Source organism: Miscanthus floridulus, chromosome 17 (assembly GCF_019320115.1).
Source record: "Miscanthus floridulus cultivar M001 chromosome 17, ASM1932011v1, whole genome shotgun sequence".
Lineage (NCBI taxonomy): Eukaryota > Viridiplantae > Streptophyta > Magnoliopsida > Poales > Poaceae > Miscanthus > Miscanthus floridulus.
The window spans coordinates 7867976-7940064 of NC_089596.1; the positions used below are offsets into that span (position 1 = coordinate 7867976).

General features: G+C 43.8%; 1 protein-coding gene, 1 long non-coding RNA gene and 2 pseudogenes across 2 annotated transcripts; 3 read left to right on the forward strand and 1 right to left on the reverse strand.

The window, feature by feature from the left end:
• Nucleotides 1–22534: 22534 nt before the first annotated feature.
• LOC136518843 (uncharacterized) lies at nucleotides 22535–24211 on the reverse strand. The gene is made up of 3 exons (XR_010774623.1): nucleotides 23635–24211; nucleotides 23155–23331; nucleotides 22535–22865 (listed from the first exon to the last, which is right to left on the reverse strand). It is a non-coding gene; the product is annotated as an uncharacterized lncRNA (long non-coding RNA).
• Nucleotides 24212–26209: 1998 nt separating this feature from the next.
• LOC136515157 (uncharacterized) lies at nucleotides 26210–29030 on the forward strand. The gene is made up of 2 exons (XM_066508833.1): nucleotides 26210–26288; nucleotides 28393–29030. The coding sequence occupies exons 1-2, from the start codon at nucleotides 26210–26212 to the stop codon at nucleotides 29028–29030; spliced, it is 717 nt and encodes a 238-aa protein (XP_066364930.1).
• A 974-nt stretch (nucleotides 29031–30004) lies between these two features.
• LOC136519075 (phospholipase A1-II 7-like) lies at nucleotides 30005–44031 on the forward strand (annotated as a pseudogene).
• Nucleotides 44032–45981: 1950 nt separating this feature from the next.
• Nucleotides 45982–49587, forward strand: LOC136518407 (uncharacterized; annotated as a pseudogene).
• Nucleotides 49588–72089: the final 22502 nt, after the last annotated feature.

Sequence of the window (72089 nt, forward strand, 5' to 3'; positions counted from 1 at the left end):
ATAGACTTCAATATCTTTCTCTGAGCATAAGAATCACCCAGATAGCTATTTTGGTTGTGGAGATATGAAAATCACAAGATGATGCATCTGTGCTATTTGAAACCTGGAATAGTTTCTGTTGTGTACCATTTTCGACCAAGAAAACTGAGGAATTTGGAAAAGTGTTCTATAAGGAAGTTGTGGATAATTTAGTAAGCTTTCCAATGGTGTAAGCTACAACTTCATTGGATTAACATAATGGAAGTTACAGCTGTTTTACTGTGCTGCTGTTTTTCATCTCGCGAGGAATTTCAGGTTTCTTATTCTTGCCCATATACAAGAGTATCGTTGGGATGTCAGAACATCTTGATACTAGTTAGCTCATCTAAAAGAATGTGCAAGCTATGCTTGGTGTCCCCTAGTTTATTTTTCGTAAGGGGGGTAGCCAAGTTGAAGAATTTGCAAGCTGAAGTATCCTACGTTCTAGTTTGCGCAGCGGAAGCGTGGTGGTACCCAAAGATGTGAAAGAAGTTTAGAGTCTCAATGAGGTTTGATTAAAGGTTCAACGAAGGTTTATCGAAGATCATTAAGATTTTGGTAGAGCTACTGGAAGAGGTTTTTAAGTTAGTTTGGTTCAAGAGATCTCAGCTAAGTGTTGAAGGAGTCCAAGAAAAGATTGAAGTAAAATCTAAGTATTAGCTTTGCTAGATCCTTATAAGAGTTTTATAGCTATAATGATGCACCTTGTCAAAGGTGTGGGATGTGTTTTTATATGAGAAGAAAAGTAGTGGCTGGTTCATTAGGTCAACTAAGGAAGCGTGAGTTAAACTAACCGACATGTTATTTGGAGTTATCCATTGTGGAGCATGGAAGTACTGTCTTTTTGGAAGTAAAAGTGACATATAGGAGGATCACAAGAATCTACATGGCATCTTCACTAAGTTGGTCTTGAGCTTGTGATATCCTCATTGGAATGAAATTGATTATGACTTGGAAAAGTGCTATCACTTGGAGAAGCAAAAGTCATGGCCGATGCCCTTAGCAACGAAGAGTTGAGCTAAGAAGGTTCGGGTGACACCAAGGACTAAGAATTGTATTCCAAGTTTGAGCAACTTGACCGGAATCATTAATGTTTTAAAGAATGGTAGTAGAATTTCCTTCTGACCAGGAGATTCATCAGGCTTCGTTGGAAGGTGGATATTTTAAGAAAGGGAATTGATATTACGGACTAAAAAGGAAAGGTGGCCTAGTGATTGGAGTTACCTGAGAATTGTTCAAGGTACCTGTCAGAATCTTAGAATCAATTTGATAAGTTACTTGGAGTAAGATTAATAGGTATGCAAAGAAAAGTGGAATCCTTATCAAGACGATGGAACTACACGAGGAAGTAAAGAAGAATCTAAAGATGAAGTATCTCTATCTCCTAGTCGACGTCGCCCGAATCTCGAGGACGAGATTCATCTTAAGGGGGGGGGGAGAATTGTAACATCCTAAAATTTGAATTTTTGGAAATAGAGCTAAAATGATTAAATTTGGAATTTTGTGTTCATTAAACATAGGAAATAAAAATTTTCATGAAATTAAAATTTAATATAAGGTTTAGAAACGTGGATGTGCATACATGCCGGTGCATTTGATTTAATTGATTGAGTGGTTTTGGTTAAAATTCAAATTGGTTTAAATTGCTTTTGAAAATGAATTTGAAAATGGCTTTGAAATAAAAGAAAAGAAAAATAAAAAGAAATTGGAAAATACAAGAGTTTAAAAAGGCTGTATAATTTATTTTAAAAAAAACTTAACAAAAGTCCTTATTCTATTTTTGAATCGAAAGTATACTTGAAACTACGTCGAAATTCGATTTGTTTCATGTTTTAAATTTGGTTTGAATCAAGAAAAGAAAATAGAAAGGTATTTGAAAAAAAAGAAAACTCAAATCTCTTCTTTTCTCTCTTTTGGCCCAGCCCGACTCTCTCCCTCTCATCCGCGTGGGTTTTGTGACTGGGTTTTGTAAATAAAATATGATTTATTTTACTTTAGTATTACAATTCAAACTTAAATTTGACTTAAATTATATTATCTATAAAATATCTTATATATGTTATTATATAATTAAAACACATGAAGCTAATAGTTTTATGAGTAGATCTGTCGGTAGTTGTAACTTTTCAACCGTAGGTCCGATTAGTGTGTCTCTCGCGTCTGTGTGTTCGTAGCGATGCGTAGAATCATGTTTTAAACTCTTTTACTTATTTTTCTATGATTGGTGTACTGTTTTGATTTAGTTCTATTGTTTGCTTCGTGTATGATTGTATGGATGCTTGTGTGGTGCTTTATAATTTCGTCCAGTCGGTGAGATATAAGTGGTGAAGAAGAAGAAGAATGTTGAAGATTAAAGCTTACCGAAGGATCGGTGTTTAAGGCAAGTATAGCATGGGACCATCCTTGTTACCTATTTACCTTTAATCATTTAATTCATATTGCATGTGTCTACCTTTACTGCCACTAAGGATATCCTAGTCTTTTGTACTTGTACCTTGATACCTTTGGGTTATAGCATTGGGTAGCTTTGCTAGTGCTCAACCACAACCATGATCTTGTAACTTGACTAATGGAATATGCAATAAACACTAAAAGATGCTTTTTAGCAACATGGAACAAGGGGGCTAGAGCATTGGGCTATTTATGGTGCTCTAGATTCCTCTCCCTAAGGACTTATCTGTAAGTGATCATCCGGGACTTACAGTACAACTGTGAGGGCTATATGGCTCTAGCTTTAGCTCAGTATGAGGACCTTTTCTAGCTTGTTAGTGGTTACCTTTATTGGCGTAAGAATGGCTTGCCGAATTGGATATAGTGCGGCCTCTATCCCCATGAGTATAGGTTGCGTGTCAATGTGCCTTTGGGAAGGGGGGCTCTACATTTGTTTGCCGAGTGAATCTAATGGCCCTAACTTGGTAGACGAACCTTTGAAAGGCTTCATAGTGAACCCTGCCGACCTTCCTTGGAAGTGGGTCAAGAGATTAGGTACCTCGCGCGAAAGAATAAATCACGACTCACAGTGAAAGTGTACAACCTCTGCAGAGTGTAAAACTGGTATATCAGCCGTGCTCACGGTCATGAGCGACCTTGGAACATTTACGGAATAGATGATGAACACTAATGATATGGATGATGAAGATGCTCACTAATGGTTAATTGTTTATGCTATTCATTATTCATGTTTACTTGATCATGTGTTTATGGACTTGTGATAATCTTGTTGCTACTCCTTTGCTAAAATTGTGACAATTAAAAACTAATCATAGTTAACCGGTGTCCGCCTTTTGAGCCTCATGAACCCCATGTTATATTTGTTGAGTATGACATGTACTTACGCTTGCTCTACTTTTTAATCTTTGGAAAATTTTCGGATGGGTACCAGATTGCTAGAGTTTGGAGGAATTAGGCTTGTGGTCAACCAGTCAGTTGTCCTTGTGGATTTGGAGTCTTCGCCTGAAGATCAGAGTTGTCTTTCCGCTGTCTATACTCTGAGGTTATATTCTTTATACTAATACGCTATGTATTTAAGCATTGTCTTTTGATATTACCCTTATTTTAGCTATATGTGAGATTTGACTTCCTAGGCTCACATATGGTGTGTATCTGGTCTTGTTCTTAAAACCGGGTGCTACATCTACCATGACATCATGATAGTCTTCTGCAAGTGGTGACATCAAGTACTTGTTTCAGCTTGTTTTTCAGCCATTAGAAAAGAGCCGTTGGAGCCAGACCGGACGTGTCCGGTGTGGGCACCAGAATTGCACCGAACACGTCCGGTGCCCTAGTAGTAGCTGTACCAAGAGGTAACGGTTATTGGATTTCTTGTGTGGGCTATAAATAGATCGTGTGGCCGGCCCTGGCCACTCTTTTGACACCCCATACAATTGTGCACACCTCTTGAGGGCTGAGAACCATACTCCATTCACTTGCATCCTTTGATTCTTCATTTGAGTCGGACTGGAGAGCCTCTAGTGCATTTGCTTAGTGGTCATGCATAGGGATGAAAACGGATGAAAACAGATAGAAAAAACCCATTTCTACTTCTGTTTCTATATCTTTTGGTGAAAACGAGATTGAGTTCGGAAAATGCGGGTTCGGAAACGGAATCGGGATATGCGGGTGCACGAAAACGAACCAATACAGCCGGAAATTCAACAGAAACGGCCAGAAGCCAGGAACTTAAGCGGGAATACCGCACATCTTTATACTCACAATCACAATCACACACATCTTTGGCAACGAAAAACAGGTAAAGCATGAATTCAGAGATTCAGACGCAAATGAAAATAGGTTGCAGTTCACGGTTCACACTTTCACCATGCCTACGGACTAGAATACTAGAATATAAGTTAAGGATTAACTGTCCACACGCTTATTTCTGCTTGTTAATTGCGCGCGGTAAATCAATATCGTGCGCTATATATAGCACAAATATATCACTTGTTCTTGATGCACTGATAGTAAATAATATGGATACTTGCTTGTTGCATTGCATGCACAACACAAACTATACTAATACAATATGTATACTCCTATATATAGCTAGAACCATGGGCGGCGCCAGGGGTATTCCCCTGTATGCCATGGAATACCTAAGATTTTGGTAAGGAAAAATAAATATATATAGTATACATGTACATTCCGCTGTCTAATTGGACCAAAAGCCCACGGATGATCAGCCCACAAGGCCACAAGAAACAGACCTATAGCGGCCAGCGTTGCTCCCTTCGCTGCTTGTTCAGCACCTCGCGTACTGTGTCCCAAGCTAGCGGCGGCAGTGACCTGAGCGGCGGTGCATCTGCATCCCGAAGAGCGGATGCTGCTGCGGACTGCGGTGCTGCCCTGAGGCGGTAGCGGCCGGTGGCCAGCAGCAGCAAGCAGACGAGCAGCGCATCTCCTCTAATTTAGAATGAATCACAATTCACAATCTTAATTGATGAAATTTAGAGTGAGTGAAGCAATATATGTCTATGTGTTTGCTGCAATTTAAACAAATTTATTTGTCCATGCTATTGGGTGCTACTTTGTTTAGTATCGTGATGAAATTCTAAAAATAATTTTATTTTTTTCTTTTTACATTCTGTTTGTAAATTGTAATGCACATAAAAAAGAAGTGTGTTAGCACTAGCATATTTGTATTGTGGAAGAAAGCTAGCACTTGTATGGACGAGTTAAGACGTTAACGTCTTCCTCCTCACGCGCCCTTCTTTCTCTCCGCGTGCCCTAGCTTTCTCCCCCACCTCGCCTCCTCCCTAGGCGCCCTGGCCAGCAGCAGCCTCGCCGCCAGCAGCGCCGCCCACCTCCCGCCCCGGCCACTCCACCCCGCCATCTACTAACCACAGGGTGGCGCACCGGCGGCCTCCTCGTCTTCGCCCTCGTCGCCTCCCACCCTAATCCCAGGGTAGGGCGCCGGCGAGCTTTGCCGCGACGCCCCGCCGTCGGCCCCGCCCAACCGCCTTCTCCCGCCGTCTCGGAACCCTAGGCGCCTTTTTCTTCCTCTCCGACGCGGGCGTGGGTGCGGACGCGTGGGTGCTCGATGCGTCGCGCGACCATCGTGTAATAACTTTTTTCTACATGGAATACCCTGCTGCAAGATCCTAGCTCCGCCACTGGCTAGAACAAATGAATGATGTACGTCATCTTTTTAATGAATGATATTTAGATGACGGAAATTGTTGAAGAAATTTAATAAGCAAGAATTTTCCAGTGCCGCACGAAGTGTATCTTGTCATCGTGTGCAAAGTGGTAATTACTGTTGACCATGAGTATTGGCACGATCGAAGTGAGGAGATGGAGATGTATAGTTTTTTGCTGGTCAAACCTTTTACAACATGGACGCCCAATGCGCCCGGCCGTTATCCAACCACATCGATCGGTCGCTTTACAAAGTGGACCCGGGTCAAATCTTTTAGGGCATTGCATTGACCACTAATATGTACACACATTTCATCTTTATCAATTATCATAGCAAAGTTTTTTTATGTTTAAAAAACTTTATTGAAGTAATGTACTTCCTGTTGAGGACCGAAATGGCAACAAGAAGAGATGGTGAATAGAAGCCGCCAAAAAAGTTCTTGTGAGAAAATGCTTATCGCCTATATCCTAGTTTTTTTTAAGGGACAGGAGGGGCTTACGCCGCCCCTACCGAATTTTATTGAAAAAAGAACAGAAACAAAACAAAAGTTACAGAACTCGACGCTCAAGGCTCAGGGCTCTCAAGCAGTTCAGGAGACATAAATGGAAATGAAAAAAATAAGCTTAATTACACAATCTGATCTAGCCATGAACTGATTCTAGGGAAGTACTTCTTCTTCGCACGAAGCATAACTAAGCCGAAGACATTTCTGAAGACATGTTACAACCCAATATAGTTGTTTCTAATTGGCACGGTTGTACACCTAAGTGAACCCAATCTAGCAACGTGCTAACATTAGAAACGATTAAGCATTTATCAACCCGTCGTGGAAGCAAAGCGATAAAGCACAGATTAAAAGCAACTCACTAGTTAGCCATCTAACATAAGTTTCAATAATCAAACATTCTTTGAATGGAGTAAAACTAATATTTGATTCAGATATGGTGACCATCATTATTTCCTACAAATATGAGAAGCTAAGCTGGACACACAAAGATGAGCCTGCAAGCAGCATCACTAGAGCAGGACTGAGCATCACTCTCGGTTTGGAAACCCCCTTTAGTCCCGGTTTCCCAACTGGGATTGCGAATCCGGAACTAAAGGCTCCCCCTTTACTCCAGGTTTTAGGAACCCGGACTGAAAGTGGGCCTTTAGTCCCGGTTGCTATTACCAACCAGGACAAAATGCCCCTCCCCCAGATCTTGCTCCGGGGCTGGCACGTTTAGTCCCGGTTGGTGTTTCCAACCGGTACTAAAGGTTTCTTTTTTTCCATTTCTTTCCTTTTCCTTTTATGCTTTCTTTTTAAATCAATTCTTTTTTGTTTTAATTAGCTTTTCGTATACGAATTCTACGCTGCTAATATACATTCATATATATACGTATAAGGTTCCATTCGAACATTATACATAAATAACACACTAAAATATATGAAACTATATATATACAAATATTTTAAAAGGTTGTACATGCATATAATATGTACATAATAAAGTCATAGAAAGCTTGTACTCATGTCCTTAGGATTTCATTCAACTCTAATCTTCAGTCGTATGGCTACTAGGTAATATTTCTTTTCTGTCATAGTAGTACTCGCCTTTGGGATCTATGATCTCATCCATAAGAAATCCTGATAATCCCTCTTGAATTGCTTTGATCTGGTCAGTTCGCATGAACTTTTGCTTCCTCCATTTAGCCTTCAATTCGAATGAAAGGAAAAATATGAATATATGATTATATATATCAAGACAATGGTAATAAATAAATTATGTATATTTTTACGTACTTAGTGGATCTCTTCACTTGTTTTTATTGAGTACCGCAGGAGGAACTCGCAAACGTAGCATCCACATAAGTTGTTCCTCGATCCCTGCCTCAGACACCACTTTATGAGAAAAAGATTCATCATCAACCAATGAAGCATGGTAATAATGAATTGAACTACATAAAGATGCGGTGGCCTAGCTAGTACTTACTAGGTATTGAACTATATCCAGAGGCACGATCCAATTACCATTATGGTGTTTCTTAGCGAACGTAGCCCAAGCACTGTCCAAGAAAATAAATAAATAGAGTTCTATCAATAAAATGGCATAAGAGAGTATACAGTGTGCGAGACCAAAATTACCACTAGAGATTATTTATCATATCTTGGTAATTATCTCGAGGTTTTCTCGCCGAGTCAAAGATTTTTACACGACTCCTGGGCATATCGATGACCAGCAGTATCTAGTTCAAGCTGTATGTTTATATGTAGGCATAACTCGTACATTTTTACTTTTTGTCGACGTCGATCCAGAGGGCTACATATGTAGAAACACAAAGATTCAGTAATATATATATATATATATATATATATATATATATATATATATATATATATACACACACACACACATGCGCGCGCGAATGGAATTATGTTTAATTTCATATATATATATATATATATATATAATTAGAGATGCAAAATTATTAACAAATATACCTCGCCAGCACTTTCTTGCGTAGGATTTTCTTGTACAAGATTTTCTTGCTCATCGTCAAAATTTATTAAGTATTAGTGCCGTCATCCAAATCTGCCGTGTTGTTATCGTCCTCGTTGGGGTCATATTGAGTGCCGGCATTGATAATGTCTGGTAGTCGTCTTGCGGGTTGGCCATCTTAATTACCAGAACTATATATAAATGAAAACCATATAGTAGTCATGCATATGCTAATGAATCGAGCCAGGGGCTTAAACTTAAATAACTATAGAATTCAGGGTTATTATTAATGCCGAGCTTTGGTTAGGGTTTGGACGAAGCTCGGCCGGGTTAGGGTTTGGAGCGGAGCTCAAGATATTAGGATATATATCAACATTGGTGTATATAAATATATCAAAATTCATGTCACATTAATAATGTCAATATATCAAAATTCAGATATATATATATATATACCAAAAAATTCATAGCACTAATAAAATCAATCATTTTTAACTATGAATATTCAAATATATTTCTTCAATATTATTTTCTACAACTATATTGTTTAATTTTCTATATTGTATTACTGTATATATATACATTCTACAATTTCTATATATATATATATATATATATATATATTATAGTACACTAGCTCAAATGACATATAAATAAAAAATATCCACCATTATTCCCAATCTAGAAAACCACAAATTTCTCTATTTCTAGACCACGAAATGAGCCATACTAGTGATGAAACATGAGAGGATAAAGTTGCTAACCTTTAGAACCAAAGAATGGAGGGAGGAATCGAATGAAGTCTTGAAATGACGGCCGGCCACGAGCAAGAACAGAGAGCTTGAAATGGCTAGGGCTGGAGGAGAAAGAAGTAGAGTATATAGCCTGGGACCTGTAGTCCCGGTTTGTGGTTCAAATCCAGACAACAGGTGCCACCAATCGGGATTAAAAGTTTAGTCACAGCTGGTAGCTCTAACCGGGACTAGAGAATGACCTTTAGTCCTGGTTTGAGCCACCAACCGGGACGGCTGGTGGCTCCAACCGGGACTAATCCCTTCTTTAATTCTGGACCTAAAAACGGCCAGGACTAAAGACTAAAACCGAAAGTCTGTTCTCTACTGGTGCATATAAAATTGTAAGGAAACAATATGATGCTCCTTACATACACCCTTGAACAAACGGCCCAAGCAAAAAGGCATCGTGCAGACAGGAAAACAGAGTGCTGTGCAAAGAAGAATTAAGCTAATAAATTCCTAGGACAGGAAGATCAGGAGCCAAAGAACAAAATATTCAGCATATATTGGAATAGTCTAAAGTTAATAGGCATACGGGACATCATTTTCTTGTCTTAACCTGTTGGCTGCACTGCTGCTATCTGAAAGAACCAAGAGCAAACAAACCTGCTGTTGTCACTGACCATCAGAGGGGAAAATGTTCTGCTGCTGCTGAGGCAAGAACACATCAAATAGGTGTAGTTAGGAATGATCTGAGCTCGTCAATGATCGACCGACTCTTAAGGAACCTAACAACGCTTAGTAATCTTCCCTAAAAAAACAACGCTTACTAATCCACACTACGTAAAAAACGATTTTTAGCAGCGGTTCGATTTTTTTTTGTAGGGGCGGCTGGTGATGGAGCCGCCCCTACAGTACCGTGCTCGGGTGCCCAGACACCAGCCGCCCCTACAAATGGAACAGCAGGGGCGGCTGGTGATACGAGCCGCCCCTACAAATGGGGTCTGATTTGTAGGGGCGGCTCAATCACCAGCCGCCTCTGGAGTTGCTATTTGTAGGGGCGGCCGGTGATTGAGCCGCCCCTACAAATGCCGCCGTATATATAGCTCCGATTTGTAGGGGCGGCTCAATCACCAGCCGCCCCTACAAATGACCAACATATAAAACAACTGCAGCACCTTCTTCCTCCTCGGGTCACTCACTCCAACCCGTGAAAGAAAGGTGGGGAGGCCTTGGGCACCTCCCAAAAATTGCTCTACTAAGGGGAAATGTTTTGGTCTCAAATCCTTTGGTGGAGAGGTTGTAAAAGGTAAGAAAATGTTATTCGACACTTTTTTTGAAGTTTTAATGGTTGGTTAGTGAGTAATTAGAATTTTATTTTTCTCTCTCTTCTATGATGCTTGAGCTACTTATGAAGCAAATTAGACCCAAGTTTTAAATGTATTAGGGTAAATTAGGGAGGGGAACAAGATCATACCCTTATTTGGTCCATGTTTCTTGATTTTAGTGAACAATTAGTTAGTTTTATGGATGTTTCATGTGCATGTGGATCTAGATCTAGGGTTTGGTTTTTTTATTAATTTCGTTTTTGTAAATTTATGTTTGATGAAATTGGACTAGGGTTTGTATGAAAGATATTGGGTAAAGTATAATTGTTGCTAATTGTTGTCTTTGAAATTATTTATTGTAATCAATAAATATGTATTTTAATTATTTATGGATAAATGGGCCATTAATTAATTTTCCTCTACCATGGTGTGTTTGTATGCTTCATGTAATTATATTAGATTTATATTCATATATATCTGAAGTATATACAATTATTCTCTAGTAATTATTAATTTGTTTCATTTATATATATATCTGAATAAGTAGTCCTTTAATGTTTGTTTTGTTGTTGTTGTAAAAGATAGAGTATAGGAACTCTTGGATGTATGGTTCGTTAAGGTTCAATGCAGGTTTTCGTGAAGAGGTGGATAAATTTATTGAAGCCGCAAAGAAGCATGCAACGACATTGAAAGAGAATAAGGATACAATTATTTGCCCATGTAAAGATTGCAAGAACCGTATGGCATGGACAGATGTGACTATCATCAGATCACATTTGATTATGCGAGGATTTGTTGAGGACTACATAGTATGGATTCATCATGGTGAAACAGTTATTGTTAACGACGAGGATGAGGACGAATACGACGACGAAACCATAGAATCCCTGTCCCAATATTCAGCAGAGCTTGATGCACGAATGGATTTTGAGTTTGGCAATGAATAAGATGGTGATGCTGGTGGTTGGGATGGTAACGACGAAGGTGGTGCCAATAATGATGGTGGAGCACGTGTCGGGGATGAAGATGATTTGGAGGACATGATTCGAGCCCTTAGACCAGAGATTTTACTAAATAGCCCAAAAGGTCTAGAAAATTTGGAAAGGGTGACAAAAGCATCGAAGGAGACTGTGTATGGTGTTGAAAAGGGTTGTTTGACACATTGGACATTGCTACATTTTGTGCTTGAGCTGCTCATCCTGAAGGCTAAGTATGGCTGGTCAGACTGTAGTTTCAATGATCTATTACATCTCCTGTCATGGGTGCTGCCACAACCAAACTCAGTTCTCACCAACACATACCAAGCGAAGAAGGTCATAAGTCCATTGACAATGGGTTTTGAAAAAATCCATGCATGCCCCAACCACTGTATACTTTTTCGTGGCGAAACGTTCAAGTCACTAGATAAATGTCCCCGATGTGGGGCCAGCCGATACAAGAACAATGACCTTTATGGTGGGGACGAAGCCTCCACGGGGAAAAAGAGGAATAAGAAGGGTACAAGAAAGGTGGTACAAGAATCTCAGCTCCTAGAGGACACTCTATTAGGCAACGATGCAAAGCAGAGAAGAATTCCTGCCTTGGTAATGTGGTACCTGCCAGTGACCAACCGCTTGAGACGTATCTTCCTAAACCCTAAAGAAGCCACACTCATGACATGGTGGGATGATGAGCGCAAGGTGGATGATGATAAGATTGCACACCCGGCTGATTGTAGTTAGTGGCAAAGGTTTGATGAGAAGCACAAAGAATTCAGCGATGACCCAAGGAATATACGGTTTGGCTTGAGCACCGATGGAATGAATCCCTTCAATGAGAGGATGAGCGACCACAACACATGGCCAGTGATCTTGACCATGTACAACATCCCAACATGGTTGTGTCAGAAGAGAAAGCACATTCTCCTCACTATTCTTATTTCTGGCCCTAAACAACCAGGCATTGATATAGACGTGTTCCTCGAGCCATTGATGCAAGAAATGGAGATGCTATGGAGGCATGGGGAGAAGATGTATGATGCGTTCTGAAAGGAGGACTTCATATGTAGAGCAATAATATTTGTTACTACCAATGATTACCCCGCGCTGTTTGCTTTGTCTGGACAGATCAAAGGGAAGATGGGGTGCTTGGTTTGCTTGGATGGTACTACATGGGTGTACCTAGATGCATCCAAGAAGATAGTTTACCTAAGGAACCGACGCTTCTTAAAGACAAGTCATAAGTACCGCAACAAATTGTTCTTTAGATTTTATGACAACGCCCTAGAGATTGAACCCCCTCTGGAGAGACGTCATAACGGAGAACACGTGTATAGAATGGTGAAAAACATACGTGTCGTCTATGGAAAGAAGAATCTAGATGGGACGAACAGAGATAGAAGCACACCTCCTATCGAAGGCGTACCTTTCAAGAAACAATCGATCTTCTTTTAGTATCTGCCTTATTGGCCAGACTTGGAGGTCCCCCATGCCATTGATGCTATGCACGTGCAGAAAAATGTCTTTGAGAGTCTCATTGCTACCTTGATGGACACAGGCAAGTCAAAGGATGGTCTGAAAGCACGGAAAGACATGGTGCAGCTAAACGTGATGCCACAACTTCACCCGGTACCTAAGGTTAATGGAAAATACACTCTGCCCGTGGCGTGCTTCAACCTAACACCAGACGAGAAGAGAGCTATATGTACTTTCCTAAGGGGGGTCAAAGTCCTGACTGGGTTTTTAGCAAATGTGAAGAAGCTAGTGTCGATGAAGGACTTGTCAATAACACACTACAAGGCTCATGATTGCCATGTGATGCTGATAGTGTTTCTACCTATTGCAATCAGGGCTATAAAGCCAGAGTTCTTGAAAATGGCCATCACCCGCATGTGCTACTTCTTTTCGAAGATCTCACAGAAGACGATTGGCAAGCAAGAGCTGAGTGACCTACATGAATTTGTGGTGGAGACACAAAACCAACTGGAGATGTATTTACCTCCTGCTTTTTTTTATATAATGCCACATCTTATGATTCACATGGTTCATCAAATACAGGCGCTAGGCCCTTGCTACTTGCATAAAATGTGGTCCTATGAGCGGTTCATGTCGGTTCTAAGTCGATACGTGCATAATCGAGCATACCCAGAGGGCTCCATAATAGAGGGTTACAGTACTGAAGAAGTCGTCGAGTGCTGTCAAGAGTACCTAAAAGTACAGAAAGGGATTGGTAAACCCGATTCTCATCACAAGGGTAGGCTGGCTGGGAAGGGCACCAGTGGTAGAAAAGTGTTCATCGACCATGATTACAAAGAGGTGAGTCGGGTGCATTACAGTGTCTTGTAGAGTACACAACTGATGCAACTGTACATTGATGAACACTTGGCTATCATTATGGCAGAGAGAAATGGCCGTTCGGATGATTGGGTCATGAAACAACACACGCAACGACTAACTACATGGTTGAAGGACCAAAACATACCACCTAGAGAAACCATAGACTCTATTACCATCAGTAGGTTGGCGGAGGGGCCATCGAGACAAGTGACATCTTGGAATGCTTATGACATCAATGGTTATACGTACTATACCCACACAAAGGATAGTAAATATGTGAACCAAAACAGCGGCGTTCGAATAGAGGCTCTCGATGGATTAGGGCCAAAGATCCAATACTTTGGCATCATTGAAGAGATATGAGAACTTGACTATGGAAGAGATATAATGAGATCAGATTGAGAGTCCTAGACCTCGAGAATCTAGGCTACCAAGATGACCCTTGGGTGCTCGCTTCACGTGTCACACAAGTTTTCTATATGTCTGACCCACAAAGTAACCTCCCCCCAAAGAAGAAGACAAAGCACGTGGTTGCCTCCGGGAAACAGCACATTATTGGAGTTGATGGCGTGGACGATGTTGAAGCTTACAATAACTACGATGAGATGATGCTATTCACAGACTTTCCTAAGAAGATTAGTGTTGTGGAAAAGAACCTCCCCAAAGACATAATGCCATGGGAACGTAAATGTGTCAAGGGAAAAGTCGTTACAGCGGGTTAGCTAGTTGTTGAACGTGGAGTGTTTGTGTAAGTGTGTGTTTGTAAGACTTCATTTATGCATGCGTGTGAGACTATATATTTATGTATATGTGTAAGACTACATATTTTTGTATGTGCGTGAGACTATATTTTATGCATGTGTGTGAGACTACCCTTTGCAATATCCAAATGACTCTATTTGAACATTCACTCTATTACTACTAAAACTTTATGAAATCACTTAACACTTTATGAAATGAAGAAATGACCAAAATAAAAGTAGGAGATCTTGATGAGTTATACAACTTTTATATTCATCACCTTTGCTGAAATCATTTAGTGTATGAAAATTAGGTTTGAAGCTGTCATTTTCTGAAATTTAAAATTTGAATTGTTCAAAATTAGTAACAAAGATATATGACTAGACTAAAATGATAGAGCATGATTTTAGAAAATTTTAGGGAAAAAACCATCACATTTGGAGTTAGTATGAGGGAGAAAAACTAGTTACAAGTTTCAACCACAGATTAAAAAGAGAAATCACACTTGTTTATCATTGATCATCATGAACAGTTATGATTTTTCTTTTTAATCTCTGGGTAAAATTTGTAACTAGTCTTTCTCCCTCATACTAACTCCAAATGTGATGATTTTTTTCCTAAAATTTTCTAAAATCTTGTCCTATCAAGTTAGTGTGTTGATTTGGTCATTCTTTTCATTTGACAAAGTTTGAGCACTTCAAATTTTCAAATTTAAAAAAATAACAAGTTCGAACGAGATTTTCAACCATTAAATGATTTAAGCTAAAAAAGTGATGAATATCAAAGTTGTATAACTCATCAAGATCTACAACTTTTATTTTGATCATTTCTTCATCTGACAAAGTGATAGTAAACATTGTTCACAAATCAACATGTTTCTCGTATAGTTCATGAAACTATGAGTCATATGTGAATTTATGAATAACATTTACTAATACTTTGTCACATGAAGAAGTGACCAAAATAAAAGTTGTAGATAGTGAGGAGTTCAACAACTTTTATGTTCATGACTTTTATTGTTGAAATCATTTAAGGTTTCAAAATCTTGTTTGAAGTTGCCATTTAGTGAAATTCAAAATTTCAACTATTAAAATTTGGTCAAATGAAAATATGATCAAAATAAAAGTTGTACATATTGATGAGTTCTACAACTTTGGTATTCATGAGTTTTTATCTAAAACCATTTACTCTTTCAAAATATTGTTTAAAGTTGAAATTGTTTGAATTTCAAAATTTGAATCGTTCAAACAAAGTCATATGACAAGATGACCAAAATAAAAGTTGTACATGTTGATGAGTTATACAGCTTTTATGTTTACAATATTTTCATTTTATTTCATTTATTGTCATAAAATTATAGTTGAAGTTTTTAAAATTGTAGTTGAGTTCGGCAAAATAACTCCTAGTCAATGGGAGGAGCTCGTGGCTCAGAAGACTTCACCGGAGGCATTAGAGCTCAATGCCTGTAACACTGAGCTGGCGAAGAGGAACAAATACCACCATCATCTAGGCCCCGGTGGCTACTATACCAAGGAAGAGCAGTTTAGGAAGATGGACGAAGAGGCCGCAGCTGCTGGGAATATCGATGTGATAAATTTGAAGGTACGCTCAAGGAATTGGATATATGCGAGGAGTACGGAATCATCCGGCGGTAATCTTAAGTTTGATAAGCCGAAGACCCAAGAGGCAGTATCAAGGATACTGAAATATACTGAAGACAAGGAGAATGGCTCATTCAATCCTTCCAGAGAGAGGGACGAGTTTAGCCTTGGCTTGGAAAACAAGGAGCACACATGCCGCACCATGGGGCAAAGGAAAAGGATGACCTAGAAGCAAGGATTCGAAGAGGACAGGCATATGTACAAGAAACATGGCAGAGACCGGGAGACTAGTCTTGAGCTCTAAGTGAAGGCTCTAGTTGCGAAGGCGCTGGAGGAGCAAGGACTATCTACAGAGCCACGAATATTAGTAATGCTGCTGGGAGAACTGGCATTAGTTGGTAGCCCTCCGAAAGTTCCTAGCAGCCAAGGTTCCACTACAGCCACAACCCCCATCGATCGCATATGGGAACCAACTAGTTGCACCTTGGTGTTTCTTAGCGGCCAGCAGAACACTGTGATGGAGGTGGCAATGGGTGTGGCACATCCTCCCAGTGGCTTACACCACAATAATAAGATACCACCAGACTACACTAGGGTCGAGGTGCATACAGTGAAGCCCGAGTTCATGCAGTGGTGGATAGACTACGCAACTCCCGAGGGACTGGTGTTACTCGGAGATGTTATGGGGCAGTTCATCCTCTAGCACAAACAGGACATTATATTGAGTGCTTCTTCGCCGCCTCCCCCTCTCCCAAATTTGGAGCGAGTTGTTGAGGTCGGGGAGATTTTTCACCGTCTCATGACCCCCACATTCCTGAGATGCCACATTCTTCCCCGCCTCCTAGCGAGCATGTGCCTAATGAGATGCCACAACCTTCTCTAGCTCGTACCGAGCAAGTACATCATGAGATACCACAGTCTTCTCAACAAGCACAGCCGATACATGAACAACGAGTGCCTCCTGAAGAAGGTGATGCATAAGAAGATGAGGACATGCCTGAATGGGAACTTCGAAAGAAGCATCCAATCACCATAAGGCCAGTTTATGTTCTGATCAAAGACGTTTTGTCGGTGTCCAAGTGGTTTTCCCATGACCAGTTCAAGCCTGAGAACCAAGTTAAAAAAGTCCCATCACGGGGTTCTGAGGAGGCCGTCACTAGCAAACTCCACCAAATTGCAAAGCAGTATCTAAATGTTGATGCCATCAAATGGTCAAAGGATTACCCAAAAACATATGAAAAAAGCAAGCCCTTCCTACCAAACCAGGACATCCAGCGCCTACCACTTGGAATGAGAATGTTCCATGATTGGTACTTGCGTGTTCTCCCAATGAGCATAGATCTCATACAAGCATGCTTCCCCACCGGCACATTTGGAAGCCTAGCCGGGAAAATTGTCTTTGACTTCAATGACATGCAAACATGCTTTCACCTAGGAGAAATAGAGATGAATCTAATTCGCACGTGGTGCCTGTAAGTCCTTGTTCTCCCGATATGATATGAATGTAATCTTTGAATTTTGTTGTAACTAACCCACGCCGTAATTTGTAGAATGCAAGTGCTCATTGTCAAACAAATGCCAAGTGTGAAAGCTGGGTATGTAGACCCTCAAGCTATAGCCCAAACAAATTTTAATTACCCTAAACGGTGGACACTGGATGCCAAAGAGCTAGCTGCTGCAAAGACTCTTCGGGAGAAAGAGCGCATCCGTACGGGGAAACTAAGGGAAGAGTCCCTTAAGGTTGCGGCATATATTGCCCTGGCTTTCAAAAATCTCCAACAACACTCTACTATATGGCTACCATACAATTTCGAGTAAGTTCAACACTATACTTAAAGCTTTGTTCGATATATTTTATTCAATGCAAAAGAGCTTATCTAGTTCTATGATTAAATCCATGCAGCAACCACTGGATTTGTATAGTCGTCGATGTCGGGAGGAGCATGGCATAGGTCTTTGATTCATTAGATAGGGACACAGTGACATACAAAGACTTCATATCGATTCTCAAGACGTATACATATCGACAATCCTCATTAGCTTATATGTTTGTATACATACTTGTAACGTTCACTTTTGGATACTAACAAGTTATATTTGCTAAAATAATTCGAACAGGGCATTTAGGTTCTATGTCACTAATCATCATGGAAGGCATGATCCAGCAAGGAAGGAAAAGCTGGCTATAAAAACACTATGTGCGGTAAGTGTAACTTACTTCTTCAGTAGTCCGTTACATGGCTATCAAAAGCATTACTAAACATTTTCATATGTAAAACACACAGTGCCCCAAGCAGAAGCCTGGGAGTGTACATTGTGGATACTATATATGTTCTAGGATGAGTAACACCGGTGCCTACAGGAGACACCCCTTAAGAGTAAGTTTGAACCTCTTCACTCGTAGTATAAAAACTTCGTACATGGTATGAAATACTAAACCGAAACTTGTTCTCTTGTAGTGGAGAGAAGAGAAATGAATGAAAAGAGACCCATACAAGGATGACCAACTCTTAGAGCTCGTCGGCGACCTTTGCAACTTCATATTGGACCAGATTGTACACGTCAGAGGCGCCTACCATGACCGAGAGTCTGAGTTAGGTACAAATCCTCAGTACCAACACCTTCGTGAGACTAAAAGGCTAGCTCTAGGACGTTGATAACAATGTGTATGAAATTTGTATATTTAATGATGGATTGTATATATTCTTGTGAATTAGACTTGTAATTGTAGTTTATAGAATACTCTTGTGCTTGTAATCGCGGTCGCGGGGCGTTCGGTGACGCGAACGCGGTTCGGAACGTTGGTCGCGAGGCGTTTGGCAACGTGAACGCTGGTCGCGGGGCTTTCGGCAACGCGAACGCGGTTTGGAACGTTGGTCGCGGGGCGTTCAGCAACGCGAACGCGGTTCGGAACGTTGGTCGCGGGACGTTCGGCAACGAGATTTTGAATTATAAATTTGATTTTTTTACGGGAAAACGTACTGTAGGGGCGGTTCTAGATTGAACCGCCCCTACAAATACCTGTTTGTAGGGGCGGTTGGTACTACAGCCGCCCCTATAGATGGATTTGTAGGGGCGGCTGGTAATACGAGCCGCCCCTACAAATCGATTTGTAGGGACGGCCTGAGAACCGCCCCTACAAATGCATAATTTGTAGAGACGGTTCGATAGGGGCGGCTGGCCAAACCGCCTCTACAAATGGTTACGAGTCACCCCTAAAAATCGATTCTGTAGTAGTGCCAGGCCTATGACCGGTGGGCCTGATAACTAACTAATGAGCCTGTTTCCAGGCCACACCAAGCTATAAGATGGGGTCATCTCTGTGATTAGAAGGTGATATGAATTAGCTCTATCCTAAATTATGACCTACCCATCGAGGTCGCTCAGGAGTAGTGTTGAAGACAAGAAGCCAGTCGTATGTCCTCCCAATGCCAGCGTATACCGACGCATCTGAATCTCTACGCCACCACTACGCCTGCTTCTCCAAGCAGGCACAGGGACATCAGCGGACAAAGAAGCATCATCGATCGTTGGGCATGGTCAGTCTTAGACCTCCTTTGGTTGGGCTTTCCAACGTGCTTTGGCTTCCAAAAAGCCAAAAACCAACCAAAGATATGAAAACTCACAGGTGCTTTGGGCCGAAAGCTACTTTCTATCTAGTACAAAACTTACAGCAGCTTTCCCTGGTGTGGACAACTTTGAAAAAATTACTCACTTGTCACTAGTTATGAAAATAACGGTTCATTGTTTTCCCCTCTATCCCCATTCATGACATGCAGCGTCTGCGTCGCGACTGTCCTCGATCGCGCGGCTAGGGTTTCCCGAGGCCAACCACCGCCCACCGATGCTACCCAGAGGCTGGTTGTGGCCCCGCCGGTGCTGTTCGAGGCCGGCCGCCGCCACGCCGGCGTGTGCCCCATTTCCACATGCTGGGTTCATCTTGGCATGGCGGCTCGCGCTGCTCAACATCGACCGCCATCCTGGACATCGACTTCGCCGGCGGGTTTTACGCGTACACGTTCTCACTGGCCTGACCTCCATGACCCGACCCATGAAAGTGAGGCTAATGGGTCATAAGGGCCAGCCTCAAAGTCTAGAATAGGTCGATAGGACCAAGATCTATTATATTAATCCAATGGGTACGGTGGGTTGACCCATCCATCATATAATAAGCTTTTTTCTTTAATTTACTGGTCTTCTTTAATTTTTTAATGAACATTGTTGTTCATATTTGTAAGCAATCTTGGAAGTACATCGATGAATATTATATTTTGAGAGTGAAAATGGATAAAAATAAAATCTCGGTTCACTTGGAAACTTACTAAGTTTGATCAATGCATTGCTAATAATAACCTCAATATATGTTACCCCATGTAACAACTATTTTATCTTTTTTCGAAAGGGCGGCAAAAGCTTTGCCGTGGATTTTATTAGACGATATAAAGAGAAAAAGAGCAAATACAACTCCCTATTTACACCCAGCGTCCCCTGCTAATCAAAATGGAAACCAGTAAAACGACAGGAAAAAAACAACGATAAAAAGACTGAGACTAGGGACACTCCGAAAACAAGAACCCTGACCCAACTAAAGAAGAGGTCTACTGCTAGTTCGTCGTATTATGAATTGGAGCCATCGCCAAAGAAAACTGACTTATATCATCTTTGCACAAACTTGCGACTTGTCTTGGGCTCAAACTTTTTTGTTGGAAAGTTTGCCTATTCCTCTCTTTCCAGATATTCCACCAAAAATAGATTATGATCCCGTCGAAGCGCCGTCTTTGATTTTTGTCAACTTTTCTCCTACATCTTCGCCAGTAATTATGAATCGACCCAATTGTGTTTATGGAGCTTAGGTCAGTTAAACTGAACTATATCTTGATCAACTCCCACACTTCTTTAGTGAAAGGGCAATCTTTACACAAGTGTGTTGGTGTCTCTTGATCATTTGTACATAGTTTACATATGGGGTCATCCGTCCATCCTCGCTTCATCAAGTTGTTTACGGTCAGAATTTTTTGTGCATTAGTGTCCATGCAAAGAATCTGCATTTCGGTTCTGTCTTGGCCTTCCAAATTGGCATAATTCTGAGCTTGGAAAAGGTCCCCTGGAACTGAATTTCATAAGCGCTTTTTGTTGTGTACTCTCCACTTTCTGTCCAACGCCATCTTATATCGTCTTCCATATTGTTGATCAACTGCGTATCCTTGGTGGCCTCCCAAAGGTCAGCAAATTCAGAGACCTCTGCATGTGAATTCGGAGGATATATGTGGTCAATCCATCTGTTATTTTCTAGAGCCTTTTGCACTGGAATCTTCTTCCTATGTGTCTTCTGAAACAAGCTAGGCGCGATTGTTTTTGCCGAAGCGCCGTTAATCCATGACGAAGTCCAGAACAAAGTTGTTTTTCCATTGCCAATATTTACTACGGTTGATGCATTGAAAAGCTCATGATCGGTCTTGTCGCATGGGACTTCCAGGTTTGTCCATGCTCTTTCCTTTTGTTTCCACTATTTTATTTATCGTGCATGCGTTTTGATGTTATGCAAACTGTTCTTTTAAATCACACATGGCCATCTCTCCTCACTCAGGTACGCGCTTGGCCAATCAAACGCTCGCTCTGCAGTGCAAGAGCATGCACAAATGACAGCATGGTAGAAGGAGCAATAAATGGTGCGTGTTTGCATGTCCATCAAAATGGATAGTTAAGTGAATTGGGCTCTCTATTACTGGCCACATTAAAAAAATAGTTATACCTTCAATCTTGTATCTCATCTTTTTTTAAGTATTAATAGCATTCATGTTGTATAATACTAAAAAAAATTAGGTTGACCCATATTACCCAATGGGTCAATGAGGCCATAGCCTTTTGACAAAATGGGTCGACCCATGGCCCTTAAAACTGGCTTTGAGGCCACGGGCCGGGTCCAAGGCCAGAGCCGAGTCGGCCCATTCGCATCCATACAACCACTCATACAGGCACGTAATATTTCCGGGAACTCCTTTCCATGCCAACAAATGGAGATGGCTGGGTGGGCAAGATAACAGTGGAGTGTGGGCTCTAGCCTCTAGCTCGGTCCGGTCAAACACTACTGGAATCGCGCGATTTGCCTAGTGCCGCAGGCACTAGGCAAAGGCCCAGAAACACTAGGCAAACAGTTTGTCTAGTGTCACACTAGGAAAACAAGGGTCGGCAGAGGCGGACTAGGCAAAGAGCACTTTACCGAGTGTCAAACCTCGGACACTCGGCAAAGTATTTGCCTAGTGTCAAGGACACCACTCGGCAAAAGTATTCCACTGACGGTGGAAATCGTAACGGACGTTTTGCCTAGTGTCGGAGGTCTGACACTCGGCAAAGTATGCAAGGTTTGCCTAGTGCCAGACGTCTGACACTAGGCAAACATGTCAAGCTTTGCCTAGTGTCAGGCCACCTACACTAGGCAAATATGCCAAGCTTTGCCTAGTGTCAGGCCTCCGACACTAGGCAAACTGACTACTTTGCCTAGTGTCAGTTTCCTGACACTAGGCAAAGTCTGTTCCCAGGGGTGCCACGTGTGGCCCCTTTGCCTAGTGTCAGACCCCTGACACTAGGCAAAGTAACCAGAAGCTGAATTTTTTTTTATTATTCCATTTGCGACACAAATATAAATCATATTCAAACACCACAAATATATCACATGAATCATAAATAAGAACCACATGTTCACATATATCACATGTTCATACCAAAAGTCCAAATGTGCCACAAGTTCACAAGTTCATAAGTGCACAACCAAATTTCTTAACAAAGTTCACAACAAGCTGATCACGACGATTGTCAAGGATGAAGAGGCCCGTGGTTTGATGCTCCAGGCGACCCTTCCACTTGATTCGGCTCAAGTTGTGGTGCCGGTGACGCTCCAATCTGTGAAGCCAGCGACCCTTCCACTTGATTCGGCTCAAGCTGTGGTGCCGGCGACGCTCCAATCTGTGAAGCCGGCGACCCTCCAATTTGATTCGATGCCACGCCCGATTGATGCTGAAAAAAATGAAAAGGATACCGTCAATAAAAAATTTCGGCAGAACCTCCCCTGCACGGAGAGGTTTCCAAACCCTGCAAGAAAAAACGGCACGATGACCGTCAAGAACATACATATCAATACACCGCCACCAACACCACCACCACCCGAACACCACAACTGCCACCACCACACCACAACAACAACCGCCGTCACCACCAACACCATATTGTATGTTTGAGATTGCATATTTTTTCTAGTGTGCACTATGTCAGGTTGGAACATAATAAGTAATATATTGGTACTCACAGGAGTAGCTGCTTGAGGAAGTGGCAAGACTAGGCTAGCTGGCATGGTCCGCCCCATAGCGGCACCAAGAGTGGACACGAACCCCACCAGCTCCTCTATCCTCTGTCGTTGGGCCTCCAGCACTTCTCCAATATTGTTTACCCACCAATTCTTATTTGCACTGCCCTACAGCCCTTCCTGAAAACCATGAAAAAGAAACGTTCAATCAAATGGTGATTCAGAGAACTTAATAGATAGCACTGCAAAGACAAGACAATGTAACACTACTGATTTGTTAATTACAACACAAAAAACTATTAATTCCTGTAAAGAAATCTTACGCATCTATTCAATAGTCTTGCTGCTATTTCATCAAAAACAGAAATAAATGTAACTCACCCATACACGGAAGATACATTGTCATAGTCAATGCAGCTAGAGAAATACATGATTTGCCAAGGGAGAATCAGCTTTGAATTATGGTGGCAAAAAGAGACATACCAGTTGAAGTAGAAACCAGCAAACTTTGAGTTTTCTGAAATCTCAATTTCCACCCTTGCTTTTCTGGATGCCTGCTCAAAAATATATGCTACTGTTACTACCTACTATACTATAAAAAATGCCCAGCATGCTTTTAAAATTATCAAACTTCTTGTTTAGCAAACAGGAGGTTAGAACCTATAATACTCACTCAAAACTCTGGATGTAATTGGTTAGATAAGACAGTAATAGCAGCAGCAAACTAGCATGTATCAATCCAATCTAGGACAGAAAAATTAGGGAATTCATACTTGTCACCCTCACAAAGCAAATGACCTTTCAATATGAACTCCTGCTACTAGCACAGTAATAGATGGGCTTTCTGTTTTAGTTTAGAAAAACTCAGTTGTCGTTTATAGCAAAGAAGAAATACTTGTCCTTTCTTCTAACATAAACCATCAAAGAAATTATAGGAACTGAATCACTCATAAATAAATGGCAGCCTCCGAAATATTTAGTAAGCTAAACCTATTGAGAAAAGTTTAGTATTTTAAACTGATCGAAAGGGAACACACAAGGCAGGAACTCAGAATTTATGACTGCATGAACATATAATAACAGTTACAGAAATACTAGAAAATGTATTAAAAATAAAAAGTTCTAGGAGTACTGCAGGGCATATTGGTATTGAAGAATGCTTTTATGTACAGCAGGAACAATGTCAGGTCGGTTTCTATTCATGAGCTTGCCAAAATCATACAAAAGGAACCTTCACTGCACTTCACTTTGTAAACCTACAATAAAGAGACGGTCAGATGCGTATACAAAGGTTACAGAAGATCACTTGCACATGACATTCACAGATAACCAGAAACATGGACACATGGCATCAACATTTTGCACCTTTTCACGAAGTAGCTCTTCTCACCCATGTTGTACTTGGCTACTTGTTATTTGGGTGACAAGCCCAAATACAGGGGACTTCATCTATTTGTGGGTTGCGTCCAGACGCATGTTTTATAACCACAAGTAATGGTGATAAGTGGATCCGACAGTGATATATTACTACTAGATGGTGGCCTGAGCCGGCAATGATATATCACCTGCTACCGTCGGTGTGGCTCAATGTACCGGTTAAATAGGTTGTCCAATCATTATCTACATTCTAAACTTATGACCCGACAGTAAAATATAATCACTGCTGCCTCATACACATCCGGCACCGATTGACTGTTCTGTAGTGGTGCAACGGCGGCCGTTCCCAGCCACTTGCTTGCTATAAGAGCATGGTCAATAATAGAGCCAAGTGTTTGGTTATAAGTCAAGTTATAAAAGTCTAAGTTATACAATAGTTAGTCTTCTATTTGTCTACAAAATTTCTTTATTATTATATGTTTCCATTCGCTCTCATTTCTCCTCACATACATCTCTATTGGGATCTCTTATCTCTCTTTCCTTCTCTCTTCTACATCAGCAAAAAACATTGATTAGCTTGGCTATAAGCCAATTGTTATCCTTGCTCTAATACTACCACATTCTTCCTCTCCAACTGAATCCACACGTGGTGTCCGGTTGGTAAGGCGAGGGCCAAAATGGCAACCAGCAAATCCACAGTCTTCCAGCTCGCGTACGTGATTCACGCACGAAGGGTACACGATTGGCCGAGAGCAGATCCGGCCGGCCGCTGGTACACTCGCTGGATACTCTTCACATGCATGCAGGCGTCCTCCTTGCATTGTTGTGTTCTTGGCTGCTGCATATATATTTGCTCCCTGTCCTTATGCATGCATGCTTTCTATGAATCGGTCTGGCTGTGTGACGTCCACGTCCAGGACCATTTTGCTACATGCACTGATTGTCATGCACGTGAATCACGTACCTGATTGTCATGTACTGCTCGCTCCAGGGATGCCGACCCCCATGATTGCCAATTTGTCATGCATGTGAATCACGCACTGTACCTGAGGAGCTGCATGCATTGCAGACCTCCTTTAGTGCACAGATTCGGATCTGAATACTGGATATATATCAAGTGTAGTAGATTACTAGAAGATAGTTGCTGCGGAGATAGTGAAAAAATAAAAATGAAATCAAGTAGAGAGAACAAAGATAGTTTGAATTAAGAGGTTGAAAGCTAGTGACATATATCTCTACTATAATTGAAAACTTCAGACTCATCACGGAGGCTTCAACGCTCCCGTCCATATAAAAAGGAAACAAACGCTCCTCTCCCACACCGCCCAACGCGCCGCGCCCTCATCCCGCATTCGCACCTCCCGGGTTTGATCCCCACCTTCTCCGCTCCAAATCCCGTAGCCCTCGCCCTAGCGCCTGCCCTTGCATTGGCCGCCGCCCGCCGCCCTAGCACCCGCCCTGCCCCGGATCATCCCACGCGTGGCGCCGCAGCATGGAGACCTCAGCGGTGGTGCACCCGGCGGCGCAATCGACGCGGAGGTCGACCTCCCGCATCTGGAGTGGAATCGACTTGTTGCCCTGTCCCGACTGACCCCGCGTCGGCGCCGTGGCCGCGCTGCCGTCGCCCCGCTCTTCCCCGTCTCGCGCTGCAGGGCGACCTCAGCGCGGAATGACCTCGGCGATGCCGCACCCGGCGGCGCAGTCAACCCGGAGGTCGACCTCCTGCATCTGGATTCGGTTGGCGCGGCTCCGTGCCAAAGGTTCGTGTGCTCCTTTTCTGCAGGTTGATTTTTTCTCTCTATATATCTCGTTGATTGATGCTGCTGTTGCTTTGGCCTCCACTAGCGCAGGCTGGGGAAGGCATCGCTGAGTACGAGCCGTTGCGTTGGTACATTCCGGAAGAATTTTGATTCCTCAAATTTGAATTCATATGCTTGTTTGAGAGCACATTTTGATTGTAACCGGACAACAAGACATATCAATTGGGCTCAATAGCAGTACAACTTGTCATTTTTCCTCACAATATCCATTGACGTGATAAGTATTGTAATGGCTCCCTTATTAGCTAACCAAAATACAGTTGGAAAGTCAAACAGTACATCCTATACTATCTATTTACTGAACCTTTTAATTTCTCATTCAGTCATCCTCAGTCTCTTAGGTTGCTGGAATTATCTTATGGTGACATGTCCAACGTATTAAAAATATGTCTTTAGCAAAACATAGTGTCGTTGTTTTGATCTCTTCCCTGCATGTTAGATTTGGTTCAGTAAATAGATTGTACGTGATCGCTGGTGAGGGACGACGAGCGCATGGACACGGTGCTGCTCAACTGATTGGGGAGTTTCTCAAGGTAGTTATCCTCAATGCATTATCATCTCAAGTTTTCAACGGTTTGATTTCCATTTTGGATGAATGTTTACGTGCGTCTAATTGGCTGTTGCAATCATCATCTGTTGCCATATGGTTACTTCTCAAAAGAAGCTTTGGTTGCTGGTCAATGTGGTTACTTCTCAGTCATGTGTTTGGGAGATATGACTACTCATAATGATGAAAACTGTGTAAGAAGATTATTCAGTGCCATTGGAAAAGTTTTGATCTCCTAAAGAGAAATATTTTGATGCTAAACTGGCTTGAGGTATGCATCTCTTTTTGTATGTGAAACTGAAAATAGAGGCCATGACTGATGGTGGAGTTGCTGCTGGGCTTCCTCGGGACCTTGCCCTTGGTCTCGCATCTCAAACAGATTGTGTTCATTCTGTTAAGATATGTTGTGATCCATTCTTTGCATATGCCGTGTGATTCTTTTTAAGTCATCATCTCCTGGTAGAGGTTTGTATCTTGGTTCAGAAAATTCATCGATGCAGGTGAAGGAAGACAATAACTCCTCCAACAATGCACCCCGCATTTCTTGATTTCTCTCCTCGCCGCTGTTTCTTTTATCCTGTGCTAAATTTTCTGAAGCTGATGATCTCCTTTGTGTGAAATAAGTGATAAACCTGTGCCAAATTTCTTTCATGAAACTTTAAGTGCAAAGGTTGTTAACTCCAATTCCAATCCAGAAATCTTAACTGCATGCAGAACATTTCTTGTATTACTCCAGAGAATTGTTACTGCCGCTGTTCATTTCTTTAGCTTCTTTGGCTTGTACTTGGCAACCTATCTGTATTGTTGAGAGCTGAATGCTAAGGAGCAAGAGGTGGAAGTGTCCAGCGTGACCTGCAGATGGACCAGCTCCCCTGTCCATCTTCACCTTCAGACTCGCTCCGATGGCGGATACGCCTGTTTCTTTCTGTAGCGTGTTCTTATGGCAATCTACTAGAGTCGGAACTGAATTCAGGACAAGGTTAATTGTACTGAGTGCTGAACTGTGTGTGCATTCATGTAGAAACAGCTTTGCCCTTGACGAGCTTTAGGAATGTAGTTTCATGGGACACTTTTCTTTTGATATGTATATGTAGTTTCATGTTTTTTATATAATAAAATTAGCCTTCGAAGCAATGAAACAAGATATTAATGGGATTTTGCTATTCTTTTTTATGATACTCTATGTTTCTTTCATCCTTTGATTTTTTTAGTTATGATTTATTTTTTCTAACGCCACCGTAGCGTTAGCACGGGTAATATACTAGTGTCTATTAGTGAAAGATGACGTGGGTAGTTAGTGGAATATGACGTGGATGTCTTGTGTGTTGACATAGAACTTAAAATGATGTGGATAGCTTACATTAAGATGTTGAAAGTTAATGTAACGAGGCAGTCCCAATGGTGAAACTACGCACGGTTCGCGTAGCAACCATATCGGCAAGAAATCATATGCAGAAACCATCTCACGTAACTTATTTTTCATTCCTCTCTCCTAAGTCCATCGTCTTGCTCTGGCCATCGGGCGTGAGAGCTCGTGCTCACAAAGCCTGCAGGGACGACCAACGCGGAGCGGAGGAGCCTCAGCTGGCCTCCACCGGCGGCAGCGGCGGTCTGCACGGCACGAGAGCGCGGCAGCAGGCGAGCTCTCCCGTCGGCATGCGAGCGCGGCGGCGTGGGCGTGCGAGCTCTCGCTGCGGCACGCGAGAGCGGAGGCGCGCAAGCAGAGCTCCAGCCCGGCGCGAGCAGCGCAGGCGAGTTCCCACGGCGGCTCGGGCGAGCGCAGCTGCGCATGCGAGCTCTCGTGGCGGCGCGGGCCAGCACGGCTCGGCCGAGCGTGGCGGCGCAGGCGAGCTCCGTGGCGGCGCGGGCCAAGGCAGCGCGCGAGATCCCGCTGCGGCTCGGGCGAGCGCGGATGTGCGTGCGAGCTCTCGCTGCGGCACGCGATCGCGGGGGCGTGGGCTAGCGCGGAGGCGCGCGAGCAGAGCTCTAGCCCGGCGCGAGCCAGCGTAGGCGAGCTCCCGTGGCGGCTCCGGCGAGCGCAGCTGCGCGTGCGAGCTCTCGTGGCGGCACAGGCGAGCTCCGTGGCGGCGCGGACCAGGGCTGCGCGCGAGAGCGCGGCCGGCGCGGGTTCATGATAGAAACCGGTGGTTTCTTTCCGACGGAGATTTCGTCGTTTCCCGGTGGATCGGGTCAAGTGAAGACGTGGTTTCTCTCAGAGAAAACGATTTCTCAGTTTTTTTCTCTCCTTCCTCATTAATTGAGCTACCATATCAGCATTTTGCTTAATTGACGTCTCATCATTTAATAAAAATAGAAACCACCATTAATACTCTATTTGGACTGCCCGGACATGACTATTTGTGGAAGATTACGTTGATGTCTTGTATGTTGAGATAGAATTTGAGTTGACGTGAATAGCTTACACTAAGAGGTTGGAAGATAATGGCATGACACGCTATTAATGAAAGATTATGTGGATGTCTTGCTTGTTCAGATAGTACTTGAGATGACGTGGATAGCTTGCATTAACATGTTCGTAGTTAGTGGCATGACATGGCTATTAATGGAAAATGATGTGTATGTCTTGTATATTGAGATAGAACATGTAGTGAAGATTAGCTTTACAAGAGATATAGATTCACACGTGGCAGGATGACTATGGTCGTGGCTTCGGCAGCTACAAATACACTCCAAGCTGAAGCACCACCAAAGCAAGCAACGCCAAGCGATAGCTATGACTGATGGTGATGCACTGGATTATACAGGTGGTGGTAGGGCTCATGTAGCAGTAGTACTGCTCGGTACAGGGATGATTGTCGGTTGCATGTTATTTTTTTTTTAAAAAGAAAAGATGATTGTCGGTTGCATGTGAATCACGTACTGGCCGGGGTCGGTACGTGAGGAGGAGGGTGATTGGTGCAGGATGGCCAGGGTCGGTTCGGCGGCTACAAATACACTCCAAGCTGAAGCACCAAACCAAGCAACGCAAACAACACGCCAAGCGATAGCTAGCACGCTCGTCATCAGCTACTCAAGTTGGACGACTCGCTAGTGTAGGTGCCTGCGCAGCGCAACGCAGCCGAGGGAGGTAACTCAACTCCTAGTAGCCATGGCATCCTCTGCAAATGGAAGCATCGCCAAGAGGTGGCGCGAGCTCCAAGGCGACAACTCCTGGAAGGGCCTCCTGGGCCCGCTAGATATGGACCTCCGCAAGTCCATTTCCTACGGCGAGCTCGCCGCACTAGGTAGAAAAAGATTTTTAGAGTTGGCTGGTAACTTTTTGTAGGGGTGGTTTTGCCAACCGTTCTTATAAAAAGGTGGCTAAAAATAATTGATTTATAGGAGCGGTTCCTAGGCCGTTCCTACAAATCGATTTGTAGGGGCGGCTGGTGTTATCAGCCGTCCCAATAAATCCGATTTGTAGAGGCGGCTGGATATTGAGCCGCCCCTATAAATCAATTTCCAGAAACAAAAAAAGGGGCAAAAAAATAACAATTTTTTTTTAACCGAGGAGGCGATTTGTAGGGGCGGCTGGATATTGAGCCGCCTCTACAAATCAATTTCCAGAAACGAAAAAAGGGGCAAAAAAATAGCAAATTTTTTTTAACTGAGGAGGTCCCCACCGACAGCCACACACACCCTCACTCTATGGTTGTAGCATTTTTTTCACGATTTTTGCACACTTCGCGTCGGCCGGGATTCGAACCGGCGACCTCTCTCTCACGCTCCATCTCCAATACCACTGCACCTCCCATGTCCACAATCCATTTTGATTCCCCATGTATTATAAAAAATTGAGCATAAATTGATTGTTTGAGGCCCTAAACTCATTCAAATGAAAAAGTTGTCAACTACAAAGTTTTATAACTTTTCGAGATCTACAACTTTCATTTTGGTAGTTTCTCCATCCGATATCACTTATGAAATTTGAATTTCAAATAATAGAAATTCGAACGTAGTTTTCCATGACAAGATGATTTCAAATCAAAAAGTTGTCAACTACAAAGTTTCATAACTTATCGAGATCTACAACTTTTATTTTGGTTGTTTCTCCATCCGAGGTCGTTTACAAAATTTAAATTTCAAATTTTAGAAATTCAAACGTAATTTTCCTTGACAAGATGATTTCAAATTAAAAAGTTGTCAACTATAGAGTTTCATAACTTTTCGAGATCTACAACTTCTATTTTGATCATTTATTCATCCGACATAGTGGTAGTAACATTGTTCACAAATGTTACATATCTCTCTTATTATTTATGAAACTATAAGAGAGATATGTAAATTTTATAAACAATGTTATTACCACTTTATCGGATGAAGAAATGACCAAAATAAAACTTATAGATCTTGATAAGTTCTGCAACTTCTATGTTCATGATTTTTTCATCTGAAATCAATTAGTATTCCAAAATAACGTTTGGCCTTCTCTATGTGCTCCTCTAAATATTGTTCATCTTTTGCCCCTTTTTTTCTATTTTTTTTGCCGTCATTGTTTTTTTGGGAAATTTTGACTTTTCTATTTTTTGATATTTTTCCTTTACTTAGGAGCACAAACGAAGTAACCACAGAAAATATGAGCTGAAACAAGTGAAAGACGTGGCCTGTGGAATTTTCAGAAAACTTGCTCAAAATCAACAAAAACCTTGTGACCACTAAAACATGATCTTGTGACCACTTTTTGACCAATCTAAATTTTTCGAACCCCGACAAGGTGGGGGGATGAACGGATCCGAAATTTTTTTCTGATCGATTTGCATATATGGAACGTCGAAAACGGAGTTCGTATGCGAAAACTAGATCAGTTTTTAGAATTGGCTCCGAATTATAGGACAAAACGGGAACAATAATTTCAAACAGTATTTTCAACCATGTAAATGATCTCAACTGAAAAAGTCGTCAACTACAAAGTTTCATAACTTTTCGAGATCTACAACTTTCATTTTGATTGTTTCTTCATCCGAGGTCGTTTACAAAATTTGAATTTTAGTGCTTGCTTTTTAATATTCGGCGTCCATTTGTAGAGGCACTTCATTGTTGAGCCGCCCCTACAAATCAATTTATAGGGGCAGCTGGATATTGAGCCACCCCATTTGTAGGGGGTGGCTGGATATCCAGACGCCCCTACAAATCGGGCCATTTATAGGGGCGGCTGATAACACCGACTGCCCCTACAAATTCATTTATAAGGGCGGCTCATTTGGCAACCATTTGTAGGGGCGGCTCTGTCACCAGCCGCCCCTACAAAAAATTCATCCCGTTGCTAAAAACATTTTTTACGTAGTGCCGAGGCCACCTACGATGGGTTCAACACGGAGCGGCGGTCGCCGCACGCCGGCGCCTGCATGTACAGCTACTCCGACCTGCTGGCCAGCTCGAGCGTGGTGGCGACCGGCCACTACGAGGTCACCAGGTTCATCTACACCACGTTGGGGCAGCCCCTCCCCGACGCCTTCCTCCTGCGCCCGCTGGGGGCGCTTAAGGACGTGTGGTCCAGGGAGTCCAACTTCATGGGCTACGTCGCCGTGACCACCGACGAGGGCGCCGCCATGCTGGGGAGGCATGACATCATCATCGCGTGGCGCGGCACCGTGTAGAGCCTAGAGTGGGTCAACGACCTCGGCTTCACGCCCGTGCCCGCCACGTCGCACTACCGGAGGCGGCTTTTTTGTCGAGTGCCTGAGGCACTCGGCAAAGGCCGATATATACTCTACAAAGCCTTTGTCGAGTGTTAAGCAAAGGGCGCTCGGTAAATAGTTTATCGGCAAAGACCGCTTTGCCGAGTACACTTTATCAGGCACTTGGCAAAGGCTTTGCTAAGTGCCAATCCGACACTCAGCAAAGAAAAGTGGCCGTGACGGTGGCTTTGCCGAGTGTCAAGGTCAAACACTCAGCAAAGGTACCCGCTTTGCCGAGCGCCATTGACTTAGACACTCGGCAAAGGTGGCCACTTTGCCGAGTGTCGCCGACAAGACACTCGGCAAAGTGGCGACCTTTGCCGAGTGCCTGGTCCGTGGCAGTCGGCAAATCTGTGATGTTTGCCGAGTGCAATGGCCATTGCATTCGGCAAAGCATGTTCCCAGGTAGTTCCTAGATGGTCACTTTACCGAGTGTCATGGCCATTGCACTTGGCAAAGTGACTGAAAACAACCTTTTTATTTGTTTTTTACATCACATCCAAACAAACAGAAGATATATCTAACAAACATCACATATATATCGTCAACACCACATATATATCACCAACACCACATATATATCACAAACATCACATATATATCACAAACGTCACATGTCTCACAATATATCACAAATAAGTTCACAAGCAATCCAAGTGCTCCATCATCGTCAACCACAATTGCAAATAGAAGTATCATTAACAACCACAAGTATCATCACTGATTTGGTGAAGGCTTCGCTGAAGCATGAGGATCGTTCGATGCCGCCGATTGATTCTGCACAAAGGAGAAGAGATTGCATGTGTGAGACAAGATAAATATATACCATACATGAATAAAACTTTCATACTCCACTAGGTTTGACCGTAAGCATGAACATACAAACTAAAATATTTATACTCACAGGAGTAGAATAGTGAGGAGGTGGAGGTGGAGGTGGAGCGAATGGCGAAGGTGGCAGAGCTACACCCGTAGCGGCGCTAAGACTTTGCATGTACTAAAGAATCTCCGCCATCCTCCGCTGCTCGGCCTCCCACTCAGCCTCCACCCTCTCCATCTTTGCCTGCATCTGCTCCCGTATCCTCCTCTCTTGTTCCAGCTGGGCCTATAATATATTCACCCCAATGTTACAATAATGCAAAGGAAAGGTATGAAAAAACCAATGAACGGCGAATAAATCAGGAATAACCTCGAGTACCTCCACCCGGTGGTGTGAAGTGTCCTGCCGAGGTCGTATGGCCGGGCTCCTGCTCATGCTGCTTGCTCGAATCTAGGAGAGACTAGGAGTAGCAGCTGAGTCGATTGCGCCGTCGCCAATCCAGTACCGCCCATGCTTCTTGCCTCCTCCCACCCTCATGACGACTTCTCCATCAAGGTCCTCGGTGCTCAGATCATACTCTGACCCATGGACCTCCCTTGCCATAGATGTGTACTCACTGAGGTGGTTGTGGACGGTCGCATTGTTGTACGCCTTGGGCCCGTCCTCCGGGTTGTAGTCGACGTCGGACGTTGCCTTGCCCTTGTGGGCCATAGCAAATGCCTTGAAGATGGAGCAAGGCTGTCCACCATGTGACGCCAACTGCGAGAAAAAATGCAAGATGATTAGAAATCATGCAAAATTGAGCGTTAGAATAAATAAATGAATTTGCGTACCCATGTTTCTGCGTATCCGCTAAGGCTGCGACTGCCTTGATGGTGTGCTACACTTGGCATCATCAAATGCCGCTCCCGGCACAAGTTGTGCGTCTCCTCCCACTCGCGTGAGCACCACCTGTCCACCATCTGTTCCCAGCACTCGGGATGCGCGCGCGCACCAATAAGGAATCATCTATAGGCCATCAAGTACATGACATATCAGAAGATGAAATTAAGCCTACTTAATCTCAAAAGGAATTAGTATTAATGTTCTGTATATATCTACTGGTACTGGTCCTGGGTCAGCGTCATGGATCTTGCGTCCCTTTTGGTGACCTTTGTTCCAAGGACGGTCCCATGGTAAGTTACAACGGTCTGGATACACGCCTCGTAATGCATGTCCATGATGAGTTTTTTGTAGCATTTGGTAGCCACCGCATCCGCCCTGGCCTCATGTCTGTCCTAGCATCTAAAGAAATCCTACATACAAACACGATGTATCCATTCATTATTTCAAGAATGTATTGAGCAATGTAGTGCGAGGAAGACTTACCCATAGCTCTTGCTTCACCCGCTCCGCCTTGTTGTTGAATACCCTGCGGGCCTGATCTGCAGCATCGGGGGCGGCGGCGTAGTGGTCAAACGAGTAGGCCGGCCCCGTCACTCCAGCGTACTCAACTAGGCCAGGGAAGTGCTCCTTGCACAGAAGACCGAGGATGCCATTGACTTGGCATGTGTGACCACCTCCACTCGCCACAATTGTCCAGTTCCTGCCCAAGTGATTAAGAAAAATTATTATTTTCTATTTTGATTTTCAACATATCATATAAAGTAGTGATAACATCTAAAGTTACTTACTTTTCCCTCTCGGGTCGAATCAGCGGGCGTCTCTCATGAGGTATCGGTCGCTGAGGGAGGCTCATGGGATCTCGCAAGTAGACGCTCAACGAACTAGAGGAAGCGGCACCCCCCGTTGTCGCCTTGTCCTCGTTGTCCTCCTGCATGTCCTCCTGCGCCTCCTCGGCGTCCTCCTGGGGCACCTGCTCCTCATCCTCCTCCTCACGCGACGGGGCGGTAGGCGATGACTCCCTTCTACGGCTGCTCCTCCTCCTACTCTCCCCCGGTGCAGCGGTCCTTGTCCTTCGGTATAAGGACATTAGCTTCCTCATCCCACCGCCCACCATCTTTGTTCAATCACCTGCAATTAAAAAGAGTAAACCAATAAACACAGATAAATAAGAAGTACTTACAAATAGATGCAAAATAAACAAAATGTAATTACAAAATAACATAGTATTACATGTATTAGAAATAATCTTTATGATCAGGATTAGCTGGATCATAAGTCTCATCATCACTATCAATCATGTTGAAATAATCAACACTATCTGAATGAGCAATGTTGGCATTGTCATTGTCTAAATGTAATCGCTCAAGCATTTGTAAGTCCTTCACATTTTGCACCTCATCTCCAGCGTCCTCTTCAATAACCGTTTCATTGTCTACTTCCATTCCGATCGTTTTAGTTAAGTCTATCTCAAACCTCCCTTCTAGTCCCTCTTCTTCAAAGAACTCTCTGTCATATGTGTTTGGGTCTAAGTTGTAATCTTCATCATTTGGGACATGCACTTTATCGTGTGGCGATACCCTGTGCACAATATCCCAACCCTTAAGATGCTTTATGGTTTGACATGCATATGGGAGATAATAAACTTGCGTGGCCTGTTGGGCCACAATATTGACATCGTCTCCTGGTAAGACGGAATCATGTCTAATTTTGACTAGCCCAAGATTAGAATATGTCCGTCTCGTTACTTCAGGATCAAACTAATGGCATTTGAATATGACGGGATTAAAAGGTTTGGAACCATGAAACTTGAGTTTGTATATTTCTTCAATTCTTCCATAATACTCGACCTCATCAACACCGGGCATAAAAACTCTGGAACTTGTGGTTCTTCGATTGGGCCGACTCTGCTCGTAGCTTGTTGTGCGAAAGCGATATCCATTCACGTCATAACCAGAAAATGACCTGACCCTATAGGCAAAGCCATCGGCAACCTATCTCAACCTGGCATGCGTAGATGCATCCCTCTAGCCCTGCAAGCTCAAGCAGGATACATCGTTATATTATTCACACATACGATTAACTTGGAATGTCAAACTAAGTACGAGCTAAATTGGACGGTACCTTCCGTTTGAACCAAGAAATGAAATCAGGCATTCCATTTCCCACACCCTGTCTAAGAAGGGTATCTACCTACTACGGGGTAGGATCCCTTGATTGACGCCAGAATTCATGAAGAAATTCCCTGTTCCAACGAGAAACAAGGGGGTTGGATGTAGAATAGTGACGGCGTATTTAACAAGTCCGTTGAGAACTTACTGCATGTACGGCGCCACTTCGTCAAGGTTGGTCAACAAGTATAGCATGATATGGCACCACTCTTCATGATTCAAGGTCTTGGGGGTCGATGCACTTGCGCTTCCGAGTTGCCCTCGGAAAAGGCTGAGGGTCGATTCATTTTTGCCAGCATTGAAACGAGGGGTGGATTATGCACGCTAGGGAAGTTGTCACCATAGTATGTTGTTGTGAAGTTCGCCACCTCCTCCGGAATGTATGCCTCTACAATGGAAGCCTCGATTTTGCATTTATTTCTATATTTCTTTCGAAGAACCATTAGACATCTCTCGATTGGATAGCACCAACGACCCTGCATGGCCCCCCATTCGTGCCTCAAACGGGAGGTGTAAAATCAAATACTGCATCAGATTGAAGAAGCTGGGTGGAAAGATCTTCTCCAACTTACAGAACAACACAGGTGTCATTCTTTCCAAGTCAGCAATCAAGGTCCGAGATAACTTCTTGGCACAAAACTGGTGAAAGAAATAGCTCAACTCTGCCAGCACTAGCCAGACATGCTCAGGGACATAGCCTCGAACCATTGCCGGAAGAAGCCGCTCAATCCATATGTGGTAGTCATGACTCTTCATCCCTAAGACTCGCATAGTAGATAAGTTCACTCCCCTCCTAAGATTAGCTGCATACCCATCAGGGAACATTGACGTCTGGATCCATTCTAGTACTTCCCTCCTTTGGGGCTTGCTCAAGACAAAATTGGCCTTAGGCCTTCTCCATGTCTTGCCACGACTAGGAGGCTTCATATGTTGGTTTGGTCTATCGCATAACGTTGCTAGATCCACTCTAGCCTTAATGTTGTCCTTTGACTTGTCAGGAATGTCCATGATTGTTGCCCAAAGTGCCTCGGCGACATTCTTTTCAATATGCATTACATCAATGTTGTGTGGAAGAAGAAGGTCATCAAAATAGGGGAGTCGAGTCAAGCCCGACTTATGAGTCCACATATGTTGCTCACCATATCCCACAAAATCACCTTCTAGATTGACCACGAGACCATCTATCTGTTCACAAACCGCGGCACCAGTCATTATCGGTGGTGCAGGGTCTATCACTATGACACCTTTCGTAAAGTTCTTGATGTCTCGTCTGAATGCATGGTCAAGAGGGAGGAATTGCTGATGTTTGTTGAACGATGAATACTTACCACCCTTCTACAACCAAATGAACCTCAGACCTTCCTTGCATACTGGACATGGAAACTTCCCCTTTGCAGTTGCCTCTGGCTCCTCCTCCATATGTCCTTCAGCGAACTGTGCCTCATGAAAGTCATTTAACATGTCTGCTACCCCAGCATCAGCATCATAATCCTCAACATGTGGTCTCACCACCTCCTCTCTCATACGATTGGCTTCACCATGGTAGACCCACCGGGTATAGTCTATCGTAAATCCATTCTTCCAAAGATGTTCCTCCATGACCTTCTTCGTTTGTCTTTTCCTGTTTGCACATTTGTTGCAAGGACAACAAATTTTGCTCGCTCCTTTAGCAGCCACGCCAAATGCCCATTCCAAGAAAGCATCGGTCTTGTCGATCCATTCATTAGTGACCTAACCCTGACTTGCACGGCCCGTGTACATCCACTCACGGTCCTCCATCCTCTAACATATATAGCGGCGAGTAATATAAACATCAATTGCATCTACATGACGTTCCTACTATCTAATAGGTGAGGATAGGTCCTAATCCCACCCGCAGATCCATAGATGAGGTTAGTTTCCATGCTCTACTCCTATCTGAGATAGAATTTCGGCAGCACCTCCCCGCTGTTCTCCAAATACACGTCCTGTCAGGGAGAGTGTGTATCTGGAGAACAACAGGGAGATGATGCCGAAACTCTGTCTCAGATCGGAGCAGACCATGGAAACTAACCCCACCTACGTATCCGCGAGCTGTCAAAAAAACATGGACAATTCGAAACATATACCGTTTTAGATATGGAAATATCTGCATATTTCCAACCGTATCTCTTTCAAACGGGAGACGCCTAACTGGGTTACGTGATCTACGACCATGATACGGAAAGAGGGGTTATACCTAGGGTGGCGGTGGAGTCAGGCTAGCGGGGCCATGGTGGGTCGCTGTAGTGGTGAGGCGACGCGGTGCAGGCAGACCCGCAGCGACGAGGAGGGTGATCAGGGTCGCCGAGGTACTCCGGCTCTGCTCTGATGGGCTCTTCTCTATAAAAAAAGAAACATAAAAATGTCAATACAAAATTTCGGCAGCACCTCCCCTGCACGGTGAGGTTTCCAAAACCTACAAGAAAACCAACGGCACGATGGCCGACATACACATATATATGAACGACACGATGGCCGACATGCACAAGATTATATCCAACCACATATATATAACAATGTCACAACCACTCCTACGACTACCACCACTGCTACTCTACCACTACTACTACTACCACAACTACTAGTAATACTATGACGACGACGACGGTAGGGCATACCTAGTGGGTGTCATAAGGCGGCGGTGGTGAGGGGCCAGGGCACCGGTGGATAAGGCGACGACTGGGGAAGCACCGGGGACGGCGTGGGCGGCGGCGGCGTGGGCATGGGCGGGGGCGGCGACGGGGCCGGCGTCTCCTTCTTCTTCTCCTTCCTCCTTCTTCCTCCTCCTTCTTCCCTTCCTCCTTCTTCCTCCTCTCCTCCTCTCCTCCTCCTCTCTTTCTCCTCCTCCGGCGGCGCAGCGCGGGGGGCGACGCAGGCGGGGGCGGCGGCGGTGGGCGTGCATGTGTGTGTGCGTGCGGTGTGTGGGTCGGCTGGGCCGAGAGGTTAAATCCCCTCTTTGCCGAGTGCCCCCGATATGGCACTCGGCAAAGTTTTTTTTTTAATTCTTTGCTGAGTGCCACCTGGCCAGGCACTCGGCAAAGAGGGGTTTTTTATTTTTTTTTAAAAATTCTTTACCGAGTGCCATAGGTCCTGACACTCGGCAAAGAGACTCCTTTGTCGAGTGTCTTCTCCTGACACTGGGCAAAGAGGCTCCTTTACCGAGTGTCATTTTTTGACACTCGGCAAACCATATTTTTTCACTTTTGACCTCCAACTTTTTCTGTAGTCCTCAGACAATACCTGGTACTCCATATTCCAATGTGGCACATTTCTCGGACTTTTTCTATATTTCTTTAATTTATTTCATTTAATTGAATTTTCTTGGATAATTCAAATTATAATTGCTAGTCATTCGAATAATGAAAAAAATGAATGGAAAAATGATATTCATGTTATTTAGTATAATGTGAGGCCGTATCCAGGAACAGATCACCAATTTCGAACATCTTGTTCACGAAACATGACCATGAACTTACGGTTGAGTTTACAAGCATCGTACATGACAACTTACGCGAAACCTCCTCAATTTTTTATCACAGCCTTCACATATGATATCTTGACATCTTGACAAGTTTCATGATTTTTGGACTTTATTTGCTTTTTATAGAATTTAAAAACAACTCGACTGCAAGTTTGTGGTCATGTTTCGTGAAAAAGATGTTCGAAATTAGTGGTATGTTCCTAGATACGGCCTCATATTATACTAAATAACATGAATATCATTTTTTCATTCATTTTTTTCATTATTCGAATGACTAGCAGTTATAATTTGAATTATCCAAGAAAATTCAATTAAATGAAATAAATTAAAGAAATATAGAAAAAGTCCGAGAAATATGCCACATTAGAACATGGAGTACCAGGTATTGTCTGAGGACTGCAGAAAAAGTTTAGAGGTCAAAAGTGAAAAAAATATGGTTTGCCGAGTGTCAAAAAATGACACTCGGCAAAGGAGTCTCTTTGCCGAGTGCTAGGAGAAGACACTCGACAAAGGATTAACGGCGGCTGCCGGCCGTTAACGGCGACGACCCTTTGCCGAGTGTTATTGTTTGACACTCGACAAACCTGGTCTTTGCCAAGTGTTATTCTTTGCCGAGTGTTCGGCACTCGGCAAACCACCTTTTTGTCGAGTGCCATTTGTTTGCCAAGTGCTTTCTCTCTGGCACTTGGTAAACAACCACTTTACCGAGTGCCCGATAAAAAGCACTCAGCAAAGTCTGGGACACTCGACAAAGAAGTCGTCTCCGGTAGTGCCGGTCCTCGGCTCCAAGGCCGTCGCCAACCCCTTGGCGATGGTGCACATGGGCTTCCTCTCCATGTACACGTCCAGCCACGCCGGCTCCAAGTTCAACAAGACTAGCGTCAGGGACCAGGTCTTCGAGGAGGTGAGGAGGCTGGTGGAGCTCTACAAGGACGAGGAGATGAGCATCACCATCAGGGCCGGCTCTACAATTTTAAAGGCCCTTAGGCAAGCAAGACGATAAGGACCCGTTGAACTATGTAAAGACCAAATAATAAAAAATAATTTGCAGCATATACTTAGTTTGTATAAAAGATAACGATAGTACAACAAGAAAATTAAAAGAACAATAATTGTTATAATTACCTCAAATAAAAATATAATGCTTCAGTGCCTTGTAAAAAACGTCTTTAGGCATTTATTAATGCAAAATCTTTAAGAACAATATAAAGATCAATGTGGTCCAAAACATTCTTCCTAATATTTTACTTTTCTGAGCGCCCAAAAAATGCTTCTTAGGCAGCATCTAATAAGTATCTAAATAAATACATTGAATTAGAACTTTATAACCCTACCTCTGGACAAGTAAAGCGCATACACAAAATAATTAAACAAATAAGAAAAAATAGGCTTCAATACGGTAATGTCCCTGGCGCTAGCTTCCAGAGGTCCAAGTAAAAAATTGGAAATTGGAAAATACTAATCGGTCATGGGTATTGGCATGTTGGGGTTGCTTGCTATGATCTCATCTGCTATTCGCCGTTCTTGCATGCAGATGCAGCTCGCGTCGTCGCAGCACCACGACGGTGTGCCAATGTGCGGTGCGTCGGCGAGTCGGCGGCCACGTCGGGTGAGTCGGCGTCTCCACACAAGAATAGTGTGTCCACGTCGATGAGCAAGAACAGGAAGTGCCGGCACCGGTGGAAAACGAACGCTAGCTCCTCGCTTGATCCACGGCCTGCGCGGCAGAATAGAAATAGGTAGGTATGGTACGTCAAAGGATCAAGATGCCCAAGAGGGGGGTGAATTAAGCTAATTCTAAATTTCTTTGCAATAATTAAATCCTATTGTTAGCCCAATTAACCCATTGTGCCTAGAAAATGTTTCTAATGTTCTATCACACAAAAAATCTTGCAACCTAAGTTCCAATCCTACTCTAGCATGGCAATTCTATGAATGTAAAGACAAATATTGAATTGTTCAAAGTAAATGCTCAAAGTAAATAGAGAAGGAGGAACGCGACGATGTTTTGCCGAGGTATTGGAGAGTCGCCACTCCCCACTAGTCCTCGTTGGAGCACCCGCGCAAGGGTGTAGCTCCCCCTTGATCCACACAAGGATCAAGTGCTCTCTACGGGTTGATTCTTCGACACTTCGTCGCGGTGAATCACCCACAACCACTCACAACTTGAGTTGGGTCATCCACAAGCTCCGCCGGATGATCACCAAGCTCCCAATCACCACCAAGCCGTCTAGGTGATGGCGATCACCAAGAGTAACAAGCACGAACTCTCACTTGACCACAACAAGCCTAATGAGAAGGGTGGGTACATACTTTGCTACTCTTAATCTTACTAATGAGGGCTCTCTTTTGGATTCTCAAATCTCAATCACCTCACTAGGACCTTGCTCTTCTTGGCACCTTTAAAGGTGTTTCTTAGCTATTGAAATGAGCAAAAGTACCCCCACACACTAATGGAGAAAGTATTTATAACATGGGCTGAAAAACGAACCGTTATGTGCCTCTGTGGGGTGATCGGACGCTCTGGTCATGTTGACCGGACGCGCCGGTCAGTTCACCCCGAACTCCAGTGTTTAAAGTGTGATCGGATGCTGGCCAGCGTCCGGTCAGCACTGACCGGACGCGTCCGGTAGTGATTTTCCCTCTCTGGAACCTTACTGGAGTCGACCGGACGCTAGCCCTCAGCGTCCGGTCACTTCACCTCTCAGCGTCCGGTCACTTCCAGACGACTTCACCTTGATCAAATGAACTGATCGGACTCTGCGCTAGCGTCCGGTCACACCGAAGCTAGCGTCCGGTCAGTATTTGACCATCCATTCACTTCCAACTTTCGAACGTACGTGAATGAAGTTTGCTCCAATGGATCTAAGGGCTTTTTAGGAGCTACCTAGTGCTAGGTTTAGTAAGTGTGCACCACACCTAACCCACTAGACTCACCTAGATCAAGCTACCCGTCCATACCCCCCTTAATAGTACGGCCAAAGGAAAAACAAAGTCCTAAACTACTCTAAGTGTCTCTTCAACACCAAACGACATTTAGAACTAGTCCATCCTTAACCTTGTCATCCATCCTTTGAAAACCAAAACAATTTCCACCGTAGGGGCATAACCACCATGATAGCCTAATCGATCTCCATTACCATGACCTAACTTAATTGCCTCTACAAAACATACGTTAGTCATAGTAATCACGTATTGTCTTTAATCACCGAAACCCAGGAGCCTAGATGCTTTCAGTACGGCATGGGCTGTTGTTTGTTCGGCCTTTGAAAGCTAATGCCAAATAAGAAATGATATCTACTAATTACCTATATCCTCTTGGGCCCCCTAGCTCTTTGGGCCCTCGGCGGTCGCACCGGCTGCCCTCCCCCTAGAGCCGGGCCTGATCACCATCACCGGACACAGCCTCGACGCGACCATCTCCATCCTCAATGCCGTCGAAATCGTCAGCAATGGCGTGAACGTGCCCGGCGGCTCATCATCCACCAATAAGCCACCGTGCCCGGTGACGGCCATCGTGTTCGCGTGCCCACACGTCGGCGACCGCTTCTTCAGGGCGGCCTTCCAATCCTTCAAGGACCTCAAGGCTCTCCACGTGAAGAATGCCGGCGACGTCGTGCCAATGTACCCGCCGCTGGCGTACGTGGACGTGGCTGTGACGTTGAACATCAACACCGGTTGGTCGCCGTACCTCAAGTGGCCCAGCACGGTGCAGACGCTCCACAACCTCGAGTGCTACCTGCATGGCGTCGCCGGCGAGCAGGGCAGCGCCGAAGGGTTTAAGCTGGAGGTGGAGCGCGACGTGGTGCTGGTGAACAAGGGCGCCGACGCGCTCAAGGACGAGTACCCGATGCCGGCGAGCTGGTGGGCGCCAAAGATCAACACAACCTGTTCGGTTGGCTGGTTTGTATCGTTGCTGGTTCGTGAAAAAGTACCGTTGGCTGATTTATGTGAAAGAAAAATACTGTTTTGACTGAAAATTTACGATCGTTTACGATAAGCCACAGCCAAACGAAGGGGCTGGGCATGGTGAAGGATGATGCCGACGGCCAGTTGAAGGTCAACGACTTCCAGCAAATCTAATGGGCCCTGATGCTGCATGCTCCATCCACGCATACTATATATATAAATAATAACGCCGGTAGCAGGCCGTCATGTGCTATTATTATACACTTCTTCTATATTTCAGGTCTCTGAATTTTAAGATAATTTCAGACAATAGTATTGTACCATCCACTAGTAAAGTAATTTGTTACTTTTGTGATTTGTTATTTATCTTGTGTCATAACATTTTAAATTTTTGTCATTGTCTTTCTATAGAAATAATTGTAAATTGTAAATTTTCTTTGTGCCAATACAAATCAGATTTTGTCGGGTTTGTGATTTTTTCTAATGGATTTTTTATTCTCGGTATCGAAAATTGCAGATTGCGCCTACAAAATGAAATTGCAATGAACAAAATATACAATTTTAGTATAAAATATATGCAATAACCGTTGTCTGAAAGGACACTAAAATTCAGGCACATAAATTTTAGCATGTCCCATTATTATACGTCAAAGTACACGTATATGCTTGAATAATTTTCAAGCCGATCGAATTCCAACTGTTATTAAGCCTCTTTTTCTTTTTCTATAAACTAGTACTAGTAGTCACAGGGAGGGGTGCACACCGGCCACATGGTCACGTTGTGATCCAAACTTTGCACTTCTCAAATAAAAAACTTCATAAGACATATACATACTCTTGAAAATGAGCGGTTGACTTCAAGTGCAAACAATTTTTAGGGTGGTTTGACTTGATAAAAACGTCCCTAAAAACGATTTTTCAGGAGACAAGCAGTGATGTAGTAGCATTTCAAAAACCGCCCTAGAAAATCGATTTTGACCGTCTTTAAAATTGTATGTGTAGTAGTGTGTAAGTGTAACCGTCTTTTGTTGGCATACACGTATTTCCTCCGAATTTTGTCCAAATGTTCTAAAATTTTAAGTACAGAGGACTTGGAACACGCAATTAGTGTAGGGGGGTTTATTTTGTCCGACTAATTAATAATAGGGAGATATGCTAGTAGTTGCATATGTTTTTTCAAGAAGCAATACAACATGTGAATCCATGAATGAAGAACCAGATTATCTATGAAATAGTAGTTTTCATCTAAAACGGACAACACTTGAATACATTCTTAGCATTTACCGGTAAAGCCGAGCAAGTGGGGCCATATGCTGCAAGTTATTTTATTGATCTTTTGGTTTTTCTATCTATTGTTTTATCATTATCTTTTATGAACTAAACATATGTTGCAAGTTATCTCTTATTAATAGTATTATATATTTTAACTGTTATATTAAAAAAAATAGATTGTCAGATCCTTATCATTTTGCTTGCTCAAAGGCCCCTTAAATTATTGAGACGACCCTGCCGAGGACAAGAAGGAGCACTGGTCCAATGTCAGCCCCAGCCCTAGCAGTGACAAGAAGGGGTTTCTCCGATTTGTAGGAATAAAATGGAATGCTACCAAAAAGAATTATATTCCACGAGTGGTCTCTGTAATACTCTCTGCAGTTCTGTCATAGTACCAAAATCAAACTATCTTGAATTTGATCAGATTTATATAAAGTTTTGATATTTATACTAAATAAGTATAGTTAGATTCATCATGAATATATATTCATAATATACCTGTTCAGTGCCATAAATAAATAGCAATACTTATATAAAAATCAGTCAATACTTCAGATAGTTGAGCTGAAGATGGAGCTAGAATTGCATTTTTTTAGTAAGATCTATTTTTTTAGGGGATTTTAGCAAGATCTAGAATTGCATTTCTTTTAGGAGCAAGGTTCTGTAATTATTAGCGAGGGCTGAAATAAGCCCAGTAAAATTGTTGGGCCGTCTTACAGCAACAAAAAATCTAACAGCCCTTCGAATACTGATATTAGCATCCATTCCAACGACCAGCAGGCAGCTTTGCGCGGGCAGCCGTGCCTCTCGCCGCCGGCGATAACCACCGACGAAAAGGTCAGATCCCCCAGCTCCTTCCCCGCACATGTACAACTTTCTATCTGCAGCCCGTCCTCTGGCCAACTCCTCATCCCTCTCCACTCTCCTGCTAGCCGCTCAGGCAGAGTAGCCCGCCGGTCGACGTCGCCCGCCCCGCGTCGGGCTGGGTCCGCTCCGCATTCCCTCTTGCTTCGTCCCGAGGGACTGCTTGTGCGCTTCCGCCGTAATCTCCACGCAACTCAAGGTTCCTGGATGCTAGAGCCTAGGGGCGTCGCGTTATAGGTGACGGAGTTGTCTTCCTATCTTATTGCAGTCAAGGTGCTCGATGGAATGCCGCTGAGGTGAATGAGTGCGTTGTTTTGGTAAAAAAAAATTGATGCTAATCCCTTCACATATCACACCATCTGACATAAAAATGCCTCCTACTCCTTAAGCTGCTCTATTTCTGATTTGCAGCCATACTTGAAATGCTTGCTATATTCGTATCAATTTGCAGCCATACTCTTCCAGGTCGCGAATCCTGCTAGAAATTTCTAATCAATGTTTTAGGTTTGAGACAATGTCACTCGGTACACTTTCATTTCATCCAATAGCTATCATCGGTTTCAAGTATGCAATTTAGACCTGTGGTAGGTCACATAGGCAGAAGCCATGTTTTCCCCAATCCAATTATTTTTAGTTCTTGTTCCAAAACATTCCTTAAAAAATACTCCCTCCGTTCCAAATTGTAAGTTATTTTGGCTTTTCTAGATTCATAGTTTTTACTATGTATCTAGACATAGTGTATATCTAGGTACATAGCAACTATAAAAGCCAAAACGATTTACAATTTGAAACAGAGGGAGTATTGTAGTGGACTTGTCAAGAATGACAGCTGAAACTCAAAAGCACCAGGCTTGGGTTTTAAAAAGAACTACTAATAACATAGAAAATGCATATTGTTGCTTACACCATCGTTTTATGTTCAGCGCTTCTATAGAGATGATTGTACCTTCAAACCTCACTTTTCTGTATTTTATTTCCTAACTTTGTATTGCAACTTGCTGCCAATACCTTTGCTGTGTGTTTCTTTTTAAACTGTAGCTCAAGAATATAGTTAGTGACTATAAACGGTACCCCATCCCACAGGAAAGTATAGAATTATGTCATTTGTGTTCTGTCCAAACTACATGTGACTAGCAATCTGATCTGTGTGTGATTGTATCCTCCAATTTTTTTAAGATTGCTAATTCTCCCCCAAACTGAAAAATACTGTTCCACATAGGACGTGGTTTGTGTAGATGCTTCAAAGCACAGCTCAAGTTACATAAAACTAGGAACACGTCTAATGCTTGGATGGAATTTCTAAGAGATATCAAACCTCTTGTTTCATAAACAAATACTAGCACTATACATTTCTTGATGTTGGAGCAATTCTCAACTTGCTTTCTTTATCTGAGGTATTCATATGGCAGCCAAAGTAACTTTTGACAAGAAAATGTGATTTCTTCCCAATGGTTCATGTAATCAGATATCTGTAAAGTAATCTGCTGCTCTCCCTCTGTACGCGCGGCAGGGGCAGGCGCCGAAAGGGCTCCCCCGCTGCTGCACCGTAGCTGCGGCAGGGGCAGACGCCGAAACGCTCCCCTGCCGCACTATAGCCACAGCAGGGGCAGGCGCCAAAGTCAGCCCTGCTGTCACATCTAGTCACTGTAGCAGCCTGACATGTCTGTGTACTAGGATTAGATGGGTAGAGTTGTATATATAGCTTCCCACTGTAACTCAGTGAAGGGAGAGAGTTCAGTTTTGCCATCTCCTCTGCAGAGCTCCGGCCAACGCTAGTGCTTGTGCTGTGTGTGCACGCGCTCTGTTCTCCCTCTCTCTTCTACCTCCAGCCATAGTGTGTGTGAGAACGCCGGTGAGATATCGGCTCACCCGTGCGGGAGATCCCGGGCCCAACAATATCATCAGGCAAAGGTTGCATCTTTCCTGTTATATCTTTAGCTGCTGAGCACAGGTCTCCTGGACAATGTCAGTCCTCTCCATTCGTGGTTTCTGACTGGAAATGCTTAACCTCCTGGTGTTTTTGAATCTTGTTTCTGAAACCTATTGCTACAACAACAGAGAAACATCCTGTTGCCATCACAGACAGAGACAGTACTCCATGCTGTTATCAATTGTCAGGTTTCACTGTACTACAAGTCTCTGTTTTTATGGCATGTATGATGGCAAGTATTCCATGCCACTGGCAAACAGGTCACGTAGCCTCTGGATCAGGCTTTTGGTTTCAGATTTTGTATTGGTGCCGTCCGGACGTCCCATTTGTGTAATAAGAGACGTCCCAATGGGTCTGCCCATTATGTATGGATAGATACTATGTTACGTGCTAGATCATATTTTCTGTTATTCTTTCATAGTATTTTGGAAATTTTCCCAGACCTAGTTCTAACCTATGTACAACAGTTTTTATCTTGCATGTGGGCTCCTGCGGCGCCTGCTAGCTCATTGACACATGGCCCATGGCACTGAAGCAGCCAGCAACCGCAAAAGCCTGCAATGTTACTTAGCAGTCAGAGCAGCAGTGTGTGGGCTGTCTGAAGCCTGCAAACTTGTTAGTTCTATCTAGCAGCCCATTTTTACTGTCATTTTACAGTTTTCGGTTGGCATCATCTTCTCTCTTTTATCAGCAGCTTCATCTTGAGTGCAAAAGGTTTAGTAGCTAGCATACTTGCTGATCACATTTCCATTGCTCATTTGTTGTCGACAGATTAATTCAGCACTGTGTCCCTACTTGAAGCCGCTATCAAGTATTCAAGTCCAAGTTGCTGCAGAAGGGAGCAAGCAAAGGGAGATGAAGTTCAGAGTCGTGTGCAGGAAGCTGTATGACTACGTGCGGTACGACCTCAAGGAGATCGCCTTCCCGTCGTCGCTGCCGGACCCTCCTCACATCAAGAAGCGGCCCAAGCTCACATGGCATGAACACTGGTGCATCCTCAAGGAGGCCACCCGGCTGTACGCTGCGTCATGGGTCCGGGACATCGGCCCCGACCTCAGGCCCAACGACTACAAGAAGACAGCCGAGGACGAGGAGCAGTCGTCCAATGGCAGCCCCAGCTCTGGCACTGACAAGAAGGGGAAAGCGAGCAGCGAGCCAATTTTGCTGGAGGACCTCGCTGTTGCCGCTTGGGGCGGCGCGCGGAGACGCTGAAGCCTGCTCTGCGGCGGATCTACATGACCCGCGCGTCCACGTACACCGACGCGATGAAGAATTTCGTAGAGAAGTACCAGGAGGGGCTCAAGGGCCAGCTGCAGGAGAAGGCTGATGGTGGAGAAGGTGGTGGTGGTGGTCGTCAGCTGCAGCAGGGCGATAAAGCCACCGGCACCTTGACATAATGGCAGTGTTGTTCTGCAAGTGACGGAATCAAGTACTTATTTCAGTTCATCCACCCAAAGTAGAACAAGATGGTTTGGCTAGCACTGTAGAGTGCGGACCCTGTTGGTGTTGGGTGTGGCACTGCAGGAGTACTTGAGAAGGATCTCCAGTTTTGCCTGATTTATTTCTACCAATCTCAATTCTCAATCTGGGTCCTGCCGAACTATTTTACCTGTAGGCTTTGGCTGCTGGTGCCTATAATGACGTGTGATCCTCGTTGCTCTCCAGCCTGTTCCTATTTGCTGATTGGAACGTGTTTTTGCTTGTGCTTCTCTTGTTTTGCTTATCTTTGGCGTCTGCCTTGTACACTGGCCAGAGGTATTAAGAAGAAAAGGACGTCATAATAAGGGATTAAACAAGGCGTGAATAAACTCATGGCTTCATGTGTATATTTCAGTACGTACTCTCTACGGTTCCAAAATCTAGTTTCGAGTATGAATTTCTATTACAATATACACAAATAAATAATTTTATTAAAGTACTTTTTCATGCATGATATCTTGGTGTGTTCATACTAAGTATTTTATAAGTTATTGATAGTCAAGCTTCTAAAAGTTTGGCCTCAACCTTGTAAATAACGACAAGATTTATGGTAATGGAGGAAGCATCCTCATTTTCCGTTCCAACTACATTAATATCCAAAACACAAAATACCTCAGGGCTTACAAATAAGACAAGGAATCACCTCCAATTACTGTAGACTCTAGTAGGTAAGCTTAGATGAGTGGATCTCTCCGTCTCCCTCTCCCTCTCAACAGGACATTACATGGTATTCTGGTTGGTACGATTACTAGCAGAAAGAAGAATTTTCAGGACAGAACCTACTTTTGTTTGACAAATTCTACACGCTTGATGTACATTAGCAATAATTATGGCCTGTGAACTGAAGCAGTTAGTTGGTTGTGTGGTCGGGGTTTTTTTTTTTTTTGGAGCATTGGTTAAGCGAAAACGATGGTCACTGTATTGTGCTGAGGAAAATGAAAATGGTGGATCAGGAGCAAGAATGCTGCTGGTATATGCTCTGCTCTGTTCTAACTGCCGTCAGCCATTTATATCAGCTAGTGCGTGCCCGTGCACTACGTCATGTTGGTGCACGGGCAGTACCCATTCCGAAGCAACGACGATCCTGTGTGTGATGGTGTTGGACTACCTGATGCTTGGGTTACTTTGTCCATCACAGATTCACAGTTGGCTGCAGCTACTTATTTTGGCCGTCCATGAAATTCATTGGTGTTTCTATGGTCTCCAAAAGAGGTGATTCTATTTTTTCCAAAGAGAAAGGTGTTTCTATGGGATGTATAAGTATGTAATGTCGTCGGTTCCATAATTCTTATCCTTAGTTTTGACTATGATTTTCTGCTATGCTATATAAAAATATAAAATATATGTTTATTAAGTAATTTTAAGATCAATCGATATATGATATCTTAGTGTCTTTAAACTAAATATTTTGAAAGTGATCGATGTTCGAGCTTCTAAAAGTTGAACCTTATTAACCTTGTCCAAAACGACCGGAGTTATGGAACTAGAGGGACTATTCTAATTTCATTTCCAATTGCATTATATCAAAATACCTCAGGGCCTACAAATAAGACAAGGACTCGATTCCATTTATTCTAGACTCTAGTTAGCTAAGCTTAGGGTTGATAAAAAGGATTAAGGTAAAGGCTCGTGAAATACCCGTGTTTGGCTATGTAAGGAAAATAGACCCTAGGCCCATTTACTTTGGATTTTGGTGGCTTGATGACCAACACAATCAAATTAGACTAATGGATTTGCAAGTAATTGTTTTGTAATTCAATAGGATGCAAAACGTGACTTAGACGAAGGCGACATGATGATCCGATGATCAATGCCTCAAGAAAAACATGTGAAGATGCATAGAAGACATACAAGGTCAAGCAAAGTCCAAGCACGAAGATTGGAACCAAGCCGGACGTAAGATCACGAAGAAACGAGCTCGGCAGAGGTGACCGGACGCAGCCCTATGAGTGACCGGACGCTCCGATCAAGTGCCAGGCAACAGCAAGCGACGGTAGCAGTGACCGGACGTTGAGCAGCAGTGACCAGACGTTGAGCGAAGCAGTGACCGGACGCACCGGTGCCACTGTTCATTGCCACGGCAGTGTTTTCAGCGTGACCAGACGCAGCAGACTGGACGACCGGATGCACGAAGTGCAGCGTCCGATCGAGTCCAGAGAGGTTCCAGAGCGACGCCAGCGCCGATGATGACCGAACTCAGCCACGCGCTCCAATGGTCAGGATGACAGGATGCGTCCGGTCAGGACGTGATCAGCGTCCGGTCAGTAGTAGAAAAGTAGGTTTCGTCCCCAACGGCTACTTTCTCAGTGTGGCTTATAAATAGACCCCCAACCGGCCATTTAATTATAGTGGAGCTGAGGAAACATACCAAGGATGTTGATACACCATTTTAGTGATCTCCACTTGTATAGTGCTTAGTGATTCATTAGGTGATTAGCGTAGGCGCTTTGCAAAGTGCTTAGGTTGATTAGACCACCGCTTATGCGCTTGTTCTAGGTTTAAGCCTAGTGTTTAGTGAGGTTTACATACCTTTTATCACTCGGTGCTTGCGCGCACCATTGTTGTAGATCGGAGGGGCTTGTAATCTTACGAGATTACACCAACCGCGTTTGTGGTGTGACCGCCACCGTGTACAGGAGGGAACAAGGCCCACGGTGGTTCGGCCGGAAGCTTGATAGTGTAGACTACGGAGAGCAGTCCGGGAGAGGCTTGTCGGAAGGCACACCGGAGACCCATTTGCGCGTGGGGTTACCTGACCGGGAGCTTGGCCCTTACGAGGGATTCCTTGCGAGGGGCTCCAACAAGGACTAGGGGGAAGCTTGCGCGCTTCTCGATATCTCATTAAAAATACTGGATTCATCGACGGGAGTTTGGATATCTCTACCTCACTCTTTAGTTTCCGCATTTACATTGTTTGCATAACTTCTTTTGCGGTAGAGATAGCAACACACTAGCAAAATCGTAGTAGCACATTTAGATAGTTTATCTTTTTGCATAGGGTTTGCTAAGGATAGAGAAAAAGACCATAGTTTAGAGTTAGAGTTCTAAGTTGCCTAATTCACCCCTCCCTCTTAGGCGTCACGGGTTCCTTTCAGGCTAGTCTTAGATTCAGTGGGTATCGGTTCGAATTACAAACGCGCAAAGCTTGAGCTTAGGTTTGTTAAGCCCTTGTTTAGTTCCACCCCAACTTTCAAAAAATTGCTACAGTACCTGTCACATCGAATGTTTGCGGTCCGTGCATGGAGCATTAAATGTAGACGAAAAGAAAAAACTAATTGCACAGTTTGGTGGAAAATTGCGAGACGAACGTTTTGAGCCTAATTAGTCCATGTTTGAACACTATTTGCCAAATAAAAATAAACGTGCTACAGTAGCCCCAAAATCTAAATTTCTCCAACTAAACAAGGGCTAAAAGAAGGCTTAAAGGTCTTGTTTGAAAATTATACACGCTTCCGGAACATTAGCAGTTATGGTATTACCCATCGATAAAAATCTTAAGTCACTGCAATAGGCCATGCTGGTGCATGGGCAGCTCCCCAGCAACGAATGGCATCGGCGATCCTGTGGTGTGTAAACTGATCATCCTATGGTGTGTCGATCACGGTTGGCGTGCCTTTCAATGCAAGAATCGTGTTCCCCTAATACCCAACATAATGTGTAAGAGGATACATAAAGATTAAAGAACCATATGGTTATCTGAAAAAGACCTCTAGGTATATTACGCCAAAACGTCCCATCTTTCCCGAAAACATGACTTGTTCTTGAAAGGTTTAATTAAGAAGATGCTAATCGTAAGCAAGAAGATTGTTTACGAAGAAACAACAAGAAAAATCCATAATATGATACATAAGAGTTATATAAGAATCGAAACAGCCTTTTATTCTCTTTCAAAGAAATAAAAAAAAATCATTGAAATAATAAGACTAATACTTCAATTCAAAAAACAGCGGAGAAAGAATCACAATAAATGCAAACACAGTCAACTAATGATATTTTGGCCGGCCACATTTACACGAGCGATGAAACTCGTCTCCATCCATCGTTTGGTGAGCTGGTTGGTGCATCAAACATTGACATCTTACCATATGAATCTTGCTACTAAAAGAGGGCCAGGCAGCATGGCCACGTCGCCTGCTTTTCCCGGTCATCGGATAAGATTCCACATAGACATCCGTACACCTGTACACCTGGTATGTCACAACACTCCTGAGAAAGTAGCCTATCTCTTTGTTTCGTAAAGCCTGATGGAGTTGGTCTTCTCAAATTTGTCAAAATATCAATCACTGTGAATTTACCAGTGTTGTAACTTGACGAGCGGTCGAGGTGTGATGTGGTACTAGACTAGACTAGATGTGTTGTTGGCACTGTCGGCTGGTGCGGCACATTTAGGATTAATCTTCATGTTACATTTCTTATCTACTTTGTTCTTGTTATTTACTGCTATTTTTTCTATCCTAAAAATTAGAATGACCGAGTGAAAGTTAGAGACCTAGGTCTGCTTATTTTTTGTTCCCCTTTTCTCTATAACATTTAGTGTTTTTAGCTTTCTTTTGTTTTGTAACATAAATATTTATTTGATTGTTATTTACTCCCTCCGTTCTAAAAAAAATATCATCATAGGTTTAGACTAAGTCAAACTTTCTTATGGCTGACTATATTTATAGAAAATACTATCAATATTTATATCTCTAAACAGGTCTATTATGAAAATATATTTTATTATCTATCTACTGATACTTATTACGTATCATAACTCATATTTTTTATATGATTTGGTCTAAGTTCAGATGGATTGGCTCCTCTAAAAGAGATAATTTTTTTGGGATGAAGTGAGTATATATACTCGTCGTGTATAGATTTCGTCATATATGATTGTCGTTGGGCTAAATATTCCTCCTATGTCTAAATTTTGGCTCCACCCCTGCCCACTACGAGTTGTTCTGTTATTGCCTTTAATGACTCTTTAGCTTCGCTAAATACCGCTATTTAACTTAGCCATGAAATATTTTTAGTACCACTAATTATGACAGGGGCAAATATTGATTCCTTACTCTAGATGATTATAATCCATGACTCTCCATGGTGTTCTTTACTTAATAGTTAATAATTGATCTCATTTACTATCTGATACATAAGAGTTATATAAGAATCAAAACAGTCTTTTATTCTCTTTCAAAGAAATAAAAAAAATCATTGAAATAATAAGACTAATACTTCAATTCAAAAAACAGCGGAGAAAGAATCACAATAAATGCAAACACAGTCAACTAATGATATTTTGGCCGGCCACATTTACACGAGCGATGAAACTCGTCTCCATCCATCGTTTGGTGAGCTGGTTGGTGCATCAAACATTGACATATATACGTAGATTCCACTAGACATCCGTACACCTGGGATGTCACACCTCCTGAGAAAGTAGCCTATCTCTTTGTTTCGTAAAAGCCTGATGGGGAGTTTGTCTTCTCAAATTTGTCAAAATATCAATCACTGTGAATTTACCAGTGTTGTAACTTGACGAGCGGTCGATCGAGGTGTGATGTGGTACTAGGACTACTAGACTAGATGTGTTGTCAGCACTGTCGGCTGGTGCGGTGCAGGGGAAGAGCGAGCCTGTTCGCTTGCTCGTAAACGATCGTAAATTTCTAGTCGGGAACAGTGTTTTTCTTTCACACCAAACCAGCCAGCAGTAAATAATCCATGATCGTTTATGGCCTCCCGAACAGGCTGTTGATGGATGTGAACTTGTGATCCTCCGGTTTGGTGCATACTTTATTTGCTTATTTTTTTTTTTGAGCAACACTTTATTTGCTGAATGTTTCACTACCATAATGTCATGGGCCATGGGGCCCACTAGGTTATGAGCCCAAATGACCCGGGCCGGTGGCAGCCCAGTGGTACGTACACTAATGGGCTGGTAGGGGGCATGCTTTGTACGCTGCATCCTATAGACAATGCAAAGGTTAGTCGTCGTATATATGTAAATGCAATGCAAATCCTGAATCTCGGATTACAAGTCTTTCATTAAGGATCTCAAAATCACATTATGCATGCATGACTATACATATCATGAACGTACGTCCACTGATTCAAAAGTTACGAATTCTACTTATGTATTCTTACTATTGTTTCTTAAATATATGCAATGCTTTGGCCTGATTTTATATATATACGACGATTCTAAGTACTGTATATAGCAGTGACAGTAGAATTAAGTCAAGATTCTGACAACAACCGTGCGGTGAGTGACTGGTGACAGAAGGAAGTTCATCTCGCGACAGAAACCATTCATTCATGATTCATGGACCGGCCCGACCCGTGTGTGTGTGTGTGTGTCATGTCAAACTAAAGCTTCCATCTAAAGTAAAAACACGTGATCCATGAACTTGAAAGCATCATCTCGTCGAAGCTTGCTTGTTATTATTCTAGCACCTTGTTATTCTCCTGGCGATTAACAATCTACTCTATACCAACTAATGGGCTAATGGCCACTAGCTACACCTGCTAATTATATATAGAGCCGGGCCTCCTTTAGTTTTTCTGCACACCGTGTGTACTTTGCTTCGCACCTTACCTAGAAGCAGCAGCATCAGGAGGTGTGGCTGTCACTAACAATGTAAGAGCAACTCCAAGAGACTTTCTATATTCTTTTCTAATTGTGAGCAAAATATAAATTGGGGTTTGCTAAATTTCAGGTGTCTGAATTTTAATTTTCTTTCAGACGATGGTTATTGCATATATTTTACACTAAAATCGCAGTTTTAGTTCATTGTAATTTTTGTAGACACAGTCTGTAATTTTTGGATCCGAGAATAAAAAACCCATTCGACAAAACCACAAACCTAACAAAATCCGATATGTGTTGGCACAAAGACAATTTAACAATTTACAATTATTTTCTATAGTCAAACAAGGACAAAAATTTGATATGTTATGACACAAAGACAAATAAAAAATCACAAAAGTAATAATTTACTTGTACTAATTGGTAGCATAAGAGTGTTGCCTGAAATCATCTTAAAATTCAGGGACTTAAAATATAGGAAAAGGGATATAAATTTTGATAGAAAATTAAAATACCCTCCAAAAGTTTCTTTAATTGGTTATCTAAATATAACCATTCTCTACTCCAGATTTCTCGCTAGCCAAAGATAAAGAGCAGCAATGGCTCTCTAGAGTATGCACAAGATATACAATTTTTTTGGAGAATGAAAAGGTATAGAAAAATGTCTTTTATACAAATGGCTCTCCAAATGGTGATTTAGAGAGTGAGTTTTAGAAAAACTATTGAAAAAATGCTCTAACAACCAGCTACTCTCTCGACCATGGAAACAGCGGTTATATATGGAAATTTTCGCAATCATGGGTGGTTGTCGTCTTCTAAAAGGCTTAGTGTTTAGCTTTGGCTGTTTGAATTTGTGATTTGTGCTCAAAAAAATGTTTGGCTTTTTGTTATTTTTTGTTTTCAGAAACTTTTAATTCTGTTTGGTTGAGTGCACACACTTGTACATAGATTGGAATAAAGAATATTCTCTTTTCTAAAAAAACCTACATTCTCGATTCCTAATTGAGTAATTGCAAACTATTTTAGTTTGATCAAATTTATATTAAAAGTTATTAACATCTACACTACAGAATAAATACACTATCAAAATATATTTTATGGGCATCTAACGAATCTTGTTTTATAATGTTATAAAAGTTTGTGCATTCTCCTAGCAACAAACTTGGTTTTAAAACTATAGAAGTTTTGATTAGAACAAAACAAATACAACTTACAATTTCAATTTGTAATGGGATGGGGTGTTTGGTTCCACCTCCTAAATTTTAGTCGTTGTCCCATCGGATGTTAAGACACATGCATGGAGTATTAAATATAGACTAATTACGAAACTAAATGCATAGATTGAGACTACTTTGCGAGACGAATTTATTAAGTCTAATTAGTCCATGATTTAACAATGTGGTGCTACAGTAAACATATGCTAATGATGGATTAATTAGGCTTAATAAATTCGTCCCGCGGATTACTGACAGATTCTGTAATTTGTTTTTTTATTAGTATCTGAACACCCCATGCAATACCCCGTATGATATCCGATATGACACCTCTTAAACTTTAGTCCCTGCATCTAAACACCCCGAGCAAAGCAGCTAGCAGTAAGTGTGCGGCTCTCTTCTCCCTTCCTCTAGTATAGCTAGGGGACCAGGGAAGCAACGCAAACGCAACCAGCAGCAGCAGCAGTCCAATCGATACAGGGATAGATAGACGATAAAGATGGATGATTCACTGGTGATCGCTACTATGCCTCGCGCCAATGCAATTCACTGCACACCTTTCTTTACCTTTGAAGCAATCTTCACTACACACCTTTTTCTTTACCTTTGAAGCAATCATCTCCATCTCGCTTTTCAATGATGCACAACATATCAAACTGCAGGTACGGTGTTCAACACAATGATTTAAAGCAGGACATATATATATATGATGGTGGTGGATCCATCAGTAGCATGAATGTCCACACACATGAACATGACGATGGATCCTATATGCACGCCTGTCTGTGCCTCCAACCAGAACAACTGTTTTTGTGCGCCTTCTCAGGATAGCACCATGCATGTGCTACTTTGGGTAATTGGGTTACATAGCAAATTGCCATTTTAAGCTCTGTTAGTTTGGACTGTCATCGGACAAAATAGTTCCCCGGCATTATTTCATATAAGAGAAAATAGTCATTTTCCTTCACATGCATATTGCAGGGTGATTGTGATGCCTACTGACACCTGCTCTTGTGGGGTTAATCACATTGGGCCTATTCGGCTTACCTCATATTCGGCTTGCTTGTTTTTCAGCCAGTTTCAACCAAGATTCAGCAAGCCGAACGGGGCCATTACATATGTGATGGGGTCCATATATACCTTGAGGAAGCCATTCCCCCTTGCGAATCTCCAGGATCCTTGGGTTTTTCTGCGAAGGTACGCTACTCTTGTCGTCTTTTGGACAGATAACCAAAGGTGGAGCTGCTCGGAATTAAGTGCTTATATATATCGCAAATAACCAAATGTCTATATGTATGGGAGATGGTTGTTGGTTGTGGAGGACACAACTTGGGTATTAGGCTTTTCATTTGTGTAGTTGAGAGTTTTGTTAGGGTTTGAGAAAGGGAGAAAGGAGAGGCTATTTGATTTAAGCTTTTTGCCATCTAAAGTTTTTGGTTTGGTAGGAGTCATTGTATCCCAACATTTAGATCTGATCAAATTTAAGATTCAATTTCGTACTCCAATATCTCTCTCCCTCTTGAGTCTTGAGTGTTTTTCTTTTTCTGGATTTTTGAAGGTATTTTACAATGATCTTTCGTTCTTCATGCCTGGCTATGATTTGGGTCAGATTTTTGGGGTAAATCGGTGCTATTACATGGGTGAAGAATCCTAGGGAGTTTTCCCACCAAATCATGACTTGAGCTCAAAATTTTTTTAAGTTTATTTCAAATTCCTCCTTTTATTAGGTTTTCCCAAATTCCATGAAATTGATGAAGAAATATCAATCTTATTGAGAACAACTTTAGAGGTTAGGGAATTTGTGTGCAAAATTTCATGATATTTAGGAGTTCATTTTATCGAGTTTTGGGTTTTCCTTCTTGTTTCAGAGCATGTTTTCTAGGCAGTCCGGAACTAAGACCTAACTTCTGGACTTGAGCCAAACTTCTAGACTTGAGAAACTTCCTCAACGTTTTTCCATAACTTTTGGATTTGAACCAAACTTTCGAGCCTTTGTCCAGAACTTTTGAACTTTGACCCTTAAGTGTTGTTTTTTACTCGTTCTTGCTTCCGCTTTGTCTTTGAACTTTCCACTACTACAGGAAACTTAACTCAGGCGACCAAATGGCTTAACCGAGGCGGGCAAGCCAACCGCCTCGGTCCAAAGATCACGGTTAATCATGGCCTTAACCGAGGCGGTTGGCCAACCACCTCGGTTAATTGTTTAACTAAGGTGGGCGGCTTTAGACAACCGCCTCGATTAATACATTGTTCTAATTAAGGTTAATTAGTCACGCTATGGCCTTATAATTGCTAGAAGGGAGCTACTTTTGGTGAAAATTGGGATATAGGCCAAAGTTCCTTCATTCATTTGAGACTTTTTTGCTCTCATTCACCCTCCTTTGGTTGCCTATCTGCTCCTTGTTCTATGCATGCAAGAAAAGAACATAGCATGAAGATCTGGCAAGAAATGAGGCAGAACCCAACCAAAATAAAAGAAAAAAATACCAACATCGGATGATGTGGTGATCTTGAGGTTGGTTGCACTGAACTATTCTATAGACTATAGTGTTGGTGAAACAGTGAAGGATAAAGGATTTTTACATAACCAAATGATCAAGTGGTCAAGAATTGTGTGCACCAAATTATTGAGTGCAATAGTGAAGAAGAAAGAGAGTCTAGCTACAGTAGAAAGTTGAGTTAAAGATTGAATATAGTGCCGGTTAGAGGAGAAGAAGGAACACGAGCATCAGATGGTCCATTGGTTTAGAATATGCGAAGATTAGAGTATTAAGTGGAGGATTGGGCGGATATGATGTTCAGGATTGACTTCAGGAAATACACACATAAGATATGATCCAATGGTGTCACCAGAGCATTGACTAGAGTATTCAATAGTGCTCCAATGTCTAGTTGTAATGTTTGGCTAACATGCACACTTTGGAATCTTGGCTACAAGAACTTTATGGTCTTATGTGGCTCACCGACAACATCAAGGATCCTCCGACTTGATGTGGGTGGCTTCGGTAAGCTTGCACGGGGGATGATGTGGCAGAACCGCCTAATCTAATACCTCCCAGAAGTACTCGTCTTCCATTAGACACTAAGTACTCAAGGGAGGACACCAAATCACGCGGTTCTGTCGAGCACACTCTAAGGGAGAACCCGAAAATCTATATTTTTCTATCAAGATCACAAGTGAGAGAATAAAGCTTACATCATTCTTAACCATTTCTTACATCACTTTTTTGCAACATCAGAGTATAATATTTATTGTTTACAATAGCAGAATATGAACATGTGATTAGAGTTATGAACAATTTAAATTAACAGTGGAATATAAACATGTGATCAGAATTACAATGGAAATAAATAGCTATTCATGGCATGATGAAGCATTGATAAATAAACTATGACAACAGATTATAAAACTTTCATTTATAAAAACATTTAGTAAAAGTTATAAATAGAGACTATGATCGCAGCGTAAAGGAAATCCTCTTTGAGCCCACCAGGAGGAATCCACATACAAGAGTCAGCTCTAGCATCCACCTGTCACCTGCAACAGGGGGAAATAAAACCCTGAGTATTCAATCGTACTCAGCAAGACTTACCCGACAGGAGAAACGAAAAGACTCCAAGGATATGCAAGGCTATCTAACTTGTGGGTTATTGCATCTACAGGAAGCATTACTAAACGTGCGTCCCTATATTCGATTTTTTATTAGCAGTGCATTAGTTCATTAACTAACCATTCTATGTAAGCACCTGTGCTACTTTCAAGCAGGTGGTAAGCAATCAGATTTTCTTTTACCATCTTTTCTCTTCTAGTTCTTACTACGGTGCTAGACCGTAGACAAGCCGTAATGGATTGCCCGACAATTCGCGAATCAATGCCCCCAGCTGGGTACCCCAAAAACACACGCCCCACTTGTACCCCAGGCACAAGCAGGACCAACCCACTATCCTCCTATCATGGGGTCTAGGTCCCTGTCCAAACTGGGACTCCAAGCCCCCGCCCCTGAGTCCCGGACTCAGTATGGTGCAAGGACCTCCTACCCAAAAACCACCCTAACAGTCGGCCTGGAAAGAGCCAGAACCTATGACAAGAGAGTAACAAGTCTTCCCTGCGTCCATACCCAAGTATGTGCTCGAGATAATAAGTCTGTGACTTGCCTAGAGTCAACACTACCACCGATTTCTCACAGAAATTCCTACAAGTTCACCTTTTAATAATATTAAGCATGTTAAAATAATTAGAGCAACCCTACAAACATATCGAATCTATGCGAACAAAATACACTATTAGATAGCTCATGATTTTAGAAGTCTAACAAAATTGGTTTCACAATTTTTAGACAACTACACAAATTTATATTGATTTTACAAGTTTATTTCTAAAACTAAATTATCAATTGCTTTAGAAAACTAAAGGGCCAGCGGCCACCAAATCGGCCTAGTGGACGCGCGGCCCAGGCGCACAACGCGCGCACGTGGGCCAGGCGTGGGTGTGAGTGGCAGGGCGGTGGCGTGACTCGGCCCCAGGCGCGCGCGGCCTAGGCGGCAGGCGGACCGCAGCCCAACACGAGCAGGCCGGCCCATGCGTGGACGAGCGCGGCCCAACAAGCCGGCCCATGTGGACAGGACCCAGAGAGGGCGCACAACTTTGCAAAAAGGACCCTATGCTTTTTCTTATTTAATTCAAGGTAAACAACACTATGCGATAGTATTTATATGAGTCTCATGCTTACACCTAGAACCCTAAAAAATCTTCTATTCTAATTCTCACCTTCTCTTCTTCAAAAGTAGAGCACAGCCAGGGGAACCGGTTGGTGGCCAAATCTGGCCGTGAGGTCATCGACGGCGGTGAGGGGGTGGCGTCGTGGCTTGACCACTGCCGGGTGCACCTGCTGGTGGACACGGCTCGGCTAGAGCTAGAGCGTGGAGCTCCGGCCATGTGTGTTGGTGCTTAGGACGGGGCGGCTCCACGGTGAGGGCGCGTCGATGGTGAGGTGGTGCTATGGGGGCGATGCGGGACTCGGGCGCGCTCGCGCACACGGTGACTATGCGCTGGATGCGGCCGTGGTCCGGCTGGACGACGCTCGAAGCGTGGTGCGGTGATGGCTACGTAGAAGAAGCTTGGCCAGAGAGGAGGGTGCGGCCTAGAGTCGACCCCCGGCGTGGTCCTCCGCGTGCCAATGTGGCAAGGCAAGGCTAGGGCGGTTTGCGCATGGCCATGAGGGCCGAGAGGTGGACGGCGTGGCCACGGCAGCGCTGCAGAGTGCAATGGGGCTAGGGAAGGAGTGTGAGGCAGTAGGGAGCAGGGAGGGCAACGCTGTGGCTTACACGCGCTCGCGCATGTTCACGAGGGGGCCAGGCGATGGGCAGACGGGAGCTAGGGCGCCTCCTCCTCGATAGCAGGAAAAGAGAGGGGGAAAAGCAGCGCGAGGCTCGACTCGGAAGAGCAAGCAGAAATAGAGGAAGAGAGGGCAGAGAAGAGCGGCGCAGAGAAAAAAGGGCGAGGAGACCTAAGCTCGTTCGCTAGGTAAAGGCGGAGCAGTCTGATTGACAGCGACCACAAGCACGTGGTCCGGTCGACGAATCAAAAAAGGACTTGGCGCGGGGCTCGGGAGGGGCAGTGCCATGCTACGGCGGCCTGGTGCTCTGAGGGACGCAGCGGGGTTGGGGAAAGAAGGCAAGGCAGGGCCATCTTCCTTTAAGGCAAAAGACAACGGCAATGCGGTAGCAGCAAGGACATGAGGGAGCATGCGCACATGGCCTATGGTGCTCGTCCAGTACGACAGTAGTACCACGCAGAGAAGAGACAAGCCGAGGTAGTCAAGCAGAGAAAAAGGAAGAGCAAACACGACTCGACAACGCGGCGCGACGCAACTAAATTGGATGACTGACTTCGAGCGGGGGACGCACCATGTCGTCTATCGGTCAGGATGACAGTGAGGTGCCTTGTCACCCCAGGAGCCGGAATAGATGGCCAATACGCGACGACAGCTAAGCGACACGGATGCACGATGGATAGATGGATCAAGAGGTGAGGAACGCGCCACGATCACCATCAGCTATGTCACAGTGGCCACACGTATTGATGACACTCGGCTCGGCGGGCACGGCGAGGAGACGGACGCGGTAATGGCAACGGAACAGCCCACCGAGAAGCGGCGTCGACAGCACGGCCACAGAGGCGAGGCTGGCAACAAGGCCAACGCGCAACAAGGCAACGATGAGGCTAGGCGTAGGCATCCATGAGTGCAAATATTTATTGTCATGTACCAAAATATATAAATAATTAAGTACTTACAAATATGTCATTATCCCTTTATCACTGACATCCATACACATGCAAATATTTATTGTATGTTTAAACGTATACTTATCTGTAGAGATACACTCGGAAAGAAATAAGTTTGTACACTACTTTAATTAATATAGTAGCATGCTTATCAAACTAAAATACGTGAGTGTATATATATCTCTTCCGGTATACTACTTTAGACAATTACACTACCGGAGACGGCTTCTTTGCCAAGTGTCCCATACTTTGCCGAGTGCTTTTTATCGGGTGCTCGGCAAAGAGGCTATTTGCCGAGTGCCAGAGATAAAGCACTCGGCAAACAACTAGCACTCGACAAAGAGGTAGTTTGTCGAGTGCCGAGCACTTGTCAAACAATAACACTCGGCAAAGACCAGGTTTGCCGAGTGCCCGACACTCGACAAACTAGAACACTTGGCAAAGGGCCGCCACCGTTAACGGCTGGCAGCCGCCGTTAACCCTTTGCCAAGTGTCTTCTCCTGACACTCGACAAAGCTCTGATTTGCCGAGTGTCATTTTTTTGACACTAGACAAGCCAAATTTTTTTTTTCACCTGACACTCGGCAAAGCTCTGATTTGCCGAGTGTCATTTTTTTGACACTCGGCAAGCCAAATTTTTTTTTCAATGAAAAAAAAATTGGCTTGCCGAGTGTCAAAAAAATGACACTCGGCAAATCAGAGCTTTGCCGAGTGTCAGGAGAAGACACTCGGCAAAGAGAATTTTTTTAAAAAAAACTCTTTGCCGAGTGCCAGTCCGGGTGGCACTCGGCAAAGAATTATAAAAAACAAAAAAATACTTTGTCGAGTGCCAGATCGGGGGCACTCGGTAAAGGGGGGGATTTAACCCGTTGGCCCAGCCGGCCCACACACACCGCGCACACGCACACATGCACGTAGGCACGCCAGCGTCAGCGCCGCCCACACCACCGCCGCCCCCCCACGTCTGCACCACCGCCGCTCCCGCCCGTGCCCGCGCCAGCGCCGCCACCGCCCGCGCCGCCCCCTGCGCCACGCCGCTGGAGGAGGAGGAGAAAGAGAGGAGGAGGCGAGGAGGAAGAAGGAGGAAGTAGGAGGAAGAGAAGTAGGAGGAGGAAGAAGGAGGAAGGAGGAAGAAGGAGGAGGAGGAGGAGGAGGAGGAGGAGGAGGGGCATCTCGGCCACCGTTGCCACGTCCTAGGCCCTTCCCCATCCGTCGCCTTGTCCATCGACGCCCTAGCCCCTTCACCCTCCACTGCCCTATGATGCCCACTAGGTATGCCCTACCGTCGTCGTCACCATAGAATTACTAGTAGTTGCGGTAGTAGTAGTGGTAGAGTAGCAGCGGTGGTAGTCGTAGGAGTCGTAGTAGTGTAGTAGTGGTTGTGACATTGTTATATATATGTGGTTGGATATAATCTTGTGCATGTCGGTCATCGTTCTATTGGTTTTCTTGTAGGTTTTGGAAATCTCACCGTGTAGGGGAGGTGCTGCCGAAATTTTGTATTGATAGTTTTATGTTTCTTTTTTTTGCAGAGAAGAGCCCGTCGGAGCGGAGCCGGAGTTCCTCGATGACCCCGATCACCTTCCTCGCCACTGCGGGTCTTCCTGCACCGCGTCACCTCACCACTGCACCAATCTGCCATGGCCCCGCTAGCCTAACTCCACCGCCACCCTAGGTATAACCCCTCTTTCCATATCATGGTCGTAGATCACGTAACCTAGTTAGGCGTCTCTCGTTCGAAAGAGACACGGTTGGAAATATACAGATATTTCCATATCTAAAACTGTATCTGTTTCGAATTGTCCACATTTTTTGGACAGCCCGCGGATGCATAGGTGGGGTTAGTTTCCATGGTCTGCTCCGATCTGAGATAGAGTTTCGGCATTATCTCCTTGTTGTTCTCCGGATATACACTCTCCCTGGCAGGACGTGTATTTGGAGAACAGCAGGGAGGTGCTGCCGAAATTCTATCTTGGATAGGAGTAGAGCATGGAAACAAACCTCATCTATGGATCCGCGGGTGGGATTAGGACCTATCCTCACCTATTAGATAGTAGGAACATCGTGTAGATGCAATTGATGTTTATATTACTCGCCGCTATATATGTTAGAGGATGGAGGACCGTGAGTGGATGTACACGGGCCGTGCAAGTCAGGGTTAGGTCACTAATGAATGGATCGACAAGACCGATGCTTTCTTCGAATGGGCATTTGGCGTGGCTGCAAAAGGAGCGAGTAAAATTTGCTGTCCCTGCAGCAAATGTGCAAACAGGAAAAGACAAACGAAGAAGGTCATGGGGGAACATCTTTGGAAGAATGGATTTAGCAGACTATACCTGGTGGGTCTACCATGGTGAAGCCGATCGTATGAGAGAGGAGGTGGTGAGACCACACGTCGAGGATTATGATGCTGATGTTGGGGTAGTAGACATGTTAAATGACTATCACAAGGCACAGTTCGCTAAAGGACGTACGGAGGAGGAGCCAGAGGCAACCGCAAAGGCGTTCTACAACATGTTTGTTGCAGCATAGAAACCCCTTCATGGCCAGACAAAGGTTTCTCAATTGGATGCTATTGGACGCATAATGGCGTTAAAGTCCCAGTATAGCCTGAGTCGCGACGCCTTCGATGGTATGGTGACAGTTATTGGCAGCCTGCTTCCGGAGGGTCACCTTCTGCCAAAGAGCATGCACGAGTCAGAGAAACTCCTTCGTGCACTTAAGATGCCATATGAGCAGATACATGCTTACCCAAAGGGGTGCATCCTATTTAGGAAAGAATACGTGGAAGCAAAGTGATCGATTATCCCCCACCGGCATATGCTTTCAACGACAGAAAGTATTCTTGTCGTTGATAATTCTTGGACACCCAGGGAATAATATGGGTGTGTTCATAGAGCCTGTGATTGATGAATTGGTCTGTGCTTAGGAGGAAGGGGTATGGACATACGACCGAGCTACAAAGAAAAACTTCAAAACGCATGTTTGGTACCACTACTCCCTGCATGACTTCCTGGCATATGGGATATTCTGCGCCTGGTGTGTTCACGGGAAGTTCCCATTAGAGCATGGAAACAAACCTCATCTATGGATCTGTGGATGGGATTAGGACCTATCCTCACCTATTAGATAGTAGGAACATCATGTAGATGCAATTGATGTTTATATTACTCGCCGCTATATATGTTAGAGGATGGAGGACCATGAGTGGATGTACACGGGCCGTGCAAGTCAGGGTTAGGTCACTAATGAATGGATCGACAAGACCGATGCTTTCTTCGAATGGGCATTTGGCGTGGCTGCAAAAGGAGCGAGTAAAATTTGCTGTCCCTGCAGCAAATGTGCAAACAGGAAAAGACAAACGAAGAAGGTCATGGGGGAACATCTTTGGAAGAATGGATTTATAGCAGACTATACCTAGTGGGTCTACCATGGTGAAGCCGATCATATGAGAGAGGAGGTGGTGAGACCACACGTCGAGGATTATGATGCTGATGTCGGGGTAGTAGACATGTTAAATGACTATCACAAGACACAGTTCGCTAAAGGACGTATGGAGGAGGAGCCAGAGGCAACCGCAAAGGCGTTCTACAACATGTTTGTTGCAGCATAGATACCCCTTCATGGCCAGACAAAGGTTTCTCAACTGGATGCCATTGGACGCATAATGATGTTAAAGTCCCAGTATAGCCTGAGTCACGACGCCTTCGATGGTATGTTGACAGTTATTGGCAGCCTGCTTCCGGAGGGTCACCTTCTGCCAAAGAGCATGCACGAGTCACAGAAACTCCTTTGTGCACTTAAGATGCCATATGAGCAGATACATGCTTATCCAAAGGGGTGCGTCCTATTTAGGAAAGAATACGTGGAAGCAAAGTGATCGATTATCCCCCACCGGCATATGCTTTCAATGACAGAACATATTCTTGTCATTGATAATTTTTGGACACCCGGGGAATAATATGGGTGTGTTCATAGAGCCTGTGATTGATGAATTGGTCTGTGCTTAGGAGGAAGGGGTATGGACATACGACTGAGCTACAAAGAAAAACTTCAAAACGCATGTTTGGTACCACAACTCCCTGCATGACTTCCTGGCATATGGGATATTCTGCGCCTGGTGTGTTCACGGGAAGTTCCCATGCCCAGTATGCAAGGAAGGTCTAAGGTTCATTTGGTTGTAGAAGGGTAGCAAGTATTCATCGTTCAACAAACATCGGCAATTCCTCCCTCTTGACCATGCATTCAGACGAGACATCAAGAACTTTATGAAAGGTGTCGTAGCGACAGACCCTGCACCACCAATAATGACTGGCGTCACGGTTCATGAACAGATAGATGGTCTCGTGGTCAATCCAGAAGGTGGTTTTGTGGGATATGGTGAGCAACATATGTGGACTCATAAGTCAGGCTTGACTCGGCTCCCCTATTTTGATGACCTTCTCCTTCCACACAACATTGATGTGATGCACACTGAAAAGAATGTCACTAAGGCACTTTGGGCAACAATCATGGACATTCCTGACAAGTCAAAGGACAACATTAAGGCTAGAGTGGATCTAGCAACGTTATGCGATAGACCAAAGCAACATATGAAGCCTCCTAGTCACGGCAAGACATAGAGAAGGCCTAAGGCCGATTTTGTCTTGAGCAAGCCCCAAAGGAGGGAAGTACTAGAATGGATCTAGACGTTAATGTTCCCTGATGGGTATGTAGCTAATCTGAGGAGGGGAGTGAACTTATCTACTATGCGAGTCTTAGGGATAAAGAGTCATGACTACCACATATGGATTGAGCGGCTTCTTCCGGTGATGGTTCGAGGCTATGTCCCTGAGCATGTCTGGCTAGTGCTGGCAGAGTTGAGCTATTTCTTTCGCCAACTTTGTGCCAAGGAGTTATCTCGGACCATGGTTGCTGACTTGGAAAGAATGGCACCTGTGTTGCTCTGTAAGTTGGAGAAGATCTTTCCACCTAGCTTCTTCAATCCGATGCAGCATTTGATTTTGCACCTCCCGTATGAGGCACGAATGGGGGGCTCATGCAGGGTCGTTGGTGCTATCCAATCGAGAGATGTCTAAAGGTTCTTCGAAAGAAATGTAGAAATAAATGCAAAATCGAGGCTTCCATTGCAGAGGCATACATTTTGGAGGAGGTGGTGAACTTCACAACAACATACTATGGTGACAACCTCCCTAGCATGCATAATCCACCCCCTCGTTACAATGCTGGCGAAAATGAATCGACCCTCAGCCTTTTTCGAGGGCAACTCGGAAGCGCAAGTGCATCGACCCCCAAGACCTTGAATCATGAAGAGTCGTGCCATATCATGCTATACTTGTTGACCAATCTTGACAAAGTGGCGCCGTACATGCAGTAAGTTCTCAACGGACTTGTTAAATACGCCGTCACTATTCTACAGCCAACCCCCTTGTTTCTCGTTGGTACAGGGAATTTCTTCATGAATTCTGGCGTCAATCAAGGGATCCTACCCCGCAGCAGCTAGATACCCTTCTTAGATAGGGTGTGGGAAATGGAATGCCCAATTTCATTTCTTGGTTCAAATGGAAGGTACCGTCCAATTTAGCTCGTACTTAGTTTAACATTCCAAGTTACTCGTATGATGTATCCTGCTTGAGCTTGCAGGGCTAGAGGGATGCGTCTATGCGTGCCGAGTTGAGATAGGTTGCCGATGGCTTTGCCTATAGGGTCAGGTCATTTTCTGGTTATGACGTGAATGGATATCGCTTTCGGACAACAAGCTACGAGCAAAGTCGGCCCAATCGAAGAACCACATGTTCTGGAGTTTTTACGCCCGGCATTGATGAGGTCGAGTATTATGGAAGAATTGAAGAAATATACAAACTCAAGTTTCATGGTTCCAAACCTTTTAATCCCATCATATTCAAATGCCATTGGTTTGATCCTGAAGTAACGAGACGGACATATTCTAATCTTGGGCTAGTTGAAATTCGATAGGATTCCGTCTTACCAGGAGACAATGTCTATATTGTGGCCCAACAGGCCACACAAATTTATTATCTCCCATATGCGTGTCAAACCAAAAGGCATCTTAAGGGTTCGGATATTGTGCACAGGGTATCGCCACACGGTAAAGTACCTGTCCCAAATGATAAAGATTACAACTTAGACCCAAACACATATGACAGAGAGTTCTTTCAAGAAGAGGGACTAGAAGGGAGGTTTGAGATAGACTTAACCGAAGCGATCGGAATGGAAGTAGACAATGAAACGGTTATTGAAGAGGATGCTGGAGATGAGGTGCAAAATGTGCAAAATGTGAAGGACTTACAAATGCTTGAGCGATTACATTTAGACAATGACATTGGCAACATTGCTCATTCGGATAGTGTTGATTATTTCGACATGATTGATAGTGATGATGAGACTTATGATCCAGCTAATCCTGATCATGAAGATTATTTCTAATGCATGTAATACTATGTTATTTTGTAATTATGTTTTGTTTATTTTGCATCTCTTTCTAAGTACTTCTTGTTTATCTGTGCTTATTGGTTTACTCTTTTTAATTGCAGGTGATTGAATAAAGATGGTGGGCGGTGGGATGAGGAAGCTAGCGTCCTTGTATGAAAGGACAACGACCGTTGCACCATGGGAGAGTAGGAGGAGGAGCAGCCGTAGGAGGGAGCCATCGCCTGCCGCCCCATCGCGTGAGGAGGAGGAGGAGGAGCAGGTGCCCCAAGAGGACATTGAGGAGGCACAAGAGGAGGCGCAGGAGGACGCGTAGGAGGACGCGTAGGAGGACGACGATGTAGCAGGGGGTTCTGCTTCCTCTAGTACGTCGAGCGTCTACTTGCGAGGTCCCGTGAGCCTCCCTCAGTGACCGATACCTCGTGAGAGACGCCCGCTGATTTGACCCGAGGGGGAAAAGTAAGTAACTTTAGATGTTATCACTACTTTATATAATATGTTGAAAATCAAAATAGAAACTAATAATTTTTCTTAATCACTTGGGCAGGAACTGGACGATTGTGGCAAGTGGAGGTGCTCACACACGCCAAGTCAATGGCATCCTTGGTCTTTTGTGCAAGGAGCACTTCCCTGGTCTGGTTGAGTATGCCAGAGTGACGGGGCCGGCCTACTCGTTTGACCACTATGCCGCCGCCCCCGATGCTGCAGATCGGGACCATAGGGTATTCAACAACAAGGCGGAGCGGGTGAAGCAAGAGCTGTGGGTAAGTCTTCCTCGCACTACATTGCTCAATACATCGCATTCATTGGACCTTCTTGAAATAATGAATGGATACATCATGTTTGTATGTAGGATTTCTTTAGATGCCAGGATGGACATGAGGCCAGGGCGGATGAGGTGGCTACCAAATGCTGCAAAAAACTGGTCGTGGACATGCATTACGAGGCGCGCATCTAGGTCGTCGTAACTTACCACGGGACCGTCCTTGGAACGAAGGTCACCAAAAGGGACGCAAGAACCATGACGCTGACCCGGGACCAGTACCTGCAGGTAAATACAGAACATTAATACTAATTCCTTTTGAGATTAAGTAGGCTTAATTTCATCTTCTGATATGTCATGTACTTGATGGCCTGTAGATGATTTCTTATTGGTGCCCCGCGCATCCCCAGTGCTGGGTACAGATGGTGGACAAGTGGTGCTCATGCGAGTGGGAGGAGACGCACAACTTGTGCTGGGAGCGATGTTTGAAGATGCCAGGTGTAGCACACCATCAAGGCAGCCGCAGCCTCAATGGATACGCAGAAACCTGGGTACGCGAATTCATTTATTTATTTTAACGCTCAATTCTGCATGATTTCTATTTATCTTGCTGTTTTTCTCACAGTCGGCGTCACATGGTGGCCAGCCTTGCTCCATCTTCAAGGCATTTGCTATGGCCCACAAGGGCAATGCGACGTCCGACGTCGACTACAACCCGGAGGACAGGCCCAAGGCATATAGCAATGCGACCATCCACAACCGCCTTAATGAGTACACATCAATGGCAAGGGAGGTCCATGGGCCAGAGTACGATCTGAGCACTGAGGACCTTGATGGAGAAGTCATCATGAGGGTGGGAGGAGGCAAGAAGCATGGGCGGTACTGGATTGGCGATGGCGCAATCGACTCGACTACTACTCACAGTCTCTCCCAGATTCGAGCAAGAAGCACGAGCCTGGCCATACGACCTCGGCAGGACACTTCACACCACCATGTAGAGGCACTCAAGGTTATTCCTAGTTTATTCGTCGTTCATTGGTTTTTTCATACCTTTTCTTTGCATTATTGTAACATTGGGGTGAATATATTGTAGGCCTTGCTGGAACAAGAGAGGAGGATACAGGAGCAGATGTAGGCAAAGATGGAGAGGGTGGAGGCCGAGCGGGAGGCCGAGCAGCGGAGGATGGCGGACATTCTTCAGTACATGCAATGTCTTGGCGCCGCTACGGGTGTAGTTCCGCCACCTTCGCTATTCACTCCACCTCCACCTCCACCTCCTCACTATTCTACTCCTGTGAGTATAAATGTTTTAGTTTGTATGTTCATGCTTACGGTCAAACCTAGTGGAGTATGAAAGTTTTATTCATGTATGGTATATATTTATCTTGTCTCACACATGCAATCTCTTC

What these genes read in the sequence shown, in the direction of transcription:
- LOC136515157 (XM_066508833.1), top strand. Translation starts at nt 26,210, where the DNA reads ATGCCGCACCCGGCGGCGCAGTCAACCCGGAGGTCGACCTCCTGCATC. An exon ending in GGCGCGGCTCCGTGCCAAAG is followed by an intron (nt 26,289 to 28,392) that starts GTTCGTGTGCTC and finishes CTCTCTCCTAAG; the next exon opens with TCCATCGTCTTGCTCTGGCC.